The sequence below is a fragment of the Nicotiana tomentosiformis genome, chromosome 7 (genome assembly GCF_000390325.3).
Source record: "Nicotiana tomentosiformis chromosome 7, ASM39032v3, whole genome shotgun sequence".
Taxonomy (NCBI): Eukaryota; Viridiplantae; Streptophyta; class Magnoliopsida; order Solanales; family Solanaceae; genus Nicotiana; species Nicotiana tomentosiformis.
In genome coordinates, this window is record NC_090818.1 from 101932884 (window position 1) to 102004972 (window position 72089).

General features: G+C 36.9%; 2 protein-coding genes and 1 long non-coding RNA gene across 11 annotated transcripts; 1 reads left to right on the forward strand and 2 right to left on the reverse strand.

Annotated features, from left to right (window-relative positions):
* The first annotated feature begins 22949 nt into the window (after positions 1-22949).
* Positions 22950-25901, forward strand: LOC104117290 (clathrin light chain 2-like). The gene is made up of 3 exons (XM_009628325.4): positions 22950-23266; positions 24540-24693; positions 25324-25901. The coding sequence occupies exons 1-3, from the start codon at positions 23031-23033 to the stop codon at positions 25663-25665; spliced, it is 732 nt and encodes a 243-aa protein (XP_009626620.1). The 5' UTR covers positions 22950-23030; the 3' UTR covers positions 25666-25901.
* Positions 25902-26051: 150 nt separating this feature from the next.
* LOC104117289 (putative serine/threonine-protein kinase) lies at positions 26052-29804 on the reverse strand. The gene is made up of 7 exons (XM_009628324.4): positions 29663-29804; positions 29445-29555; positions 28614-28726; positions 28174-28384; positions 27486-27723; positions 27261-27411; positions 26052-26519 (listed from the first exon to the last, which is right to left on the reverse strand). The coding sequence occupies exons 2-7, from the start codon at positions 29506-29508 to the stop codon at positions 26160-26162; spliced, it is 1137 nt and encodes a 378-aa protein (XP_009626619.1). The 5' UTR covers positions 29509-29555; positions 29663-29804; the 3' UTR covers positions 26052-26159.
* A 3361-nt stretch (positions 29805-33165) lies between these two features.
* On the reverse strand, positions 33166-50649 carry LOC138896546 (uncharacterized). Of its 9 annotated transcripts, none has more exons than XR_011409895.1 (7): positions 49540-50649; positions 46318-46405; positions 44839-44926; positions 38770-38857; positions 35001-35156; positions 33742-33829; positions 33166-33345 (listed from the first exon to the last, which is right to left on the reverse strand). It is a non-coding gene; the product is annotated as an uncharacterized lncRNA (long non-coding RNA). The 9 variants fall into 9 exon arrangements; XR_011409892.1 differs by having other exon boundaries at positions 35001-35172; positions 49540-50648; XR_011409894.1 differs by lacking the exon at positions 46318-46405 and having other exon boundaries at positions 35001-35172; positions 49540-50647.
* Between the last annotated feature and the right edge of the window lie 21440 nt (positions 50650-72089).

Below are 72089 nucleotides of genomic sequence, written 5' to 3' on the forward strand. Positions count from 1 at the left end.
AAAGTTTTCTAGTAGCAGAAACAGTTTAAACATTGTGCCAAAATAAAAGCCATACTTAAAAATCCATAGTTAACCTACAAATTAAGTTCTACAACTAACAGACTTAAGCTATCACAAAAATAAATATTCAGCAGATCATTATGGTTGAGATTGATTAATGTTTTGCTGAGATTGGCTCAAGTTGGGACATATAGACTGGCGTGGTTGAGATGAGGAATGGACTTGAGGTTGGCTAAGGCTTGATTGAGTTTGTCTTCTCCTCAACTGTTGTTGAAGTTGCCTTTGTGTTATAGCATTTCTTCCTTGCCACCTTAGTCCAGATGCACTATATCCATGATCAATATTAGCCTGTCCAACATCCACTATTTTTGTAGGAGCAGAAAGTACCATAACTCTTGATCCACACTGCATAGAAAGTCAAATTAGCACCCAAACTACTAATATCTGAATAAAACTCCAAATCCAAATCACTTACCCTTTCTATCATTGTTCCTAAATCACTAACCAAAATACCAAATCCAGCAGTTCTTGGTCTTCCTCGAAGTCCAGTAGCTCCTGGCCTTCCTCTAACACTAGATAGATTATCTTCATAAGTTCTTAATCTCATACTTTCAGTATCCTGATAAAAGATAAAGTACTATCTAATAATATAAAAATGATGGTCCTAATACAACTTAACTAAAGTAAAAAATGAATACTTATAGATGCACTTGCAACAGCTGATAGTTGAGTATTTGTGGTAGCAGCAGTTTTAGATCCACTTGCAGCCTGAGATGTTTGAGTATTTCTTGTACCAGCAGTTCCAGAACCACTTGCGGTAGCTGATGGTTGAGTTGTTCTTTGAGCAACCTGAGATGGTTGATTTTTTCTGGTACTAGCAGTTCCAGAACCACTTGCAGCAGTTGTTCCTTGAGTAGCATTAGCATTTCTGGTACTTGCAGTTTCAGATCCTTGTCCTTTCTGAAATTTTCAAAAATGAGTTATAGAAACAAACAAAATACAAGTCACAAGTAGAAACAAAATGAATGCATTATCTCATCATTTACCAGGATAGGACACCCCTTCTTGTTATGGCCTACTGACTTATAATGAGAGCATGTCATTGGTGTCCCTTTCCTTGATCTCTTACCAAACTTCTTTTTAGGTTCATCTTGAGCTTTTCTTCTATTTTTCTTAGGTCTTACAGGCATCTTAGTAATTACAGGAGGCTCAATAGTGGGATTCTGAGTTGATGGCCACATCTCCATGTTGGTTACTGACTGTATGTAATAATTGAAAGCCTTTATGTATGTTTCTTTCCTATACCAGTGAACAACATAGTTAACATGCTCAAATCTCCTAAAAAACATTGCACATATTGCATGGGAGCAAGTATTCCTTTGAGCCGCCATGATCTGCATGTGCATGTATTGTTGAAAAAGTCAACAATATATTTGTAAACCCCATGTTGTATCTCATATCCAATGTTCCCATTCCATTTAAATTCATGCCTAATTGCATATTGAGATTGTTCCTCTATGTACCATATTGCCATAGGAGATACATCAGAAATTCACCGTGTTGCAAGTTCTCTCATGGTAGTCATCCTCTCCATTACCTTCACTCTAATCTCTTCTAACATGGTTATGATAGACTTGTGCCTAACAGATAGGATCCAACCATTAAAAGTCTCACACATATTATTCTCCACAGAATCACATTTACTCCAATCTTTAAAGAAAGCTCTATACCAACATTGTTTGGGGTATCTCAGTAAATCCTCAATGACCTTACTGTCACTCAATTCTGCCAACTCATCTATCTTAGCCTTGATATATGCTTCAAATGAAGCTCTTGCACATACCCAGAACTTCTTCCTTCTTTCCTCACCTTTCCACTTTTGTTTCCACTTGCTTCATATGTGTCTTGCACACATTCTGTGCTCATAATTTGGCATCAACTCATCCACAGATTGAACAAGTCCCTTAAGCAACAAGAAAAATTAGTTAGAATATCAGAAACATATACTCCCTCCGTTTCAATTTATGTGAACCCATTTAACTGGGCATGGAGTTTAAGAAAAGAGAGAAGACTTTTGAACTTGTGGTATAAAATGAATCACATATATTTTGTGTGGCTATAAATCATTGCATAAAGGTAAATTATTTCCAAATAAGGAAAGAGGTCATTCTTTTTGGTACGAACTAAAAAGGAAATAGGTTCACATAAATTAAAACAGAGGAAGTATAAAGTAATTACAGGAAGAATAAAAAGAAATATATACATTTTGCATATCAGAAATGATGGTCAGCCCTTCACCTTGGGATTCTGTGAGCTGTGAATCATGCATCAGGCACCTAAAAAACCATGACCATATATTCTTTGTCTCCTTTTCAACCACTGCCCAGGCAACATGGTATATTTGGTTGTTACCAACTTTACCAATACATGATAGTAGCTCACCTTTATATATACCCTTCAGAAATGCTCCATCAAAGCCAATAATATTTTTACATCCTTCCAACCAACCTACTTTGCAAGCATGTAGACAGATGTACATCCCCACAAACACCTCTTTACTAGGTATTGTCTCCTTTGAAGTCCTCACAACAACAGTGTTGCTAGGGTTTGTAGACCTCAGCATGTCAACATAATCATATATTTTAGCAAACTCATGCTTGTAATCACCCAGATACTTACCCATGACCTGATGTTTAGCCCTGGCACAGATGAATTTTCCCACATACACACCATACTTTATCCTAATCTAATCCTGCAACTTCCTAAGCTTTATGTCAGGTTGGTTGATAATCGTGTCCTTGAAATATTTAGCTATCCATGTTGTATTAGCCATCTTGTTTCTGGTTGCTCTAAAACACTTATGAACATGATAGTAGCTGCTGACAATGAAATTCACTGGGTGTCCCTCCAAGCTTCCCAAAGTATACCATCTGCATCTTGTTGAGTTCATATATTTTTCCCTAACCCTATGTTGCTCATTAGGCCTCAACATAATTTGAACTCTTCTTTGTACATCATAATCTTGCAAAGCAGTTTTGAACTGTTTACACTTTCAAAAACTATTTCCAACTGGAAACAAATTTTCTTTCAAGCAGGATCAAAGTATACCCTGCTGCTGTATCTTCTTGATTGAGGGTTATGTACCCCATCTTCTTCAACTACTTCATCATCTGTATCCTCACTACCTAGATCTCATCAATATTAACTTCACTATATCTTAATTTACTACTCTTTTCGTTCACTTTAGCTGTCTAGCAACAACAACTTTAGGTTCTAGATCACTTGTCTCTCCGAGAATATCCTCATCAGCACCATATAATGACTCATTTGTATCATCATCATCATTATCAGAAATAGCCTCATAATCACCATTCTCACTCTCAGAACTTCCCTCATCACCCTCATAATCAGTTGCTAAATGAAAGTTGTAGAACTCACTTTCTTCTTCACTAGACTCTTCTGTATCCTCTTCTATATCATCTTCTATATCAGCAACCCTCTCTTTACCCTTCCCATGAGTGTTATCACCCCTATTTATATCATTGTTAGGTGAATGTGTTGCTCTAGCATTAACATCACTTGTTTGCCCATGTGGCATTTCATTAAATCCACATGGTTGAATATCAGTAGGGTCCACATTTATACCTCCAATACTCAATATTTCATCTAGGTCCAAATCAATACATGGTGTATTAATTGTGTGATATAGATACACATCAATAAAATCTCCATCCTTAAGGTCTTTACACAAAGCTAAAACATCAGCATCATATTTCAGAAATCGAAATTCTCCTTTTTTGTTAATTTTATATGCATATTTATCTATTGTTAAGTAACCCATATCCTTAGCCCACTCATTAAAATGAATTATATGTAATTCATTAATATTAGCCTGAAGAATAACTGGCCAAATTTGTCCTTTTACATACCTCATAACTGGGTCAGCCACTAACCACCCTATAAAAAAAAGGCCAAGTTAGATACACTTTAACCCTAAAAAGCCATAAACTTTATAATAATGGGAGACATGAGTATTTTTATATGCAAAAAGCCCTAATTTTTTAACCCTAAATGCCATATCAGTCATGAAAAAGATAAAAGGATCTAAAGTAAAGTGAAGATTCGACTGTTTTCCCCAAAACTCCTAATTTAAAATCCGACATTTTGTACATGCAGACAAAAAATAGCTTTGACTATCATACATTATTTCATAAGAAATTAGATGACAAAAGAGAAAATGACATCAAAAGAGACAAAATCCCTAAAGTAAAGTGAAGATTCGACTGTTTTCCCCCAAAATCCTAATTTAAAATCCCAAATAATAAATAATTTGTGCATGCAGACAAAATATAGCTGACTATCACACAATATTACATAAGAAAACATATGACAAGATAAAATGGCATCAAAAGAGACAAACTAACCTTCAGATCCTATAACGTGACTGGAATCGAAAGCACATACCAAACGAAGCTCGATCAGAACGAGATTAATAAATAATAAACGAAAATAATATAATGGTAAGTGATTATGATCGATTTTGGAAGGGGGTGGCTGATTTTTCAAGCCATTACTAACCTAGGTTTAACAGGGGAGGGTTTGGTTACAGAGGGGTAAAAGACGAAATGAGTATTTTTTGGTTGGTCTATTGAATAAAAGAGGGGGGGACCCCGATCAGTTGGATTTTGTTTTCGCGCCCTTGACGTGTAACAAATCCATTGGTCATTTGCTGACTGGATGGACACGTTTGTGTATGTATAATACACGTGTGTAGGTTTAAGGGTCAGATGTGTTTATTAGTTAAGGGAATTATGAGTTTGAGTGTTCAAATAGGAAAGATTAAAGTTCATGTATCGGCTTTTAAAAGCCCTACAACTTTAAGTGGCCAGGAAACCATTACGCCTTTAGTATTTTAAATTATTAACTATTATGACTTGTGAAACTTTTTATGTAGTTTTTAAATATGTAAATTTTATTTCAAAAAAATTAAAGAATTTATGTCCAAATTCACATCGAGATTTTGTCAATTTGACACTTATACCCTGAAAAGGTTCAAGTAAATTGAAACAGAGAAATTATTTCTTTATTCAGCTAATTACTTATCGCTATTTTACATTTTTCTTCCTTTATCATTGATATACCTTTTTCATGTAAAAAAATGATAAATTTTGACATATTAGAGTCAAAACGTTTGATTTTTCTAGCTCAATCAGAAAATAAAATTTTAAAATATCTAAATGAAACTATACAAAAGTACTATTTCTCCCTCACATTTATGAGACACTTTTTCTCTTTTAGTCTACTACATGACACATTCTATATTTAGTTATAATTTTATATTATTTTTTTTGTTTACCCTTAATACGATAATTTATAGCCATAAAATATCTATAAGCATTTTAGACTACAAGTTTAAAAAGAAAAATCTCCTTTAAACTTAGTTTTCAGTGAACACTCACACATAAATTGGAATGGAGGAAGTACTTCCTAAAAAAAATCTCCTTTAAACTTAGTTTTCAGTGTACTTCCTGTTGATCAAAATATGGGAAGATTTGGTATTCACCTACCCTCTAAATGGTCCTATTGCACTATTCATCACCAAGAAGATGAGGAACATTTGTTTCTTAACAGTATGGTTAGCTAGAGGGTATGGAAATATTTTAACCAGGCCTTTGGGATTCGTCAACAATATCATTGTCTGAGGCAGCTCTTATTACTTGGTGGATGACCAAAGGAAAAAATGATTATCAGAAGATGGCTCTACAAATCCTCCCTGGTATTATTATTTGGAATATTTGGAAGGGTAGTTGCAAGAGAAGGTTTGACAATGTAAGTATGCAATCTCACCTAATTATTCTCCAAATTTGTGATCAACTTATCATTATATCTCGTAAACAATTTCCAAAGATTTCACCTCTTTTAAATTGGAAGACTTTTCAAGAGATCATAGAAATGGCTAGAGATCACGTTACTTTTGTGGCTGTCAAATGGAACTTTCCTCAAACTGGATTCATGAAACTCAACTTTGATGGGTGCTCCAAAAGTAATCCAGGTCTTAGTGCACGAGGTAATATTATCAGAAATGATAGAGGGCATCTAATGAAAGCTTATGCTATTGCTTTTGGCAACATGACCAATAATAAAGCTGAAGCTACGACCCTCAAATTTAGAATTCAATGGCGTAATGTGGCTGGCATAAAAAATCTAGATATTGAGTGTGACTCTAAGCTACTTACTGATTGGATTTCCAAGAACAGCGATCCTCCTTAGAATATTTTGGATACTATCTAAGACATACAATGGTTTCTTTCACATATGGTGTAACGACTCGGATGGTCGTTTTGAGAATTATAACTCTGTTCACTTATTTACTGCTCAATTTATGCTTTACAGTTATTTTATGACTCACCGAGTTAGTTGGTTCGGGTCCGGAAGGATTTCGGAGTGAAATGAGACACTTAGTCTCTTAGTTGAAAACTTAAGTTGGGTAAGTTGATCAAATATTGACTTATACGTAAATGATCTCGGAATTTAATTCTGATAATTTCAGTAGCTCCGTATGGTGATTTTGTACTTAGAAGCGTGTCGGAAAAATTATTTGGAGGTTCGTAGTGGAATTAAGCTTGAAATGGCGAAAGTCAAATTTTTAAAAAAATTGACCGGGGGTTGACTTTTTGATATTGGGGTCAGAATTCGATTCTAAAAATTTTAATAGGTCCATTATGTCATTTATGACTTATGTGCAAAATTTTAGGTCAATCGGACTTGATTTGGTAGGTTCCGGTGCCGTTTGTAAAAATTAGAAGTTCAAAGTTCATTAGGCTTGAATTGGGGTATGATTCGTGTTTTTAGCATTGTTTGATGTGATTTAAAAGCTCGACTAAGTTCGTATGATGTTTTAGGACTTGTTGGTATATTTGGATGAGGTCCCGGGGGCCTCGGGTGAGTTTCGGATGCTTAACGGATCGAAATGTGGACTTGGTAAACTACTGAAGAATGCTGGTTTTTTGTCACTGGTTTCCTTCTATGCGATCGCGTGAGAAGGTCCGCGATTGCATAGGATTGTTTGAGCAGATGTGAGATTTGTTCAGTGCGATCGCGTGAAGGCAGTGTTGATTTTGTTCTTCGCGGTCGTGTATGGTCAACCGCGATCGCGTATGTTGGGCTAGTCTGTGCTATGCGAACGCGTGGGATAGGCCGTGTTCGCATAGGAGAACTTGAGAGGAAGCTGGGCCATGTGTTTTCTCTATGCGATCGCGTGAAGAGGGATGCGATCACGTAGAGCTGGGATCTTGTGCATCGCGATCGCGTGAAGACAACCGCGATCACGTAAGGTCTTTTCTGGGCAATGAAAAATTGTGCTTCACGATCGTATGTGTTTGTCCGCAATCGCGTAAAGCAAATGACTGGGCAGAGAGTTTAAGTTCTGAAAATGGGACTCCATTTTTACCGATTCGGAGCTCGAATTGAGGGTCGAGTTGAGGTCGGATTTTGGTAAAATTGATATGGTTAAACTCGTGGTTGAATGGGCTTTCGGGTTTTATAACTTTTGTCAGGTTCCGAGACGTGGGCCCTACAGGCGATTTTTGAGCTAAAATTTCGAATTTTGTTGGAAAATTAATATTTTCTTTGGAATTAATTCCAATAATTTTATTGACTGAATAGAATTATTTTTGCCTAGATTCGAGGCGTTTGGAGGCCAATTCAGGAGGAAAAGACATTGCAGGATAAACAATTACACGGCTTGAGATAAGTAACAGTTCTAAATTTGGTCCTGAGGGTATAAAACCCCGGAATATGTATTATGTGATTGGTTTTGAGGTGACGCACAGGCTAGGTGATAGGCGTGTGGGCGTGCATCATAGGAATTATGACTTGGTCAATTCCATGGAACTGTGTAGTTGAAAAATCTGTTGATATCCGTATATTTTTTCCCGTATTATAGAAATTGATCTATGAATCATGTTTAAATTATATGTTTACACTGTTGGGACCCACAGAGGTCGTGTGTTGTGAAATTATTTACTAAATTGTTGTTTTGCACTCAGTCATAGCTTTATTTACACATTTTTACCTCTGTCTCTCTTATTCATTATTGATGCATCATATCATTGTTGTTGGGCTGCTTATCATGATTTCTGAGAGCCCGAGAGACTGGAGAGGTTGATGACTGAGTGAAACCGAGGGCCTAATTATTATGGATCGGGCTGCACGCCGCAGCATATTTCATTGATTTATGTCATGATTGTCTTGATATAGCGCTTGGGCTGAAGGATCCCCTCCGGAGTCTGTACACACCCTTAGTGAGCGAAGGTACCTACTGAGTGCGAGTGTCGAGTGCCGAGTGATGAGCGACTATGAGGAATGAGCGACTGTGAGGAAAGAGTGATTGTGAGGAAAGAGTGAATTGAGTAACTGTTACTCTGAGAGGATGCATTGATATTATTATTTGCTGCATTTCAGCTGTCATATATCACTATTTTTGGAAATTTCAGAAAAACATTATTTTCTGGTTCGGTCAAACTTGATATGAAATTTCAGTGAAATCTTAAATGTTGAACTTGAGACCATGCCTGTATTTGGACTTAGCTGAGAAGCTCGTCACTACTTTCAGTTCTTTATTTATTATTGTTACTTACTGAGTTGGTTGTACTCATACTACACCTTGCACTTCGTGTGTAGATCCAGGTGATCCCGGATACAGTGGGTGTTGATTCTTTTACACAGTCATTTTTCTAGAGATTCAGAGGTAGCTGCCATATTTTGCAGACCTTGTCTCTCCTTCCCTATCCTTTTGTTTATTGTATTTGGTCTCATATTATTATAGACCACGTTTTCCAGACTTTTAATGTCTAGATGCCCATGTACTCAGTGACACCAGGTTTTGGGAGTGTTTGTATTGATATTTGCGAGACTTGTGGATTGGTTTTAAATATTATATTTTCAAACTTAAAAGAAATTATGGTTTATTGAGGTTGTCGGCTTGCCTAGTATCGAGATAGGTGTCATCACGATAGATTAGGATTTTAGGTCGTGACAAGTTGGTATCAGAGCGAGCCAGTATGATGATCCCCATTTGCTTGTCCTTAAGGACATGGTTCAGCACGGTGATGCTTCGGAAGTCACTATTGTGAATGACGGTGTATTACGGATGCAGGGCAAGCTATGTGTGCCTAATGTAGATGAATTGCGTAAGTTGATTCTCCAGAAAGCTCACAGTTCGCGGTACTCCATTCATCCAGGTGCCGCAAAGATGTATCAGGACTTGAGACAACATTATTAGTGGAGGAAAATGAAGAAATATATAGTTAGGTTTGTAGCTCGGTGTTTAAATTTTCAACAGGTGAAGTACGAACATCAGAGACCTGGCGGATTACTTCAGAGACTTGAAATTCTAGAGTGGAAGTGGGAGTGTATTACCATGGACTTCGTAGTTGGGCTCCCATGGACTCTGAGGAAGTTTGATGTTGTTTGGGTGATTGTGAATCGATTGACCAAGTCCGCGCATTTTATTCAAGTTGGTACTACTTATTCTTCGGAACGGTTGGCTGAAATTTATATCCGCAAGATTATTCACCTACACGGTGTGCCAGTGTCTATCATTTAAGATCGAGGCACGCAGTTTACCTCACAGTTTTGGAGAGCAGTACAACGAGAATTGGGCACACAGGTTCAGTTGATTACAATATTTCACCCTTAGACGGACGGTAATCCAAGCGCACTATTCAGATATTAGAAGATATGCTACGCACTTATGTCATTGACTTTGGAGGTTCTTGGGATCAATTTCCGCCACTGGCAGAGTTTTCTTACAATAACAGCTACCAATCGAGAATTCAGATGGCTCTGTATGAGGCTTTATATGGGAGACGGTGTCGGTCTCCAGTGGGTTGGTTTGAGCCTTGTGAGACTAGACTATTGGGTACTGATTTGGTTCAGGATGCTTTGGAGAAGGTTAAATTGATTCAGGAGCGACTTCGCATGGCGCAGTCTAGACATAAGAGTTATGCCGACGGGAAGGTCCGTGATGTTGCTTACATGATTGGGGAGAAGGTTCTGCTCAAGATTTCACACATGAAGGGTGTGTTGAGGTTCGGGAAGAAGGGCAAGTTGAGCCCTCGGTATATTGGGCCTTTTGAGATACTTAAGAAAATTGGAGAGGTGGCTTATGAACTTGCCTTGCCACCTAGTCTATCAAGTGTTCATCCAGTGTTCCATGTGTCCATGCTTCGAAAGTATGTCGGGGATCCGTCTCATATTCTGAATTTTAGAACAGTGCAGTTGGACGGTAATTTGACTTATGATATGGAGTCGGTGGCTATTTTAGACCGGAAGGTTCGAAAGTTGAGGTCAAAGAACATAGCATCAGTGAAGGTACAGTGGAGAGGCCAGCCAGTCAGAGAAGCTACTTGGGATATAGAGCAGGAGATGTGAAGCAAATATCCACACCTATTTGAGACTCCAGGTATGATTCTAAACCCGTTCGAGGACGAACGTTTGTTTAAGGGGGGGAGAATGTAACGACTCGGCCGGTCGTTTTGAGAATTATAACCTTGTTCCCCCATTTACTACTCAATTTATGCTTTACAGTTATTTTATGACTTACTGAGTTAGTTGGTTCGGGTTCGGAAGGATTTCGGAGTGAAATGAGACACTTAGTCTCTTAGTTGAAAACTTAAGTTGGAAAAGTTGACCGGATATTGACTTATTTCTAAATGACCTCAAAATTTAATTCTGATAATTCCAGTAGCTCTGTATGGTAATTTTGAACTTAGGAGCGTGTCCGAAAAATTATTTGGAGATCCGTAGTGGAATTAGACTTGAAATGGCGAAAGTTAAATTTTTGGAAAATTTGACCCGGGGGTTGACTTTTTGATATCGGGGTAGAAATTCAATTCTGAAAATTTAATAGGTCCATTATGTCATTTATGACCTGTGTGCAAAATTTTAGATCAATCGGACTTGATTTGATAGGTTCCGGCGTCGTTTGTAGTAAATGGAAGTTTCAAAGTTCATTAGGCTTGAATTGGGGGATGATTTGTATTTTTAGCATTGTTTGATGTAATTTAAAGGCTCGATTAAGTTTGTATGATATTTTAGGACTTGTTGGTATATTAAGTTGAGGTCCCGGGGGCCTCGGGTGAGTTTCGGATGCTTAACGAATCGAATTTTAGACTTGGTAAACTGCTGAAGAATGCTTGTTTTCTGTCACTAATTTCCTTCTATGTGATCGTATGAGAAGGTCCGCGATCGCATAGGCTTGTTTGAGCAGAGGTGAGATTTGTTCAGTGCGATTACGTGAAGGCACTCGCGATCACGTAGGCTTGTTGAGGCAGTGTTGATTTTGTTCTTTGCGATCGTGTGAGGATCGCTTAGGTTGGGCTAGTCTGTGCTACGCGAATGCGTGGGAGAGGCCGCGTTCGCATAGGGGAACTTGAGAGGAAGCTGGGCCACGCATTTGCTCTATGCGATCGCGTAGAGCTGGGATCTTGTGCATTGCGATCGCATGAAGACAACCGCGATCGCATAGGGTCTTTTCTAGGCAGTGGAAAATTGTGCTTCGCGATCGCGTGTGTTTGTCCGCGATCGCGTAGAGAAAATGACTGGGCAGAGAATCCCATTTTCCATTTTTACCGATTTGGAGCTTGAATTGAGGCGATTTTTGGGAGATTTTCAGAGAAAACAATGGGATAAGTATTCTTAACTCAATATTGGTTAAATTACCTAAATTCATGGTTGTTTTTATCATTAAATGGGTAAATTAAGTTGGAAAATTTATAAAACCTTTTTGGTTTAAATTAAAGATTTGAGGGTCGAGTTGAGGTCGGATTTTGGTAAAATTGGTATGGTTAGACTCGTGGTTGAATGGGCTTTCAGGTTTTGTAACTTTTGTCGAGTTCCGAGATTTTTGAGCTAAAATTTCAGATTTTGTTGGAAAATTAGTATTTTCTTATGAAATTAATTTCAATAAATTTTATTGACTGAATCAAATTATTTGTGGCTAGATTCGAGGCATTTGGAGGCCAATTCACGAGGAAAAGACATTGCAGGATAAAGAATTATATGGCTTGAGGTAAGTAACAATTCTAAATTTGGTCCTGAGGGTATGAAACCTCGAAATATGTATTATGTGATTGATTTTGAGGTGAAACACATGCTAGGTGATGGGCGTGTGGGCGTGCACCATAGGAATTATAACTTGGTCATTCCATGGAACTGTGTAGTTGAAAAATCTGTTGATATCCGTATATTTTTCCCCGTATTAGAGAAATTGATCTATGAATCATGTTTAAATCATATGTTTACACTGTTGGGACCCACAGAGGTCGTGTACTTATGAAATTATTTGCTAAATTGCTGTTTTGCACTCGGTCACAACTCTATTTGAACATTTTTAGCTCGATCTCTCTTATTCATTATTGATGTATCATATCATTGTTGTTGGGCTGCTTATCATGATTTCTGAGAGCCCGAGAGACTGGAGAGGTTGATGACTGAGTGAGGCCGAGGGCCTAATTATGAGGATATTTATGGATCGGGCTGCACGCCGCAACATGTGTCTTTGATTTATGCCATGATTGGCTTGATATAGTGCTTGGGATAAAGGAGCCCCTCCGGAGTCTGTACACACCCCTAGTGAGCGTAGGTACCTACTGAGTGCGAGTGTCGAGTGCGAGTGCCGAGTGCGGAGTGATGAACGACTGTAAGGAATGAGCGACTGTGAGGAAAGAGTGACTGTGAGGTTGGAGTGAATGGGAGGACTGGGTGACTGTTACTGTGAGAGCATGCATTGATATCACTACTTGTTGCATTTCAGCTATCATATATCACTATTTTTTGAAATTTCGGAAAAACATTATTTTTTGTTTTGGTCAAACTTGATATGAAATTTTAGTGAAATCTTAAATGTTGAACTTGAGAGCATGCCTACTCTTTTATATCGGAAAGTACTGTATTTGGACTTAGCTGAGAAGCTTGTCACTACTTTTAGTTCTTTATTTATTATTGTTACATACTGAGTTGGTTGTACTCATACTACACCCTGCACTTCGTGTGCATATCCAAATGATCCCGGATACAGTGAGTGTTGATTCTTTCACACAGTCAATTTTCTGGAGATTCAGAGGTAGCTGCCATGTTTCGCAGACCTTGTCTCTCCTTTCCTATCCTTTTGTTTATTGTATTTAGTCTCAGATTATTATAGACCACATTTTTCAGACTTGTAATGTATAGATGCTCATGTACTCAGTGACACCAGGTTTTGGGAGTGTTTGTATCGATATTTGCGAGACTTGTGGATTGTATTTAAATATTATATTTTCAAAATTAAAAGAAATTGTGGTTTATTGAGGTTGTCGGCTTGCCTAGTATCGAGATAGGCACCATCACGACAGGTTAGGATTTTGGGTCATGACATATAGAGAGTTGGTCTATCACACACTACTATAGAGAAGGAAACAAAGTGGCAAATACTTTGGCTAACTATGGTCTTGAATGCTCTGAAACTACTTTCTTTTCTGAGTCTCTATATATGTCTAGGGAGGCTAGAGGAGAGTTACATATTGATAGAATTCAATACCCTTCATTTAGGTGGAAGACTCATAAAAGCTCCTCTTGGATAGATAAAAACTTGTATAGGATCTATAATTTGATGTCCTTTAATGGGTGTTCATATTGTATAGAAGAGGTTCTGAGTGTTTGATTTTTTTGAGAGCTTACTTGAAATCCTACTTGATGTATAGAATGGAGCTTGTTCCATTCTTAGTAGGTGCAGAGAGCTTATGTGACTCTTCTGTTATGTATTTACTACAATTATTAATAAACTAGTAAATTTGCTCGCGCTTCGCGCGGTTGTTAAAAACTTTATTCGACATACAAAATAATCCTTATACTAATATTCGAATATGTTAAAGATTCATACAGTTTTCCAACCCCAATAGATTAAATTTCAAATTTTAATCCATCTTTTATCCAACAAATTAGTTTTAAAACCTCTTTCTAATTTTCCATCAGTTATGTGTTTCTAGTCTTCTAGACCTCCCCAATATAAAGATAATAACAACACAAAATGAAAGAAATTAAAAGAAAATGGGTAAAATCAAATATATCCACAAAAAAACGAAATCAAATTCTACAAATATTTTCTCTAATTTTTTCCCTCCCTTTTCAATTCCATTTTCCTTTTTCGTCTATTTCTTTTCTCTGTTTCTTTTTCCTTTCTTATATACTTACCCAATTATTTTTCACAAAAAAAAAAAAAAAAAGACAAAACTATTTTTTTCAAATCTAATAGATTGTAACACCCCAAAAAATTTCGAAGAGTTTTAAGACCATTAAGAAGATTGGCGGGGTGCTAATTATATTAATTCGGGTATGAACAAGACTGATAATTTGAATGATATCAATTGATCATGATAATATATGTATGAGGTGCATTAAGAATGGTTTATGGCCTAAGAAGAGCCCTAAGGCTAAGTCAAGTTGAAAATTATATAATGGGATAAAGTTTCAAGTGAGTTCGCACAAGACCTAACTTCAAACGATCATATATATCACGATATGAAGAGTTATATGGTGTATAACCTATCAAATGAAAGTTCTATGTGTCTAGTTTCTACTATTTTAAACCGTTTGTCATTTGGAGTTTTCTACAAGAAGTTATGACCTTTTTACTAAAGGGTAGAAGAACAGCTACGCTAGTCTTGTGTAGCCTACGCACCACTGCGTAGGCAAATCCAGTAGCTTCAAGGGTCATTTTAAGGAGCTGAAAATATGGGTTTAGAGAGAGAATGTGTTAGTTCTTCATCTTGGAATGGATTTCTAGAAAGAAGGAGGAGCTCTTCCATCATGAATACACTTCAAGGTAAGTTATCTTGGTACAAGAATGATTATATAACACCATTTAGTGATAACACTAACATTATTATGGATCAAATCCATAGGAAATGGGTTAAATCTTCAAGAACACCAAAAAGAGGAAAAGTTATATTCTTCCACCAAGAGGTAATCCCTTCACTTGAATGTCATATTGGAGTATGGGTAGCATGTTTATGAGTTTTATTTGAAGTTGTAATGGGATATTGTATGAACCCTAAGGGAGGGTCTTGAAAATGATATTTTGGGCAAAGAAAAAGATGAATAGTGATGAATTGATATAAAAGAAATTGTTTTGAGTTTCTAATAATTCCAATAGACTTGATAACTTAATTGATGAACGAATTGAATAGGGAATCACCATTTGGACAAGATACAACACTAATTCTTGAAATGGGTGTTCTTGAACATATGGTTTTGTTGGAGAAGACAATGAATAATGACTTAATGATGTTGGATAATTAACATAGTATTATTAATGACTCCAAATGAGTGTTAAATGATAAGAATGGAATTGAATAGGCTAATGGGTGAGCCTATTGGATAATTTATGAATCTTTTCGTATTTATTTTGATGTAGTTGGGATATCTAATGGTAGGTATTGAATTGTGGGTGATATTTGAACATTTTAATCAATTGGAGCATTGTAGTATTTTTGGAGTTTAAAGGTTGAGGTAAATAACACTTCTAAACTTGATTTTGAGGTTATAAATCCCTGAATTTCGTATTGTATGAATTATTTGGAGATGACGCACATACTAGGTGATGGGCGTGTGGACGCGCATCATGAAAATTGTGACTTAAATTGATTCCTTGGAGTTGCATAATTAAATAAATGACATTATTCGCATATCCTCCACATATTAGATAAATTGAGCTGAGACTCATATTAAAGATCATGTTTAGGCTACACACCGATATATTTTCGGACTCACGTGGGTCGTATTATTGTTGAATTATTGTTTAAATTTATAAATTTTGTACTCAGTCACATCTATCACTTGCATATCATATCTCAGTCTCTGTTATTATTCATTGATACACCATATCATCATTTTGGGCTAGTTTCATGACATTGTGAGCCCGAGAGACTAGAGAGAGTGGTGACTGAGTGAGGCCGAGAGTCTGATTGTGAGGTTATTATTATGGGATCGGGCTGCACGCCGCAATAAATTTTATTTACTTATGCCTGGATCTGGCTTATTATAGCGCTTGGGCTGAAGGAGCCCATCCGGAGTCTGCACCCCTACGGTGAGCGTAGTTGATATATATATTTGGGATGGATCTTCCCTGGGCATGGATCTTGCCAGAGATATATATATTGAGGGATGGATCTTCCCCAAGTATGGATCTTGCCCGAAGCATTTATATTGAAGGATGGATCTTCCCTGAGCGTGGATCTTGCCATAGATATAGATATTGGGGGATGGATCTTCCCTAGGCATGGATCTTGCGCGAAGCATTTATATTGAGGGATGGATTTTTTCTGGGCATGGATCTTGCCGAAGTATTTACATTGAGGGATGGATTTTTCCTGTACATGGATCCTGTCCGAATTATTGATATTTGGGGATGGATCTTCCCCTGCGCTGGATTGGCCTTATACTGTACTGAGTGACTGACTGTCAGTTGATGGATATACATATATATTTTGGGATGGATCTTCCCTGGGCTGGATTGGCCATATAGAGTACTGAGTGATTGGGTATTTTAGATTGTGAGTACACAGAGTTTTCATTAAGGTGCATCACATACAGTATGTACAGGCATATAGATACAGAGATGTCAAATTCCTCGTATTGTCAGAATTGATCTGTTTTATTTGTACTGAAAGCAACTGTTGAACTTGAAAGCATGCCTACATTTATGTATTGATATTATTTATACTGGACTGTACCTGCGGAGTTCGTCACTACTTTCAGCCCAGAGGTTAGTTTTGTTACTTATTGAGTTGGTTGTACTCATACTACACTCTGCACCTCCTGTGCAGATCCAGGTACTCCTGGATACGGCGGTTGCCAGATTTAAGGATTTAACTGTTGGAGACTATCAAGGTAGTTGCTCAGTATCCGCTGACCTTGTCTCTCTTTTCTTCAGTTATTGTATTGTTCTATACTTTCAGACAGTGTTTTATTAGTCAGACTTTGTATTCATATTAGATGCTCATGTACTCAGTGACACTGAGTTTTGGGAATGTATTTTTATGTAAGAAATTGTGAGATTTTCTATGAAATTCAATATTATGTTTTCAAACTTAATGGAAATTGCAGTTTATTGAGGTTGTCGACTTGCCTAATATTGAGATAGGCGTCATCATGACAGATTAGGATTTTGGGTCGTGACATAGATTAAACTTCAAGTTCTTAATCCATTTTTCATTTGACAAATTAGTTTATGACTTTTTTTTCTGGTTTTCCACCACTAATGAGTTTTTAATCTTCTAGACTTACCTAAGACAAAATAATAACACATAATGAAAGAGATTAAAAGAAAATGGGTAAAATCAAATCTGTTGCACAAATCAATGGAATCAAATTTTACAAATATTTTCTCTAGTTTTTTGCTTCCCTTTTCCATTTCAGTTACTTGTTTCTTCTATTTCCTTTTTCTTTTATTACTCCTTACGCATTTATTTAGAAAAAAAGAAATACAAAACTCCTTTTTCTTCTTCTCTAATTTCTCACAAATAAAGATAGCAAGTAACCAAAGATACTCATGCATAATAACAATAGGTAACCAGTGAGATTCATAGGCATAATAATGGTATGTAACTAAAGAGACATAAAGCATTATTGATGTGATTTTTTAAAATAAAACTACCAAAAAAAAAAAAGAATGGAAGGGTAAAAGAATAAGAAAAATAAGAATCCTTTTTTAGGAAGGTTATTGAAAGACATAGAAAGCATTAGTAGTTATTCTCATTTCGTATAAGAAGGGTACTCTCACCTCTTTAATTCTCTCTTATTCCCTGAACACCAATGAGAGAAAAATCAAACGCATAAAATAGCAAGCACATAAAAAGATTAAAAGGGGAATATGCACAAAAAACCATTGCATGCAATTTTAAAATAAACAAAAAAGTCATCATCCCACTCAACACAAACAAAAAGAAAGAAATTGAGAATGAACTATCACAAGTCCCAATCTCCTTTGAAATCAGAAAGAAATAGAAGTTACATGAATCAAGACAAAAAAACTAAAATAGCCGACGTAACGGAAAAAAAATTAATTAAAATGGACCGAATAAAATAATAAAATAGACTTCAAAGAAGATAAGGAAGCAAAACTAAGATAGCCGATATAAGTTTTCAATTATCAACGACATATATAACAATAAAATTTTAAGTACTACATTTCGTAAACTGACCCGTTATCCTTTCTCAAAAGCTATTTCTACCTTCTACCTTATTTTATCAATATCATAGTACATTTATGCATTTACCATGTCAAAAAAAAATAGAATTTTAGTCATACTTTTAGTGTATTTTTCTTTTCTTTTGCCGTTGTGTAATTTTTCTTTTCCACCTCATAGCCTTTGACATAGAGATGGCCAACCATTGTAAGCATAATATATCAAGTTGCTCCTATAAGTATTCCTGCTCCTCTTGCATATATTTACCCAAGAAGCAGTAGAGTATCTCAATTTTATATATTTGTACAAAAATATCCTAATTTTATACATATACCAATATACGTATTAGAAATTACGTAGAACACTTGCACCATTTCACTCCTCTTTTTTCTTAATGCACTTCCTTTTCCATAAAGATTGCACCCGTTCTTCCCAAAAAGACAAAGAGGAGATAATATAGAAAAGAAAAATTACTCAAAGCCTTTGAAGAAATTGAAAAATAAAGTTAGTAGTTAATCAATTGAAGTAAATGAAAATATATATAGTTTCATGAAACGATAAAATCTCCAGATGTGAAATGAAAAGACAAATTAGGATTTCATAACAAATAATACCTCTAGCACACCTTCATGAATCTGCACTTTCTATTTTCTAAGTTATCACGTTTCTTCTCATAAGCTTATTTCTATTTATTCTCATAAAAATTTACTGTTTAGAATATATAATGTTTAGATGAAAGATTAAGGGTTTCAAAAGAATAACATTCAAACGTTAAAAAATTTTGTAACTTTCAACAGTTACAATGACTTTTTAATTTATTGCTTAGTGAGCTATTAAATATAGTGAGTGAGACTTTATTAAAAAAACAAATATTATAGAATGAATGAGAGGAATAAAGAAAAAATTGCCAAAAAAGGAGAAAAAAAGATAAATGGATGTAACGACCCGGTCGGTTGTTTTGAGAGTATTAGCCCCGAACCCCTATTTATTGCTCCCTCTATTTTATTTTGTGGCTACGTGACTTGCCGGGAGGATTTATTTTTGGTTTTTGAGTGAAATGGGACACATAGTCCTTAAATTGGGAGTTTAAGTTCTATGAATTGACCGTAGTTTGAATTATGTGAAGACGGCTCCGGAATGGACTTCCGATGATTCCAATAGCTCTGAAGGTAATTTTGATCTCAGGAGCGTGTCTGGATATTGATTTGGAGGTCCATAGGTCATTTTAGCGTCAACCGGCGAAAGTTGGATGATTTTGGAAAGTTTGACCGGGAGTGGATTTTTTGATATCGGGGTCAGATTCAGATTTCGAAAGTTGGAGTAGGTCCGTAATGTCAATTAAGACTTGTGTGCAAAATTTGAGGTCAATCGGACTTGATTTGATAGGTTTCGGCATCGGATGTAGAAGTTTAAAGTTTTAAGTTCATTAGTCTTGAATCGATGTGCAATTCATGTTGTTAGCGTTGTTTGATATGATTTAAAGACTCGACTAAGTCCGTGTGATATTTTAGGACTGATTGGTATATTTGGTTGAGGTCCCGGGGGCCTCGGGTAGATTTCGGATGGTTAACGAATCAAATTTAGGCTTGTGAGAATGGCTGAAGGCACCAGTTATGGTACAACCGCACCTGCACAAGATTGACCGCAGGTGCGAGCTCGCAGATGCGAGCAATTGGGCGTAGATGCGAGGCTGGAAGAAGTGGCTTGTGGTCGCAGGTGCAACGTGAATGCCGCAGAAGCTGAGTCACTTGTGTGGAAGAATGAGCGCAGAAGCGGAAAGGCCATGGAGGCCTGTTGATCGCAGATGCGGACGAGGTCCGCATGAGTGCATGCGCAGAAGCGCTCCTTGGCCACAGAAGCGGGTGCGCAGATGCGGTTGTCCCTTCACAGAAGCGCACACGCAGGTGCGATTAGGGTGCCGCAGAAGCGAGATTTTGTGTCCTAAGTAATGGCCGCACCTGCGATGGAATTTCCATAGGTGCGGAGCCGCAGAAGCGAAATCGTTGGGCAGAAAAGGGCCAATTCCGAGGGTTTAATTTCATTCTCCATTTTTTAACTTAGAGAGCTCGGATTGAGGCGAAATTTCGAGGGTTTTTTAGAGAAAATATTTGGGTAAGGATTCTTGACTTGTTTTTGATTAATTCCCACTAAGATATCATTTATTCTTTATTTAATTTAGAATTTGGGTTAAGAAATTTTTGAAAGAGGTGAAAAAATCCTTAGGCCGAATTTTGAGATTTTGATCGAGAATTTAGTATCGGTTTTTAGTGATTTTGGTATGGGTAAACTCGATATCGAGTGAGTGTTCGTATTTTGTGACTTTTACCCGATTCCGAGACGTGGGCCCAGGTCGACTTTTTGAGGCAATTTTTCGATTCTTTGCTAAAGTCATAGATTTATTATTTAAATTAGCTTCTTGTAGTTGTATTTATAATATGAAATTGCTTTTGCCTAGATTTGGGCCGTTCGGAGTCGAAAAATCGAGGGAAAGGCATTCTTACTGACTGATTGAGCTTGGTTTGAGGTAAATGACTTGTCTAACCTTGTGTGGGGAAAATTTTCTTAGGATTTGGTACTGTTGTAACAATTTATGATGTGTGAGTGTCGTATACGCTAGGTGACGAATGCGTACACGGGCTAAATGTGGAAATTCTGGTTCTTGCTGAGTAGTCTTCTTTTAAATTTCTTAACTGAGTTTCCTTAGCATGTGTAGCCGTCACGTTTAGCTTAGTATCGCATGTCTACGTGTCTTAATTTTTGCTTGAAATTTGTGCAACATGCTTAGTTGAATTACTTGCCTCCGTGATCTTGTATTCAACTTTTAACTGTATGATTCCTTGTTGTAAATTCGTTGTTCCATAGGTTATGAGTTGTGTATTTACTTCTGGGACTACGAGGCGGTACCTTGGGAGCTCCCTCTGTCGTGTATTTACTTTTGGTACTACGAGGCGGTACCTCGGGAGATCCTCTGTTGCATATTTACTTTTGGGACTACGAGGCGGTACCTCGGGAGATCCCATATTGCATATTTACTTTTGGGACTACGAGACGGTACCTCGGGAGATCCCCTGTTGCATATTTACTTTTGGGACTACGAGGCGGTACCTCGGGAGCGCCCCTATTGTTTACCTCTATTTGTCGTGTTGTTACTTTTATAAAATTTCTCGTTGTTCATTTCTCAGTCATTTTATTGTATTATTATATCTTTTGCCTTGCTTTTCTTTTAAACTAGTAGGGCCCTGACCTGACCTCGTCACTACTCTACCGAGGTTAGGCTTGACACTTACTGGGTACCGTTGTGGTATACTCATACTACACTTCTGCACATCTTTTTGTGCAGATCCAAGTTCTTCCTACCAGACTAGATACTAGTGAGCTGGACCGTACGTGGAAACTTCAAGGTATATTTGCCAGCGTTCGCAGGCCTCAGAGTCCCCCCTCCATCCTTATTATGTTGCTTATTATTATTTTCTCTTAGAAGCTTGTGACTTATTTTTACCGGACTTTAGGAGTTGTAATTATTTAAATCGCAGATCTTGTTATATTTCATATGTTGAGATTTGAGTTCAGTCTTATATTCAGTTATTCCGCAAATTGTTAGGCTTACCTAGTCTTAGAGACTATGTGTCATCACGATATCCTACGAAGAGAAACTAGGGTTGTGACAATGGCAATCCTAGTCTAAGGCCTCATTTGTTTTTTTTAAGATTAAGACGTTTGAATCTGAATACACATCTGAATATCAAGATGTGTATTAAGATTAAGATATTTGAATACACATCTGAATACTAAGATATGTATTAAGATATGAATACTAAATGATTAAGATTGTTTGATTTTTAATATCTGAATGTATAAAATCTTTATTTGAAAATTAATAAACATAAAATACTAATTAATCTAATATTCTATCAATAATATATATATTTTTAAAAAATACGATAGTTACTGGTGGTGCTGGCTAACGGTGATGCTTGTGAATGCCAACTAAAGGCGGTGGTTGGTGGTAGTTTTGGTTGATGGTGGTGGTTCAGGGTAGTAGCTAGTGGTGATTAATAGTGGTGTCGATTATGATTGAGGATGGTGGTGGTAGTTAATAAGGGCATGGTGGTGGTGGTAGTTTACAATGATGGGCAGTGCCGATTATGGTTATTGATGGTGATGGGGTGGTTAGTTGTGGTAGTTGAGGTGGATGAGTGTTGGTTGTGGTTGAGAATGATGGTGGTGGGAGGGGTGGGGATGATGAAATGAGGTAGCAGATAATGGTTGCGGCTATGATTGAGGATGATGGTGGTAGTGATGGTGGTGGCATGATGGTAATTGATAATGGTAGGCGATGGCGGCAATTAATAATGAATATAAATGATAGCATCTTAATGAATTAAGTCTCTATTATAGATCTTAATCATACGGGTCTATTCAGACCCAATAAGTGATTATGAAATAAAAAAAAATAAACACACTTAATGATTAAGATCTGAATAATTAAAATTTAAATTTTAAAAACAAACGTATTTAATATGTAAGATCTAAATGACTAAGATTCAGACATCAATTAAGGCGACAGTCACTCACTCTCTGTGAGGGAGTTGGAGAGATTGTCAAAAAAAAAATTAAAAAAATCCAATAGTCAAGGTCTTCGTAAAAGTTGACACGTCTTGTAATGGATGAAAGTGCGATGTAGGTGATTAGTACTCCTGAATGCTTACAAACGGTTGATTTCTTCTGACTTGTTAGGAGAAAGCGAACAAGCGCACACAACTGAAACTGCGTGAAGGGACCAAAAAGGAAGAGTCATCAGACATGTCAGCACACGACTACGCCGCTGACGGCGGGGCTGCGGTGACTCCGCCGTTGGACGACGATGGCTACGAGGTGGTCAAGGGTGCAGGTGAAGACTCGGGGAACCATTATTTTGGTTCGCAGCCGATGATGTCTGATGAAGCTGATCAGTCGTCCACCGGAGAAAGTGGACCGATTCTCCCTCCGCCGGAACGTATGGTGGCGGAAGAGGGCTTTGCCCTCAAAGAGTGGCGGCGGTGAGCAAAAACTTTCTGCATGCAACAAAATATATGTATATATGTATATGTAGTATAGTATGATTTAATTGATTTATATTCGTATAACATGATTTTTTACTTCGGCGGTTACTCCAAGAAATCTATCCACTAAATATGTTTTTAGTTTGAGTTGGACTCATCATAACTGCTTGCGGTGTTTCTTGCCAAGTAATTAAATAGAGTACTGTCTTTCTTTTTCCCTTTTCTCTCTGAAACAAAATATTTGTAGTAGTTTATAGAACCCATGAAAAGTTCAATTCTCATTTTGTTTGTTTTTGTTTAGCAAAAGTACTGCTTTAAAATGGTTTTAATTTTTATTAAGTTCACTACTTCTTTAACAAGGAAGCGAATCTTTGTCCAACACTAGTACTTCCCTTAGCTCGAGCAATTAGTTGGGGTCCGTGGGAATAGTGAATTGGAATTGATGTTGTCAACCCCCCTAACATAAATTCGTTGAAGAAGAAAATTCTGCTAATACTTTTTGGAGGCCTTTGATACTGTGATAAATGAAAAGTTGATTACATGGTCTCTGACTCGAGTTAGTGTGTGGCCCGAAGATAAATTAGTTGACAAAGAAAATTCTGATTATACTTTGAGGCAGCCTGTGATATTTATTAATAACTAAGTTGTTGATGAAATAAGCTGGTGGGTGTGCAGTACCAGCTACTTGATTTTGGCAATAGGTTCGAACTTAGTATAGATATGTGTTCTTTTGGACGGACATAGCTTATAAATTATGGGTTCACGAGAACTCAGAAGCTTTTGTCCGAACTATCTATTTAATAAGAAATCTATTAAATATAGATAAATATTTGATTGTGAATCTAATTATTATTTTATATTAACTTGAGGTCGCTGTAGGAACCCGTAAACTTCAAATCCTCTGCCTTTGAGATTAGTCCATGGTGGTAGTTGAATTGAGTTTGCCTTCTAAAGCTTTGAGGAAAATTTGCAATTCTCTCTATCCTTTTGAAATGCTTTGAAGCTGATACATAGTAGAATATTTAGTAATTCACATAGATTCTGTAGTTGAGAATATCTCAGCGTATACTTATGATGCTTTTTTCCCCCTTCATGTTTAGCTTATATCTTATGATGCTTTCAAATCTCACAATTTACTTTTGTGTGATGATTGCAGCTTCATTCACGTCCTTGCTCATTCCTTATGTTGTATATATTTGAGATGAAAATCACATGATTACATTTATGGACCTCCTTGAGTGAGAGGTATAATATTTGTTTCGTTTTCCAGATTGAATGCAATACGGCTTGAGGAGAAGGAGAAAAGGGAGAAAGAAATTGTAAGGGAAATAATTGAAGAAGCAGAGGAATACAAAGCAGAGTACTATAGGAAATGGAAACTTAGATGTGAAAACAACATAGCTGCTAACCGGGAGAAGGAGAAGGTGAGACCTAGAGCTATAAAATTTAAAAGTTTTTCTAATGCATTTTTAGGTTTGTTAACTAGTTTTGGTATAAGTTTGCTGTTCTTGGTGTTTGTTATGCTAAGTAGTGGCTTTAGTTGGAAGAAAAATTAACTGGTCCAGCGCGTTGTGCATCTAGTTACCTTCTCTTCCTAATTGTTGCTTTCAGCTCCTACTGACGGGTATATGAGCATAGAGAAGGGAGGATTAACCTAGTAAAAGTATTATCCAATTTTTAATCACGGTACTTCCTACTTAACAAGGGCAGGCACACTGAAAATTGCAGCTTCTATGTTTATCTGTTTATACTTCACATGATTTAGTGTTAGCGTTAGGTGTAAATTAAATTTTGAAAGTGGATAATTTCCACTTTAACAATTTGGAAAATTTCCCACCTGTGATCAAAATATGCTGAATGTGCTTGTGAACTTTGGTACAAATAATCTAGACTGAGTAGTTGCGGTTTAGGTGAGTTTTATTTGCTAATCTGTACAGAACCAAAATCTTTGGTCATATGATTGTTAAATCTCTAAAAGTAGTTCCCCAGTACAACAAGTTTCTCCATAGTAAATCGACGTATTGCAGTTCATGTGTCATCTTTTCTTTCCCCAGTTATTCCTGGCAAACCAAGAGAAGTTCCATGCTGAAGCTAATAAGACTTATTGGAGAGCAATTGGAGAGCTTATCCCAAAGGAGGTCCCGACGATAGAAAAGAAGGGAAAGAAGGATAAGGAGAAGAAGCCATCCATCAATGTCATCCAAGGACCCAAGCCTGGGAAGCCAACTGAGCTCTCTAGAATGCGTCAAATACTTGTGAAACTCAAACACAACCCACCTGCGCATATGACGCCTTCACCAAAACCATCTTCAGAACCGGGAAAAGATGCAAAGACAGGAGCGAACACTCCTGCTGTCTCTTCCTCTGCAAGACCTCAAGCTACTGCAGCACCTTGAAGAGGACGATGAAACTACTACTATCTTGATCTTGTAAAGTCATCCCTACATAAACTTGAATGTTATGAGTTTGAGAGTAACTCGTATCAGGAAGCGTTTACCTTCATTTCTAGTTGTAGGAGCTAACATGTGTATAAAGGAAAGGTTTCTCTTCTCTCTGACTCTCAGCTGTAAAATTATACTTTGATCTGTAATTTGGAGTTGCATAGTAGCTCATCCTGTTGGATTTTCTTAAATTCCTATCTAGATCTGTATTCTATTGAATGCGCCCAACTCTGGCACCTTGAAACTAACTATTTAAGAGGATATAAGTAGTAAATTTTTGTACTAAAAATATTTCCGTGCTTGCTTATCAGCTACTGCTAACTTCATATTACATGAGAAGGTTTAAAAAAACCAATATATTAGTCCATGCCATAAGCCCAAGGGGGATTGCCCAGGTTAGGAGAACAACAATATACAAGTATAAAGATATCTATAAACATCAGTCAACATTATCTAGGAAGCATTTGTGTGACACTCTGAAAACTCTCAAACTTTGTTGATGTTGCAAATGGATTAACAGATTGCACCCCTTTCTTGTCCCGGGAGGATGATTTCTGCAGACTACTATAACTTGATCGTTTCGAGCTATGTGGTCTGTAGACTCCTGGCTCAGTTAACAACTTCTCATTGAGGTTAACTTCTTTAGACAACATCTCAATCACTTGTTTCATGTTAGGTCTTTGGGTAGGTGCTGCTTGTGTGCAAAAAAGAGCTACTTTGATGAAGCGCAGTAATTCAGCTTCTGAATACTCTATTAGCTCTGGATCAACGATATCTAGAAGCCGCCCTTCTTCTCTAAGCTTCCATACCTGCAGAGTTTAAACCTTCAGAATAAAGTAACACTTATAATCTTTTTGAATATTGCTAATGGTTGGCCCATCCACTTTGTATTGACTTACGGACTTGCAAGAGTGGCCTAGCGGTCAATAAAGTAGTTGAAAACCACGGGGGATCAAGGTCCAACTTCCAACAGGGATAAGAAATTTCTTTTCATTTACCTAAACCTTGGTTGGCACAGTTTTGAAGGGGAGCCTTGGAGTAACTAGTAAAGTTGTTGAGGAGGCCACGGGTTCAAGCCGTCGAAATGGCCTCTTGCAGAAATGCAGGGTAAGGCTGAGTACAATAGACCCTTGTGGTCTGGCCCTTCCCCGGACCCCGCACATAGCGGGTGCTTAGTGCACCGAGCTGCACTTTTTGGTTGGCACAGTTTATCCGGTGCATTCAAGCAGGCTGAGACGCCACCTTTATCAAACAAAAAGAGTACACTGTCCAAAGATCCAGAAGACTTATTCAAAGGTTTCAGCTAATGCATGAACTTCAGAATCCATAACTCTTAGCATTTCTTTTTTCTTTTATTTCATAGAGTGAGTAATCATGATTTAACATTTACCATTTTCATATGATCTGTGATTGATCCAACATATATTAGATTTAAGTTAGGAAAAGTGCCATCAGATGCAGATATCTAAGTATTTTTAGCTGACTTCCATTTAAAACATAATTATTACTAATGAATCTTGAAGAACATAAAGCTGAAAGTATACTCCTACCCATTCCACCAGAATCAAGAGATCCACTCCAAATGCTGCTTTACTACTGCTTCTTCCACTTATGATCTCAAGTAGAAGAACTCCAAAACTGTAGACATCGGCCTTCTTTGTGAGTTGTCCAAACAAGGCATACTCGGGAGCAAGATATCCTCTGCAACACATGAGAAGATCAATAAACAATAAGACAGGAAACACGTTATTGAAATGAAATTAAATGGAACTCACACTGTTCCTGCCACTTGCGTACTAAGATGAGTCACATTTTCAGGGAAAAGCTTTGCCAGACCAAAATCGCCAATTTTAGGTTGAAGGTTTTCATCAATAAGGACATTACTGGCCTTAATATCTCGATGAACAATTGGTGGTGTTGCTTCCTCATGAAGAAATGCTAAACCAGATGCTGTACCTAAAATTATAGCAACTCTCTTGGGCCAATCCAGGGCAACACGTTTACCTTTAGAACCTGCAATGATAATTTACACATTGGTGGTTAGCCATGCACTTGGATTTACATTCCTTGAGAAAATGAAATACGGCCAAGGTTTTATTGGAAACAGCCTCTCTATCTCCACAAGGTAGGGTTGAGAAAATGAAATACAAAATAATAAATCTCAGATAACTTCCAAGAACATTTTCAACGGCTCAAGTCCAACTGTCAAGATATTATTGCCCCCTTGGGTTTTAAACTCAATAAAGGAATTCTTGTTCCCGCCTTATATGGCTAACTTTCCATCCCATTCCAATGTGGGATTTTCCAAAGGCAAGCTTCATATGGAACCCCTGACAAGTTCAATCGCTATTACATTTTCTGCTAATCAACCATATCTTCATGAATTGTAATGGGAACCCATACGTTCAACTAGTATATGTTCCATTTGGTTCAGAATGAGTTTTCTAACTTTGTGAAAATTACCAAGTAAAGCACAGGCAAGGCTGTTATTCTCCAAGTATTCATATATCAACATTCTATTGCCACTCTCAACACAACAACCAATCAACTGAACAAGATTTGGATGTCGAGTATCTGAAATAATATTAATCTCTGTCAACAATTCCTTGGTCCCTTGTTTTGATTCAGCAGAGAGACATTTAATGGCAACACGACTTCCATCTCTCAAAACTCCCTACATTTATAGAACAAAGTTGCATAAGTACAGACTTACTCTAATGAAGCATATAACACAGAGTGTAAATTACTTAAAAAATTTGACTTATAAGTATATGATATCAATGTATTTTTAGTTGTAGCAAGTATTAATCCGCCTTATTTTCTAACTTACTAATCCCATTTTTTATAGACAGTTACTTGGAGTTATCTTTTTAGGGTAATTTTGATATTGCAAAAAAATTTACCTTATAAACAACTCCAAAACCGCCACCTCCTATCTTGTTAGATGGATGGAAGTGTCCTGTTGCTGATCTCAATGAGTTATATGAAAAAAGCCTCACATTGTTGGTGGCAAGCTCTAAACAATTTGAACATAAGAAGAATGTGAAATTCTCAAAACTGGATATAAAAAAGCACAATATAATCAAAAGAATTACTCCTAAGACTCTGTAACCATTCAAACCATACAATTTAGTTGCACAAAAGATATAGAAAAACATTTCTTTAGTGTTTTATGTCCTATAGGAAGCATTCAACATCCGAAAATTTAGGCCAATTTTAGCATAGAAATGAAATGGCCATATATTTACAAATTAAAATTCTCAAGCAGTAATAAGATCTAGACTTAGAATCTAAATCCCAACTCAGGCTCGAGCATCGGAAATGGAGAAACACATAGTAGGCAGGGCTACTCCTTTACTAGCACCACACAACTCGAATCTGAAATAGTCAGATCAGTGAGTTTTGGATATCGGATTGGACAAAGGGAAATTCAGAAATTCGGAGAGGACAAGTTTTGAATAAGTTACTTTGTAAACAAACAAACAAACAAACAAAAAGAAAAATTGGATTTCCTTTCTCTGAAGCTCACACATAATAACATGAGAGAAAAAGATGAAGATAGGGAAAAACAGGACAGGATCTACTACAATTCTAGCAGTTTGATGGCTTTTAGAGTTTTCAATTAATTCTAAATAGCAAAAAATCAGGCTGGGAAATTAAGAGAAAAGTAGTTACCATGATGTCACTAAGAAAAATCTTGAAAGACACAAAATAAGAGTTATGACTGTTGTTACCTTGGACTTGAGTCTCTCTATTGTTCTTACATGATTGAAAAGCACCAAAGCAACTCCAATCCATTGCTGAATAATTCAAACTTTCTAGTCCTTCTATATTATCACCTATCTCTGCAAAATTCACCAAATATAGAAAAAGAAAGAGAATAACATAAAAATCAACAATAGGAGATTCACTCAAATGGGACAATATCAAAATTTAGAGACTAATACTGTACCTGATTTCTTGGTGTGTTCGAAAATCCCAAGCCATTAGTGCGAAGAGAGTATAAACAAAAGCATGCTGAAGGCCATATGTAACTTTATAGTAGTTGCTATTATATAGATAAATTTATATACTTTGTACCTGGTATTAAATGCTAGTATTAATTAAATGTATTTATAGTAACTTGTAAGAGAGGGAGTTAATACAAAATGAGAGGGGTTGGCTAACAAGAAGGTGAATAAAAGAGAGAAGCTGCTATTGATGTTGACTTTGTATTTTCTTTTTACATCTTTTTTTTCTTTAGTATATTTCAAGAAGAGAAATGGATTTTACTTTCTTTTTGTTGACAAGGAGCTTAAATAGTCTACTATATATAACAGTATGTTGAAATCTTTATCAGGATAGAAAAGCAATAGAATTGGTCCACCTAAAAAGAAGGTCATTTTCAACTACCATCTTACTTTCTGTACCTCTTGTGGTGTTAGGTAGAAGGAACACTATTCAACATATTTGGCATTTATTTTTATTTCAAGATTTAAATTTCATTAGTGTAATAGGAGTACTTATTTTATACAAATAATATAAAGTAATAAATTAGTCAAATTAATATCTTAGACTCTTGTATCCAATCAAATAGTATATGATTATATAAAATAAAATGGATGAAATATTTAAATTTAAATAAATAAAAACAAAAGAAGCATTCAAAGCGGAGAACGCGCAGAGGAAGTATTACGTAATTGCTCTATTTTCAGCCATAAGCTTCTTAATCTTTATTTTAAAAAAAAAAAAAGAATCATTCTTTTAGTGGGTTGAGCGACCACATATCTACATATAATATGCATGCCGTGCAAATCAAGATGTAATGTTGGAATAAACCTTTCTTTTTTTCATATACTATACTCTTTTATCAAAATCTCTCACGAAATTAAATCTTGACTTGTGATAGTAATTAAGCCAAAAAAGTCAATACACGCTATAACCTTTTTTTCCCGTAGTGTTAAAATCTTTAGGTTATAAACACAAGTTGTTAAATTAAGTAAAAGAGTTAGGTTCTAACATAAATGTGGTATTGTTTTTATGATTAAAGGACACTTTTTGATCCGAGTTCAATCTTTCAATAACTCCATGAGCAAATGAACAATAATATATAGTAGAAAGGGAACTTCAAGTGACATGAAATTTTATTTTCTTAAGTACATTTTTCTTTTCATGAGGAAAACTTTTTATATATGAGCACAGTAATCAAGAATCTGTACTCGAGCATACCATTAGTCTTTTTCAGAATGAAGAAAGATGTCAAATTCTAAGAGCATGTCTGGATTTTGGAAAGCCACAAGGAAAATGGATTTAAGTGTAATTGTGTGTAATTACACATATTGGTATGTTTATTGGGCCAAATAAATGCTTGGCTAGTGGGAAATTTGATGTAATTAGAAGGGAGTAATTACACTGCAAAATTCTCAAAGAGAAATAAAAAATTGGGTATAATTATAATTACATCATGTAATTACAAGGCAACGTTTCAAATATCCATTTTAATCAGGGAAAACAAATCAAGCAAATCATTTCTACTGCAAACTTCTTCGCAACGTGTTGATCGATTATGTACACTATCTGATAGTTAAATATATTTACAAAAATACTTGGGCCTAGTTTTGTGCTGATTATGTACAGACAAAAATTTGGGAGATTTTCATTACTAGCAGGCTTTTGAAGAGATATCACAGATGATTAGCATGAGCTAATGATTAACAAGTAGTAGCAGTAAGATATACATATAGCAATTTCCTTTCGATTCAAATATGGTATAATATCTATACCAAGCTTGCTTGTAGGCGGATTCAGGATTTAAATCTTATGGGTTCAACTTTTAAAGTTTTTAGCATTGAATCCATTATATTTTTAAACTTATGGGTTCATATCTACTATTTTTTTATAATTTTAATGAATTTTTACACATAAATTTTTACTCTGTGTCAAAAGTTATGGGTTCAATTGAACTCAGTGATACTACACTACATCCGCCATTGCTTGTAAAGAGAAACGGTGTTAACATATTTAATATATTTCCTAATTTTTCGATGTAAACCATTCTTCCATAACATACTTAAATGGTAATATTTTCCCTATTTTGTCGTCGAAAACCAATCCATTTCATAACAGATATTTTTCTTTCCATACATGGACTCTTTTATAAAACGTAATCCGAGCAAAATTATACTTATTATGTATAAAATATTCTGTTATTATATCTTTATGTAGGATATATTATAGCATTTATATATTTATTTGTTTACCATATATATTGTGTATGTTCAAAGAATAAAAGACATATATTTCGTGAAAAATATAATGTATATGTGGTATATATATACATATATGTATAGTATAATATTCGTACATAATAACGTGACATATTTTGTTTCTATATACATATTATACCAAATTATTAAAAAAAAATAGAAAAAAGTACCAACTATATATTATACCAAGTATAAACCATTAATTATTACACCCATAATTATGTTTCATTTTTTTGGCCCACTCGGTAGTTGAAGCCTATCGTATATTTATACATAAGGAATAAAGATGGTATATATATAAGTATATAAATATTATTTTTTATTACTGTTTTGTACATATAATGTATATTGAGTAATAAATAATATACTCCTCACATATATAAAATATATATATATATATATATATATATATATATATATATATATATATATATATATATATGTGTCAAATATACATAAAATATATTCAGATTTCATTAAATATACATAAATACATAACACATACACCGAATATGTAGAGAATTTTACGTTTTTAAATAATTATACGTCAAATATATGCTATATACATAAAAAGATATGCATATATTATGCATTTGTCTTTGACAGAAAATGGAAAATGTGATTTTAAGAGCAACTATCAATTCAAAAGGAAATTTTCATAAAAACGGTAAGTGCATAAAGTTTAGATTAATGACGAGAGAGAATTGTGGATAGATTAATATGAATCAAAACTAATTCCTTAAATTGTGGGTTAGTGTTTAACTGTTTATGTTTACGAAATTGAAGGCCATTAAATAAGGTAAATAATCTTTAAAAATGCTATAATTGTAAATGAATATGTTGTTTTTGGAATAAAGCAAAAATACTATTACTTGTATAAATATTTTTTAATAAGAGTCCTACCGTGTAAAAATCTCCAAAAAGAAATTACTCCTCAAGATCAACCTGTTTCTATTGAAATGATAAACCAGCTCCTAGCAAATTCATCTTTCGGCATTACTAAGTCTCAAACATATTTAATTGTATATTAGAGTACAATTCAACCATTTGTCTTTCCTTCATCTTATGATACAATACTACGTGGCCCGGGCCCGGGCTATTCCAAACATCTATGTAAAAAAGTGGCCCGCTCAAAAAGTATGTCATATTTGTTCATAATTGTTTAGTAGGATAACCAAAAAAGGAAGCAATACCATCAGTTGACAAAATATTAACATAACATGCTTCATATTACGTACATTCATTTGTAGAATAAAGTTGTACAATTACATTCTTAAATATGCTTCCTTGAGAATGAGAAATACAAAAAAAAAAAATTATTCATGTTCATGTTGGTGGTCTAACTTAAACATGCTGCAGTTGATTGCACATACTTTCATCTCAGTATCCGCTGAAAGAAAAGAAAATCGAGCTTTAGAATCAGAACATAGAATGTCAAGCTAAATGTCAGATGCTCAATACAAAGCAGAAGAGAGAATGCAACAATTGACAAATTTTGGAAGATTCTTAAGTTGCTTCTTCATAACTGAACAATTATATCTAAAGAGTAGGCTTAATAACCATAAATTAAACATAAATCATTTGGGGCTAAGGAGCTAATTGATACAGAGGATGACATTGAGCTTCATCTATCACTCTTTAATTATAATGTTCTATCTAAACAAAGTTCAAATGTGATAGATTTAAGAGAAAGCTTCGGACAACAGAAAGGAGGTTAAACCGCGTGCTAATTATATCATGCGCTTGAGTCAAATGGCAAAAAAAAAAAAAAAAAATGCTAATTTACCTTCAAAATGTGTCTTTATAAGTTATGCTAGCATATGTTAGGTGCACCTTTGTCTTCTCCTTGGATTTTCAAGAAAAGCTCTATCAACCTGGAAAAAAAAACAGGAAGAAGTAATGATCTAATGTTGAGTGATATTTACTTCTACTCCCACAAATAACATGAAACTTAATTGATAGACGTGCAGTCAAAACCACAAGAGGAAAGGTAAAAAAATTTAGCGGGGCTTTTCTCCTTCTCCAACCCAGCAAAGTTAAAATGTTAGTTAAGAATAATTAGTTGGATTTTCTGCTATACCCGAGTAAAGAAGTCAAATTTATATTTATGTTGTAGTTTGGTCAACAGATTAATGCATTTATTGAAGCCGTGTTCCAAAGGTTTTTATCATACCTTTTCATCATACTTTTTTTCTTGATAAGATTTCTAGTGCAATATAGGCCGGATTTCCTATTGCAGATTTGGGATGGAAATGCAAAGCTGCATAATAAACAAGGAAATACACTGGCCAGAAACTGAACTGAGAAAGAAACCAATCCCAACATAGATCATAGTTCTGGTTCATTGCCTTTTGCTGTTTTATACAGTAAGTAATTTTATTGACAATGGGAAAAGCTCCCATATACAAGAGGTACACTAAAGAGTACAGAACCTACATCAAACATGATTCTTTACGAAAGACATCCGGTCAGCAATACAAGTAGAAATCTCAAGGGTGTGCACCAAAAAGCTAGTTCATTGCTTTAGATTTTCCATTTATATATTTTCAGACATGGTGTAAAGCTCCCATCTAACAGAGTATTTTAGAGCTTAAATCAACACGAAACATTTGATGGAATTCAAGAAAATAATCACACCACAAGCTCGTAATCTAAGAGTAAACTAATGTTTCTACAAATAAACCAATTCAAAACAAATAGAGATCTCTGTAGTCCTTATACCATTGAGTGACAATAATTGATTCCTGATATAAGTTATTGGAAGAAAAACCTTGCATGAAGAGAAATAATCACGATAGGACAAATACATCAGTAACAATACATTCCAGGATAAGGAAGTGAAAGAAATAGCTAGTAAAATTTTGAGATGCCAGCTACTATGCAATAGAATGCAACTGAAAGCAGCTAATTATTGCTAGGTTTTTCTCAAGAAGAGGAAATAATTTGGTGGCTATGTGTTACATGGCAATCTTTGCAGCACTTCCAATTACACACACACAAAAAAAAAAAAAAAAAAAAGAGCAGAATTCTAGAATTTTATGTTACCTCATCTTTAGTGTCTAAGTTCCAACCTATTCACTGCAACCCCTTCTACTACATGCTTTTCATGCTGCCTTAGCTGACGAGCATTGGTGATCATGGAAAGAGTTATAGTTGGTAATAAGTTTCTTTTCTGCTTGTCTGTAGCTCCAACTCCACTTTCTACGTATTAAATAACCTAATCAAGCACAAAACAGTCTAAATATAAAAAGCATCTCCTAATAGAAGAATTATGAGTACCAGTATACTAAGGAGGTACTGGATCAGTTGAAAACCTATTTATTTTGAATGTGCACTTGTCGCAGCCACTTTTAATATCAGCAAGACCATTCTTGAGATTTTTTTTCTTATACCGCAGATAAATTTTATGTGACTAAACAGTAAACACTAAGTTACCTACATGTATATATCAATTTATCCTAATGGGGTATGTCAGTTAACAGATTAAGTTATATACAGAGTTTAACTTTTGAGTATCAAATGCACCCAGCTGTCTTACAATCATGTCATAGACAAACAACAAGTAAAACGATATATAAATCCATCAATAACTCTTTAGCTTTGAAGTAAGTAGTGAATGCATCATTTGAAAGATATTAACTGAAATTTTCTCATTTTCATTCATAGACATGTACAGATCTTCAGAATTGTCAGTTATTCTCAATTAGGTGCTCCAGGAAAAAAATGAGAAATACAATTTTATACAGAACTTTCAGATTAGCAGATATGGTACATAAACATTGGGGACTATTTGCTCCGCATATACTTGCACTCTTGTAGAGAATGAATACAGAAAAAGATCAAATTTCATGTCTCAAATGACATGGACTGTAAGAGCAATGCAAGTTTATAGTTTAACATGCTTGGAATCCCGGGATTTTGTCAAGGAAATGTAATATCAGTACAATAAACCTTGTGTTAGTTTCACCTCTGCTATTATTTTTTTACATTGAAAACAAGGAATCTGCATCAGGTTCTATTTAACATTTTGTGGATACTACAAACAAAGAACAAGTAATGTGGATCAACTTCTTCCCATAACTTAAAACAAAAGGGGTTAAATGGCAGTAAAAACCCCATTTCTAATCATTAAAAGTGTACTACGTTCTTGATTAATACAGTAGTCTCCTCATATACCAAACAAAGAGCTATTTAAATTATGATTGCAATCAGCCATAGAATGAAAAATATCATCAACACTAAGAAGTCACAACATAACTAAAAATACATATACAACATCACTCCGCATAGAAATTTTGTTATTCAAGTGATAGTACAATACTGTATGGGACTCTAAATAAGTACAACTATAGATCTGTTGTATAACATAAATATTTCATGAGCATTCACCCAACAAATCAAGAAGGCAAGTAACTTTATCCTTTTCCTAATCAAGTATTACAATAGCCAACCTCCCTTATGTACCTCATCCTTTCCCTTCGGAAGCTACCATAGCTTATAAGCAGTAACGAAATAAGGTAGTAGATTTTCCTCTACCATTGTTGTCTTAGGCAAAAAGAGTAAGAGAGATGACGCATAGAAGGCTTGAAAATAAAATTTTAGTATTTCACACAGATGCCCCACACTCTGGATTTCTTTCGACATTCTAATGATGCCAAGTGAATGTAGAAATTTGGAAGTTCTAAAAGATGGATCTCTTTTCTTTGTTCCAAGTTGGCTGATTCCTTGGTGTTCTAGATATGGTTTATTTAAGACCTGTAGTGTAATTTGGAAAATATTTGAAGCTGGTAAAGTGAGAGTCCGTAGTTGTCAACACTCAAAATCCAACTAGTCATGATCGCACCTAACCCAACCCGTTAGGTAAGCCAATTACCAACTATCCAATTTCAATAATAATTATTAAAGCAATTTAAGTGAATAAAGGTCTTAATTTTGTACAATCCTCAAGAACTGGTAGTACAAATCATGGGCTTCTAAGTCCAATTGTACATATGAAGGAAACACTTCTCGTTATGTTCAAATCGTCTTAACACATCCCGCGGTCACATCATACCCATCATACCGCCATTTCACCGCTCATCGAGCCACAAATTTCACTGTAGGGTCATCACCGGGCATATAAGTCCAATTGTACGAGTTACAACTGAAGCTACCGAGCCTAAGCTGCGGTCTAAACCTAGCCTCAAGTCCTCCAGACTGGCTCATCACCAAAACATAGAATACTCATCTCGAACTTCGTTTATGGAATCACAAGCCGGCGATACACAGCTGATACCGAGCGCTCATGTGCGCATACGAATACGTGAAAGGAATTCAAAGAGTTTATGTCTCAAGCTGAATCAATCTCGCACGATAAGGAAAGAAAAATGGGAAGTATATATCCTAAATGCCCTGTAGCCTCTCGAAGATAAGTATGGACGTCATCATACCGATCCGCAAGACTCTACTAGACATTTGCTCATGACTTGTAGAACCTATGAACCTAGAGCTCAGTACAACCGACCCCATGTACTGAGTAAGTAACAAACCTAACCTTAGGTTGAAATTAGTGACGAGCTTGTACCAAGGTCAGAGTCCAACTTCCATAACCAACAATAGTTCATAACAATATTAAACAAATAATACCAGAAGTAACTCAAAGAATAAATGCTCAACTAAATCATGACTTCTGAAAATAGTTCTGCCTTTCAAGTACATCAATGAAAACCCAAATCGTTTACCGAAATTACCAAAAATATGAATAAGTTTGAAAACAATAATTTTTTTCAAAATCCTTTCAATAATAAATAAAATATCTTATTTTCTTTCCAGATAACCAGTGTAAAACAAATGCATCACTATGCCCATCTGTCAACATGTGTGAGAAATCATGAATAATGTGATACCGTACAGCATGAGGAAAGCACATCTCTATGCATATATGTCATGTGTGCATGTCAATGCAATGTATCTCAGAGATTGTACTCATGTACTCACACTCTCAAAGTACTCAAACTCACTGTCTCGTATTCTCTCTCACTATGCCCAGCACACTCAATCACTCAGCTCTATACAATACTTGCTGCGGCGTGCAGCCCGATCCCTGTTTATAGTCGATTGCGCTCACTAGGGATGTGTACAGACTCATGAGGGGCTCCTATAGCCCAAGCGCTATAAGCACGGACAACTCACGTGCTGCACGGACAACTCACGTGCCATAATATAAATATCTGGATCCGCACGGCCAACTCACGTGCTGCACGGCCAACTCACGTGCAATAATAATATAAGGATCTGCACGGCCAACTCACGTGCTGCACGGCCAACTCACGTGCAATAATAAGCCAATAAGGCATGCTGCAGGTGGGCAGCCCCGATCAATATAATAGTAATAATATATATAAAGCCAACATGGCCTACTGCGGCGTGCAGCCCGATCCCAAAAATATCCTCACAATCAGGCCCTCGGCTTCCCTCAGTCATCAATCTCTCCAGTCTCTCTCTCATGGGCTCACAATGTCATGAGAATAGCCCAAAATGATAATATGATGTATCAATAAATAACAACAGAGACTGAGATATGATATGTAATGAAATGAATATGACTGAGTATGAATTTTCAATTTAAAATAAATATTTCACAACAATATGACCTCTGTGGGTCTCAATAATACTAGCACATAGCCTCAACATGATTTTTAATATGCTTATGTCACAATTTCTATAGTGCACGCCCACGCCTGTCACCTAGCATGTGCGTCACCTCCCAACAATTCACATAATACATATATTCAGGGTTCATACCCTCAGCTCCAAGATTAGAAGAGTTACTTACCTCGAACAAGCCAAATCCAATGTCGAGCAAGCTAAGCAATGCTCCAGAAATTCCATTCTGCGCGTATCAACTTCCAAACGGCTCGAATCTAGTCACAATTAATTTGATTCAGTTCACAAAAATTATAGGAATTAATTCCATATCAAAATATTAATATTTTCCAAAAATCCGAAATTACACCCCAAAAATCACCTGTGGGCCCCACGTCTCGGAATCCGATAAAACTCACAAAATCCGAACCCCCATTCAACCACGAGTCCAACCATACCAAAATTACTCAAATCCGACCACAACTCGGCCTTCAAATCCTCAATTTAAACTAAGAAGATTTTCAAACTTTTCCAACTTAATTCACCAATTAAATGATAAAAACAACCATGAATTCGGGTAATTTAACCAATATTAAGTTAAGAACACTTACCCCGTTGTTTCCCTTAAAGAACTCCCGAAAATCACCTCTTCCCGAGCTCAAATCCGTTAAAAACTGAAAACAGAACTTAAACTCTCTGTCCAGACCTCTTCTTCGCGAACGCGACAGGTCCCTCGCGTTCGCGAAGCACAACTCGACAGCCCACAAATTTAACCTTTCGCGAACGCGACCACGGCTTCGCGAACGCGAAGCTTTACCAGCTCAGGCCTTCGTGAACGCGAACGCCACCTCGCGAACGCGTAGAACAAGGACCCGGGGGTCCCCAATAGCCTCACTCCTCTTCGCGAACGCGACACCTCTCACGCGTTCGCGATGCACGCACAAACCATACCTTCACGTTCGCGTCCTCCCCTTCTCGGACGCGAAGAACAAAACCTCACACTCAGAAAACACTCTTCACGAACGCGAGGGCCCACTTGCGAACGCGAAAGAGAAAATCTGAAAAAATGCAGCAACAGATATCAGCAATCTCACCAAGGCCAAAAATGATCTGTTAACCATCCAAAACTCACCCGAGCCCCTCGGGACCTCAACCAAATATACCAACAAGTCCTAAAACATCATACGGACTTAGTCGAACCCTCAAATCACCTCAAACAACGCTAAAACCATGAATTACAACCCAATTCAAGCCTAATGAACTTTGAAATTTCTAATTTCTACAAACGACTCCGGAACCTATCAATTCACGTCCGATTGGCCTCAAATTTTGCACACAAGTCATAATTGACATAACGGAGGTATTCAAATTTTCAGAATCGGATTCCGACCCCGACATCAAAAAGTCAATCCCCCGGTCAAACTTCTCAAAAATTCAACTTTCGGCATTTCAAGCCTAATTCCACTACGGACCTCCAAATAATTTTTCGGACACGCTCCTAAGTCCAAAATCACCATACGGAGCTATTTGAATCATAAGAATTAAATTCCGAGTTCGTTTACACATCAGTCGACATCCGGTCACTATTTTAACTTAAGTTTTAAACCTTGGAACTAAGTGTTCAAATTCATTCCAAAACCTCACCGGACCCGAACCAATTGCCCCGGCAAGTCACACAACAACTGTAAAGTACAATTTGAACAGTAAATGGGAAAACGGGATTGTAATACTCAAAACGACCGGTCGGGTCGTTACATTCTCCCCCACTTAAACATACGTTCGTCCTCAAACGTGCCAAGAGTTGTTTCCAAGACATCAAATCACTGTTCCATCTTACCACACACGTACCCGGGGGTGAACCCACGTCACCCTATCCCACATAAGGCTTGACTACACAATGCAACTGAAAATCATTAATTTAACCTTAGCCCATAAACCTTGGAGTTTAATTTCCAACCTTTAAAAATTTCTTTTAAGATACAAATCTTACATTTACACACCGTATAAGTCCGAACAAGTTGCATCGAGCTATAACTATAACCCCGGATATAATCAACCAACATATTACACAACTCGCATGCTCGTAGCACCATTCCTAATCGCAGTGACTACTCCAAAACCAACCACATACTAGTATTAAACCCATATCGAACCAAACCTCATCCCAAAACCTTCGTACACTGTTGATAATAAAAGAAACACGCAGAATCTTGTAACCCCTTATCAGACCAACAGGTCATGGAGATCTCTCGCCCCAACCAGAACCATAATCACTTTCTGAGCCGACTTTCAATATTATACTCTCGAATATACCGAAATTAAACCTGATAGTACCCATTCCAGGTCCAATGACCTTATATTACTAAACATAACTGTTCCACAGACATACCGCACCAATATAACTCGGAGCCACAACCCGTGCCATCCGTGCAACAATACGCAACATTCAAATGTACCCAGTCATAGAAAATGACTCAAATGAGAGAACTGCCCCACCAGATTAACAAGTACCTCCACAACGAAACGCTGAAAATTCATCATACACCGTAGAACCATCACCCGATTCTAACACGAGGTTCATGTTATATACTCCGAGCCACCCTACTCCGAATTAATAACGACAGAAAGGCAAATGACAAAAATACCACACAACCTGAAAGGACATAACCATTACGCTATCGATCATGCAATACCCAAATACTCATCACACTCAAATTCCGCTATAAAGCTCAAATAGAACTGCACCATCTGTGCACATAACAGATGAATCACAACTCTTCGTAGCATAAAGAAGTAACTCACAGATCATTTGAGAACACGAATAAGTTCAACATCAACCGAATGACACATCCCTCAATAATAGCAGTATGGGGACAACCATTCCGGCACGGTGTAGAATACACATCTTAATTGGGCCTGCCTATAGACCCCCAAATCAACTCGGGTTACCCACAAATAGATAAAAATCCCTTCGAAAATCCATAATGACTGAATCATAACACATTTCATCATCCGGCTAGCTCCGGCCACAACTTCACAGTCCACAACCATGAAACAATCCGCTACTGGGAACTCCCAATCTCCAAATCCATAGAACACGCGAATCACCATATTTGATTTCATCTCCACCGCCCGAATGCCTAACACTTCTTCTCATACACGATCATCCCACGAGAAATACTTTGAAAGTTCTTCCGTACCACTTGACAAAATTTGAATATCAGCAGTCTATCAACCATGTGAGTACCACAATACTAATTTATACATCCGTAAGTCAAAATACAATGCGCCTTCTGAAGTCTGCCCCTTTCTCATACAACACCAAGTAGTAAAAGTATTCATCTAGTTATTTGAAACCGTCCATGTTGTCCAACATTCGTTACCTTCTCTTCAAGACTATACTGCCACCTTGTACATGAAAATCTAGCTTTCGTACAACACATAACATCTATCTTGCCATCATGTGAAAAGCACAAGAATCTTATTATCAACTTTGAGTCACCAATAATTTACATACAATTTTAGTTAGAAACCTTTCTCTTGTTTCTTTCCAGGAGGAAATCACAATACACAACACGTTCTCCACACAGGTAGAAAACATCAAGAATACTTTGAAATCCATTTGCGCATAATCAAGCCCTTAAAACTAAATTCCTCTAACTCGACCAAGCCACGCAGGTCGCCAAGTCCAAGTGTATTGCCACAAAGCGCCTGTAGAAAACCCCCACATCATAAGCACCCAAAGAACCGATCATATCCATTACCATACTGATCCAACCTACTACTCAGTTGTCCTATTTTCTCTGAGTCCCTTCCGAATTTGTCTTCAGATTGATACTTCTTCTTGCTAAAATACCATGATCTTTAACCACAACTCACCCTACAAACCTTAGCATAGAACCACAACGCCCTACGGCCCATAAGCAACTGTATTTTTCTTAAGCACCTTCAAAAATACCACAACTATAACACTCACTCTGAGAATACATTATGTGAATTTGAAATTGTTCTTCTTACCTTCCTTATATAAAAGTGTAGAATCCATAGTCATACAGAATTCCCGCAAGTCCAGGCACCATCAAACGAAAATCTCAGATTTTAACCATACGCAGGTCCGGAAACTTTCTCAATTGTTATATATAATTTTCATACCCACTAGAATTTTTCTCGGGAGTCACCCACTTTGCTCAAATTTAATTGCACCGCCCAAATGGGCCAAAAGACACGTGCCCTATTAGCACAACAACACTCAAAGAAGTAACTTTACTTTAACACCACATATCAAATTCATACTCCGTGCGCACTACATTATTCACCAATAACAACTCACTCAACCCACGATTTTTGTTTTTTCATATACTCATCCGTAACCAGGAATTTTCCTTATTCGAGTCATTTTCGAACTCCACCTCTGCAAGTCATCACTGATTCCCAAGTATACTTTAGACCCAAACAAAATTTGACACATACCCATGAATTAATTTGTCTATAGCAGGCTCCCCCACTTGGCTCAAAGCCATAGATTAAAACACTCCATAATTCACAATACCCATACCCTATTACTGTCATAATACCATAGTCAGTGCCATAAAATTCTTCTCAAGCTCATGCAAAGCCAACCTAAGTTGCTCCGACACGGCAGTTTAGGTGTCATACCCGTGTCGACACGACACTGGTATGGGTGTGGGTATGGGATCCGTACCGAATTTGGTCAAACAATTTTGGGTACTTTGACCGCGACGGACGAAAAAATTCGAGACGGGATACAATTTGATTCCCGAAATCAGAATCAAAACTAGGGCGAATTTGAAAAAAATAGTATACCCTATCTAAGAAATCAATTCTTTACTTATCTACAACTTGAGAATAAAAAAGAAATCCACACTTTACAAGCTATACATAAGTATTTCACCATATTCCTCATAATTTAGATATATTTTATTTTTTTTGAATTAGTTTTAGCCGGATCCCCGCACCCATATCCGTACTAGGATACGTATCCCCGAATCTTAGAATTTACATCTCAAAGGATCCGACCTCTAGATCCGCACCCGTGTCGGACACCCGCACCCGTGTCCGAGCAACTTAGATGCCAACCATAAAAATACCCCAAATCATCCGCTAAGATCGCGATCATTCTCTTAATACTCAGGTCGACTTTCTCAGCCAAATTCGAATTCAAATCTCCACACATACGCCTCACTGGCAGAAAAGAAACCCTCCACTCATATTACAAGGAACATACCTATGTAGATTACTCTCCAGGAGATAACCCACCTCCCTAGCCTCAAATTGGTATCTTGTTATATCTTTTCGCAGCAACAATTTCTACGCAATCACTAAATCTTTCTGAGTCCAAACTCGTTAACCAGGCCTGAGAGTTTAATTTGTCCCATAATTTAAACACGTGAAAGATCTTTCAAAACATTCACACTCGAGACTATACGTCACATCAAATCAAAAATCAAGCATCCAATGGCCTTCCCTTTACATATGAAGGAAACACTTCTCGTTATATTCAAATCGTCTTAACACATCCCGCGGTCACATCATACCCATCATACCGCCATTTCACCGCTCATCGAGCCACAAATTTCACTGTAGGGTCATCACCGGACATATAAGTCCAATTGTACGAGTTACAACTGAAGCTATTGAGCTTAAGCTGCGGTCTAAACCTGGCCTCAAGTCCTCCAGACTGGCCCATCACCAAAACATAGAATACTCATCTCGAACTTCGTTTATGGAATCACAAACCGGCGATGCACAGCTGATACCGAGTGCTCATGTGCGCATACGAATACGTGGAAGGAATTCAAAGAGTTTATGTCTCAAGTTGAATCAATCTTGCACGATAAGGAAAGAAAATGGAAAGTATATATCCTAAATGCCCTGTAGCCTCTCGAAGATAAGTATGGACGTCATCATACCGATCCGCAAGACTCTACGAGACACTTGCTCATGACTTGTAGAACCTATGAACCTAGAGCTCTGATACCACCTTGTCACGACCCAAAATCCAACTAGTCGTGATGGCACCTAACTCAACCCGTTAGGTAAGCCAATTACCAACTATCCAATTTCAATAATAATTATTAAAGCAATTTAAGTGAATAAAGGTCTTAATCTTGTACAATCCCCAAGAACTGGTAGTACAAATCATGAACTTCTAAGAATAGAGTATACAAAGCGGAAATGAAATAAATACATAGTCTGTTTGAATAATACATAAACAGAGCTTTTATAAATCTAAGGCTACCCTGAACAAGAGGCAGCTACAACAGGAGCGCAGGTACATATCTTCAAATCCGGCAACCATCGAACACAGCAACAATGGCAGCCAATATCTGCACGCAATGTGCAGAAGTGTAGTATCAGTACAACCGACCCCATGTACTGAGTAAGTAACAAACCTAGCCTTAGGTTGAAAGTAGTGATGAGCTTGTACCAAGGTCAGAGTCCAACTTCCATAACCAACAATAGTTCATAACAATATTAAACAAGTAATACCAGAAGTAACTCAAAGAATAAATGCTCAGCTAAATCATTACTTCTAAAAATAGTTCTGCCTTTCAAGTACATCAATGAAAACCCAAATCGTTTACCGAAGTTACCAAACATATGAATAAGTTTGAAAACAATAATTTTTTTCAAAATCCTTTCAATAATAAACAAAATATCTCATTTTCTTTCCAGATAACCAGTGTAAAACAAATGCATCACTATGCCCATCTGTCAACATGTATGAGAAATCATGAATAATGTGATACCGTACAGCATGAGGAAAATATATCTCTATGCATATATGTCATGTGTGCATGTCAATGCAATGTATCTCAGAGATTGTACTCATGTACTCACACTCTCAGAGTACTCAAACTCACTGTCTCGCATTCTCTCTCACTATGCTCAGCACACTCAATCACTCAGCTCTATACAATACCTGCTGCGGCGTGCAGCCCGATCCCTGTTTATAGTCGACTGTGCTCACTGGGGGTGCGTACAGACTCATGAGGGGCTTCTACAGCCCAAGCGCTATAAGCACGGCCAACTCACGTGCAATAATAATATAAGGATCCGCACGGCCAACTCACGTGCAATAATAATATAAGGATCCGCACGGTCAACTCACGTGCTGCACGGCCAACTCACGTGCAATAATAAGCCAATAAGGCCTGCTGCAGGTGGGCAGCCCCGATCAATATAATAGTATTAATATATATAAAGCCAACATGGCCTGCTGCTGCGTGCAGCCCGATCCCAAAAATATCCTCTCAATCGGGCCCTCGGCCTCCCTCAGTCATCAATCTCTCCAGTTTCTCTCTCATGGGCTCACAATGTCATGAGAATAGCCCAAAATGATGATATGATGTATCAATAAATAACAACAGAGACTGAGATATGATATGTAATGAAATGAATATGACTGAGTATGAATTTTAAATTTAAAATAAATATTTCACAACAATATGACCTCTGCGGGTCCCAATAATACTAGCACATAGCCTCAACATGATTTTTAATATGCTTTTCAGCTCAATTTCGTTAACTCATAAAACCGCATGGAAAATGCTAAGATCATTTAACTACAAAATTCCAAAGAAACAATTATGTCAAAATTTCTATAGTGAACGCCCACACGCCCGTCACCTAGCATATGCGTCACCTCCCAACAATTCACATAATACATATATTCAGGGTTCATACCCTCAGCTCCAAGATTAGAAGAGTTACTTACCTCGAACAAGCCAAATCCAATGTCGAGCAAGCTAAGCAATGCTCCAGAAATTCCATTCTGCGCGTATCAACTTCCAAACGGCTCGAATCTAGTCACAATTAATTTGATTCAGCTCATAAAAATTATAGGAATTAATTCCATATTAAAATATTAATATTTTCCAAAAATCCGAAATTACGCCCCAAAAATCACTTGTGGGGCCCACGTCTCGAAATCCGATAAAACTCACAAAATCCGAACCCTCATTCAACCACGAGTCCAACCATACCAAAATTACTCAAATCCGACCACAACTCGGCCTTCAAATCCTCAATTTAAACTAAGAGGGTTTTCAAACTTTTCCAACTTAATTCACCAATTAAATGATAAAAACAAACATGGATTCGGGTAATTTAACCAATATTGAGTTAAGAACACTAACCCCGTTGTTTCCCTTAAAAAACTCCCGAAAATCGCCTCTTCCCGAGCTCAAATCCGACAAAAACTGAAAATGGGACGAAGTCCCATTTTGAGAACTTACTCTCTGTCCAGACCTCTCTTCTTCGCGAACGCGAGTGTCGCGTTCGCGAAGCACAACTCGACTGCCCACAAATTTAACCTTTCACGAAAGCGACCGTGGCTTCGCGAACGCGAAGCTTTGCAAACCTTACACTTAGCGAACGCAACCACGGCTTCGCGAACGCGAAGCTTTACCAGCACAGGCCTTCGCGAACACGACCGCCACCTCACGAACGCGTAGAACAAGGACCCGGGGGTCCCAATAGCCTCACTCCTCTTCGCGAACGTGACACCTCTCACGCGTTCGCGATGCACGCACAAACCATACCTTCACGTTCGCGTCCTCCCCTTCTCGAACGCGAAGAACAAAACCTCACACTCAGAAAACACTCTTCGCGAACGAGAGGGCCCACTCGCGAACGCGAAAGAGAAAATCAGAAAAAATGCAGCAACAGATATCAGCAATCTCACCAAGGCCAAAAATGATCTGTTAACCATCCAAAACTCACCCGAGCCCCTCGGGACCTCAACCAAATATATCATCAAGTCCTAAAACATCATACGAACTTAGTCGAACCCTCAAATCACCTCAAACAACGCTAAAACAATGAATTACACCCCAATTCAAGCCTATGAACTTTGAAATTTCTAGTTTCTACAAACGACTCCGGAACTTATCAATTCACGTCCGATTGACCTCACATTTTGCACACAAGTCATAATTGACATAACGGAGGTATTCAAATTTTCAGAATCGGATTCCAACCCCGACATCAAAAAGTCAATCCCCCGGTCAAACTTTCCAAAAATTCAACTTTCGGCATTTCAAGCATAATTCCACTACGGACCTCCAAATAATTTTTCGGACACGCTCCTAAGTCCAAAATCACCATACGGAGCTATTGAAATCATCAGGATTAAATTCTGAGGTCGTTTACACGTAAGTCGACATCCGGTCACTATTTTAACTTAAGCTTTAAACCTTGGAACTAAGTGTTCCAATTCATTCCAAAACTTCACCGTACCCGAACCAATTGCCCCGGCAAGTCACACAACAATTGTAAAGTACAATTTGAACACGGGAAACGGGGTTGTAATACTCAAAACGATCGGTCGGGTCGTTACAGTAGTATTGTATGTTATTGCATAAGCAAATGTACTCTAGCTAGTTTGTTGTACATATCAGCACAATCTCTGTTGTTTTTTAATAAAAAGTTTACCTCTGTAATCAAAGGAGACATAAGGAGAAAATATGGATAAAGAATATAAAATCAGGGTTGATTAACACACTTATCCTGAAACAAAAAGAACTCAACTTACTAAAAAGATTGATTTAATCTGCTCAAGCTCAGCTAAAACTATACTTCCCCCTAAAGTAGGATTAGGATTGCTCTGAAAATCCACATCACGAGATTTATAAAAGAACATCTTAATTTTCCAAATAATTCATTGTTCGTTTTCCCAAAGAAAGGTTTTAACATTCAAAATCTCTATAAGAAGACAAAATGGAAGGAAAGCTGAAGTATTTTTCTTTGCTAAACATTTAAAAATTAAATAAAAACACATTTGAGACTTTAGTTTGCTATTTCAGTACCGCAGAAGTAGCCTTGTATAACATGAATTCTGATAGCCTAATATACAACCATTTTATGTTAGCACAACAATCCTATAAAGCATGCATCAATAAACCATCAAAAGTCAGATAAATACTACTTCTCCTCAAGCTAGTTCTCAATTTCTCATAGACTAAAGCATGTAAGAATTTATAAGAATACGGAATAATAGTCCAAACTTGCAAGGCAAGGCAAATTTTTATATGCACTAATTACTACATAACACCTGCCAAACTACTGATTATGCAAGTTCATTTCATTAATCATGTCATCTTGTCATCTTTGAAGATCATTACTGTATGTCTCTGTCTTTTTTCTTTTCTGATGGAAAGGTAAACTTCATTCTATGTACCAAGTTGGTGCCAAATATACAACAACAACAACCCAGTATAATCCCACTAGTGGGGTATGGGGAGGGTAGTGTGTACGCAGACCTTACCCCTACCCTAGGGTAGAGAGGTTGTTTCCGATAGACCCTCGGCTCCCTCCCTCCAAAAACTCCCCACCTTGCTCTTGGGGTGACTCGAACTCACAACCTCTTGGTTGGAAGTGGAGGGTGCTCACCACTAGAGCAACCCACTCTTGTCTTGGTGCCAAATATGTGCAACAAAAAAAGATCTCTATCCTCTCATGTCTTTAGAGAGCTAGGAAAATCTACAAAAAAATGTTTACATCCTGGGAGCATCTTACAATTACACCAAGAATATAAAAAACTGCAATGATTTGAATTGAACACATGGTAAGGCCTGTTAAGTATTTTCAAAACGACTATAATATCTTTCCACGTTGTCCAATAAATGCACGAAGGAACTTATTATTGGATGCCTTTGTGAATGTGAGAGGACATCAAACATCTAAAACAGGTTAAATATGTTGGTACAAACAGTCAAATCAATATTTAACACTGAAAGCCAATTGGAACACACCTATTCTGGGTAATAACTCTTATAACAGTACTAACCAGCAAACCTTATTTATGACAGGAATTGTATTGACTGTAATTCTTCTTTCAGTTTTTTCTTCACTTCTCAACCTTAGTCATCAAGCTTATTTCGCAACTAAAAGAAATAAACAAATGGTAAGAGCACAAGTAGCAAGGATGAATGAGTACCAGCTATCTTTGACAGAGGTAAGAAGGAAGGGCATTTGTCTCCTCCTTTTGATTTCCTAACATTAAGTCAGCGCAAAATAAATTTGTTAGCTCAAACACACAAGAAGCCTTTTTACATAAAAGGTATTAACGCATAAAAAGCTTGTAGATTATGAGATCTTTAGGAAGTTGCTGATCTATCTAGAGATTTTCGCTAGGAAGGTTCCATTTTTGACAATGAAAAAAATATGTCCATTTCTCTAATGAAATTAGCACAATAGTCATAATAAGCACTTGCATGGCAAAAGATCAGTTAACAAAAGATGCAGAAAGGGTCAAAAGATCGAAATTAAGTATCAAAATACTACAAAGTTCCAAAGAGAAATTCAAACATAACTAAGACGAAGACATGCTACAGTAGAAAAAGAACACCAGGTAAGGCATATAGTCAGGATAGTATCAGTTTGGACAATTACGCTAAGCTTCCCCTTGTCTCTTCTTTAGCTGATGATAGAGCAGATCCCTAAAGTCAAAGTAGTTTGAGAAGGTAAGAAAACATATCTGGCATGAGTATGTTCTATGTCATCATTGTTTCAAGTGTATCGACACAACAGCTACTGCTAGAGCTATCTCCTGAAGCAGTAGGCATTATTTTCCTGACATTTTAGCAAACACTTTATGGGCATCAGTAACATCCCCTGATGTTATCTATAATCAACACCACTTCGGATACCATTCTCTAAGGGGCTATGAAAAATCCAGATATCAAACGAAAGAGAAACCTATCGACATGCAAAAAAAATATGTATAGAATCATGTCCTTAAGAGAAAATCTTAACCAAATTCTTAAAACCCCAATTTCAAACCTTAAATTGAAAATCTCAAAATCCTTGTAAAACTATAAAATCAAAATAAATTACCCTCATGCAAAAAGTAAAACCAACAAATCAAGAATAAAGAAAACCAGCGAGGAAGAGAATAATGAAGAAGAAGAAGAAGAAGAAGAAGAAGAAGAAGAAGAAAGTCGAACAAAGAATAAATCCGCAATCAGTTCAAAATCGATATAGCAACAATCTCTGAAGTCCCCACTACTACCAAAACATGAAATAAATCAAACATATGCTAAGCATCGCTAAGTTAAACATGTTATAATCCTATATTTCTATAATAAACAATTAAACTTTCTTAAAAAATAAAACAGAAAGTTAGTAATACTTATTTAACGAAATAAATTCTTGAAAAAAAGTATAGGAATAAATCGAGCTCACTTAATACACAGTGTGTCCTTAAGAAAATTATTCTCCTCAAGTACCCGAGGTGCTGGAATATATCCTCCCAGGATAGAATGATTTAACTCACCGGAGTATTGGTACAAAAACGTCGGTGAACAGCGAGTCACTCGAAGGCTGTAAAACACACTGGAATTTTTTTTGTGCAGAAGAAGAAGCTCAGAAAATTTCGTAAGGAAAGATTCTGGGATTCAAACTCTATTTATAGAGTTACTGACATTGTTTCTGAAAAGTTTTGTAACCTTTCAGAAACAGCCATGGCTGTTGATACGGGAAAATGTATTTAAAATAATCCGGGAAAGAAAACGTGCCTGACCGAACCGGGTCGCGGGTCATGGGTTATTCCGGATTGAATTTTTCGTTAATTATTTAATTAATTAATTAAATAATTGAAAGAAATTTTGTCCAAAAAGATTAATCAATCAATCTTTGACCGAAGCCGAAGCCGAGCCGAGCGAGCGAACGACGACGACGGCGCGAGGCTTGCCTTCTTCTTAACTCTTTAAGAGCTAGAAGAAGAGCAATTATATATATACCCATCAAAAGCCTTTTCTTCCTCCGATATGGGACAATGTCCCTTTGCCAAGGGAAACTCAAATATTTTATTTTCCCTCCATTTCTCATTCACCCTCTTTAAGCTACACAAGCTTAAAATCCCAACAATCCCCACATGAATGGGGAATGGCTATAAAATAAAGGAATGCACGGACGCGTGTGTGTTTTACATGCAAGAATTAATTGCATCTGGATAAGTAGGTTTCCCTTTGAACTTTCCGTAGTGAACTTATATCGGATATACTCGGTCAATCGGTAGATTTGATATCTTTGAACCGTCGAGCTTTGTTGTATACCTAGACAACATAAGTCACACAATCAATCCTTAACCATCTATGGTTCTCACGGTTGTGTTCGTTTCAGCCATGAACACCGCCTGGTTTCATGAGTGCTTAGAGAATGGGCCTTTACTTTCATTCCCCTTGAAGCGGCTTACACTTCACACTCACATAGGTGATTTCTAAACGTGTAATCCTCTAGACACATTATCTGGTCATATCCTGCCAGACTTAGCAAATCATTAAAAACCTTTAATCTTTGTTGACTCATCAAAAAGCCTTAATGTTTTACCTCAATTTCTGAATATTGTCTTCATCATGAGAATGGGTTGAGTTATTTGACAATATTGAACCGTCATTCATAACTTTGTTTGATCTCCAGTCTGCTAGGTAGAGTTACCGTCATGATAACTTGTCCTAGACCTTAACCCTATTCCCTTTGATGATCTTTCAACTGCCTTTCTAGATAGGCCTTTTGTAAGTGGATCCGATACATTATCTCTTGACTTTATGTAGTCAATTGTGATAACACCACTAGAGAGTAGTTGTCTAACAGTATTGTGTCTCCATCGTATATGACGAGATTTTTCGTTATACATATCGCTCCCTGCCCTACCTATTGCCGCTTGACTATCACAATGTATATAAATAGGTGCCAAAGGTTTTGACCAAAATGGAATATATTCCAAGAAATTCCGGAGCCATTCAGCTTCTTCACCAGCCTTATCTAAAGCTATGAATTCAGATTCCATTGTAGAACGGGCGATGCACGTTTGTTTGGATGATTTCCAAGACACTGCTCCACCCCCAATTGTGAAAACATATCTACACGTGGATTTAACTTCAGATGATCCAGTGATCCAATTTGTATCACTATATCCTTCGTTCACGGAGGGATATTTGTTATAATGCAAAGCGTAATTTTAGGTATGTTTGAGATACCCCAAAACTCGTTTCATTGCCATCCAATGTATGTGATTGGGATTACTTATAAACCGACTCAGTTTACTAATAGCACATGCTATATCTGGTCGTGTACAATTCATGATATACATCAAACTTTCCAATACTCTTGCATAATCCAGTTGTGAGTCACTTTCACCTTCATTCTTTTGAAGTGCATAACTCACATCAATTGGAGTCTTGGCAATTTTGAAATCCAAATACTTGAACTTGTCAATTACCTTTTCAATGTAGTGAGACTATGATAACTGATAATGCTAGACCTTGTGGAGTCTTGTGAATTCTGATTCCTAAGATCACATCAGCAACTCCTAAGTCTTTCATATCGAATTTGCTAGCCAACATGCGCTTAGTAGCATTTATATCTGTCATGTTTTTTCTCATTATCAAAATGTCATCAACATATAAACAAACAATGACTTCATGACCTGCAGTATTTTTAATGTAAACATATTTGTCGCACTCATTGATTTTAAACCCACTTGCCAACATTGTTTGGTCAAATTTGGCATGGCATTGTTTGGGTGCTTGTTTAAGTCCATAAAGCGACTTAACAAGTTTGCACACTTTCTTTTCTTTATCAGTTACCACAAAATCCTCAGGTTGTTCCATGTAAATCTCTTCCTCTAATTCTCAATTTAAGAAAGCTGTTTTAACATCTATTTGATGAATTTCAAGACCATACACGGCCGCTAGTGCCACTAACACCCTAATAGATGTTATCCTCGTTACTGGCGAGTAAGTGTCAAAGTAATCAAGGCCTTTCTTTTGTCTATAACCTTTGACAACAAGTCTTGCCTTATATTTGTCAATAGTGCCATCAGCTTTCACTTTCCGTTTAAAGATCCATTTCGAACCTAAAGACTTATTTCCCGGAGGAATATCTACCAATTCTCATGTATGGTTATCCAAAATTGATTGAATCTCACTATTGACTGCCTCTTTCCAAAATGCTGAATCAGAAGATGACATAGCTGCTTTAAAAGTTTGAAACTCATTTTCAAGCAAGAATGTCACAAAATCTGGTCCAAAGGAAGTAGATGTTCTTTGACGTTTGCTAAGCCTTGGATCTTCTATACTTGGAGTATTTTCCTTTGGTTCTTCCCGAGGTCGTTTAGGTCTTTCACTTAACGACTCACATTCAGTTTTATACGGATAGATGCTTTCAAAGAATTCAGCATTATCTGATTCCATTACCGTATTAACGTGAATTTCGGGATTATCGGATTTATAAACCAAAAACCGACATGCTTTACTGTTTGTAGCATATCCAATAAAAATATAATTAACAGTTTTTGGTCCGATTTTAACCCTTTTAGGTAAAGGAACTTGTACCTTTGCTATACACCCCCACGCTTTGAAATATTTCAAGTTGGGTTTTCTTCCTTTCCATTTTTCATATGGAATAGATTGCGTTTTGCTGTGGGGTACTCTGTTGAGTATTCGGTTAGCTGTAAGGATAGCTTCGCCCCACAAACTCTACAGTAATCCGAAACTTATTAATAAAGAATTCATCATTTCCTTTAATATCCGATTTTTTCTTTTCGCAATTCCATTGGATTGAGGTGTGTAAGATGTAGTAGTTTGATGGATAATTCCATATTCCGAATATATTTCTGCAAATGGAAATTCATATTCTCCACCCCTATCACTTCTAATCATTTTGATCTTTTTATTCAATTGATTCTCCACTTCATTCTTGTATTGCTTAAATGCTTCAGTTGCTTCATCCTTACTATTAAGCAAATAAACATAACAATATCGAGTGCAGTCGTCAATAAAAGTAATAAAATACTTTTTTCCCACCTCGAGATGGTGTCGACTTCATATTACAAATGTCAGTATGAATTAAGTCTAAAGGATTTGAATTCCTTTCAATAGACTTATAAGGATGTTTTACAAACTTAGACTCAACACATATTTGACATTTTAATTTATTACACTCGAATTTAGGTAACACTTCTAAATTAATTAACTTCCACAAGATTTTGTAATTGACATGTCCTAAACGAATATGCCATAAATCATTTGACTCCAATAAATAAGAAGAAGCTGCAATTTTATTCATACTGTCAACATCCATTACATTTAGTTTGAAGAGGCCCTCTGTGAGGTAGCCCTTTCCAACATACATTTCATTCTTGCCTACAACAACTTTATCAGAAACAAATATACATTTGAATCCATTCTTAACAAGCAAAGAAGTAGAAACTAAATTCTTCCTAATAGTAGGAACATGAAGAACGTTGTTGAGCATTAACACCTTGCCGGAAGTCATCTTCAGGAATATCTTCCCATAACCTTCAATCTTGACTGTTGCAGTATTTTCCATGGAAAGCTCTTCTTCGGGACCAGCAGTAGAGTAAGTCGCAAATGCTTCCTTGACAGCACAAACATGTCGAGTGGCTCCAGAGTCAATCTACCACTCCTTCGGATTTCCAACTAGGTTGCATTCCGAAAATATTGCACACAGATCATCAATGTCATCATTCTTCTCCACTATGTTGGCCTGTCCCTTCTTCTTATACTTTTTCGGGAGACGACAATCAGGGACTTTGTGACCAATTTTTTTACAATTATAGCAGCTACCCTTGAATTTCTTTTTGTTCTGCTCCTTAGTCTGTCCAGAAGACCTCTCTCTCTTCTTACTTTTTGGAGCAGTCTCCTCAACGATATTAGCTCCCATGATCGTTGAATTTCCACGAGACTTCTTCATTGTTTTGTTGTCTTCCTCAATCTTAAGATGAATCACAAGATCTTCCAACTTCATTTCTTTGCGCTTGTGCTTAAGATAGTTCTTGAAATCTCTCCACGAAGGAGGCAATTTTTTAATCATTGCAGGCACTTGAAATGCTTCATTCACGACCATACCTTCAGCAATAAGGTCATGAAAAATAAGTTGAAGCTCCTGAACTTGGGTTCCAACAGTTTTACTGTCTATCATTTTATAGTCTAGAAACTTGGCAACCACGAACTTCTTCAAGCATGCATCTTCAGCCTTGTACTTCTTCTCAAGTGCGTCCCATAATTCTTTCGAAGTATTCATCGCATTGTACAAGTCATCCTCTAAAGCGCTTAAGATATAGCCTTTGCAAAGAAAATCTGCCTGCTTTCACGCCTCAACAATCATGAATTTCTCGTTGTCCGGCATGTCCGCAGCAGGCACTGGAGGTTCTTCACTAGTGAATTTCTGCATACCAAGTGTGGTAAGCCAGAAGAACACCCTTTGCTGCCATCCTTTGAAGTTGGCTCCGAAAAATTTCCCCGATTTCTTTGCCGGTGGAACAGCAGTCCGGCTTGACGAGGCTATCATTATTGCCGCAATAGTCGCAGAAGAATTTCCGTTATCAATTGACATTTCTCACTGTAAACAACAGAAGAGTTCAATTAATGGAAAAATCAGAACAGTAAACAATACTGTTATTAACAAAAACAGTATGTATAATAAATAAAACCGAAGTTTTTATATACTGTTTCACAGAAAAACGATGAAGTTTTTATGTTCTTCAAATCATTTTATGAATTTCAATACTCTAATGAAGTTTTTTATATCTTCAAATCAGAATAGTACAATTCAGAAGGAGTAGAAAACCACACAGGTTTTAATCTCCACAAATAAAATACAGAATATAATAAAATAATTTCCTTAAGAATGTTATAATTCTGTATTTCTGTAATAAACAATTAAACTTTCTGAAAAAATAAAACAGAAAGTTAGTAATACTTGTTTAACGAAATAAATTCTGGAAAAATAGTATAGGAATAAATCGAGCCCACTGAATACACAGTGTGTCCTTAAGGAAATTATTTCCCTCAAGTACCCAAGGTGCTGGAATATATCCTCCCAGGATAGAACGATTTAACTCACCGGAGTGTTGGTACAAAAACGTCGGTGAACAGCGAGCCACTCGAAGGCTGTAAAACACACTGAAATTTTTTTGTGAAGAAGAAGAAGCTCAGAAAATTTCGTAAGGAAAGATTCTCGGATTCAAACTCTATTTATAGAGTTGCTGGCATTGTTTCTGAAAAGGTTTGCAACCTTTCAGAAACGGGCCATGGCTGTTGGAATAGGGTGGTTTGAAATATTGCGGGAAAATATATTTAAAATAATTCGGGAAAGAAAACGGGCCTGACCGAACCGAGTCGCGGGTCATGGGTTATTCCGGATTGAATTTTTCGTTAATTATTTAATTAATCCGAAGCCGAGCCGAGCGACGACGACGACGACGGCGCGAGGCTTGCCATCTTCTTAACTCTTTAAGAGTTAGAAGAAGAGCAATTATATATATACCCATCAAAAGCCTTTTCTTCCTCCGATATGGGACAATGTCCCTTTGCCAAGAGAAACTCAAATATTTAATTTTTTCTCCATTTTTCATTCACCCTATTTAAGTTACACAAGCTTAAAATCCCAACAAAACCCACTTAAGAATAACCATCAATGTTTTCGCATAAGATCTAACAGTAATTCTTCCAAAAGCACTGGTTAAAATAAGTTGCCTACTTTTTTGAGAGAGAGAGAGAGAGGGACTGAGAACTGACAGGATACTATTGTATTCTATTTTATTGTATCATATGTATCGTTTGATGAATACAATATTTGGATAGATTTTATCGTTTGTTGATATTTTATGATATCACACACCACCAATATGGAGAATAAACTTGCAATATTATAAAGAAAAATTATAATACAAGGTAAATTTATTATATAAAAAGGTAGGGTAAATAATAAAATAAAATTATTTAATAATAATGAAGGGTGAGATGAGAGAAAAAGACAAGATAACGACGCAATCACACCAAATCGGTCATTATATAAAGTGGCATATTTCATCGTAACGATAAATTTAACAATACGATACAATAAAATTTAAGTAATAACTAAAACAAATATCATATTTAAAATAACCGTACGATACAATAGGTAACAACCATCCAAACAAGTTGTGAGAGAAGCATAAGAGTAGAAGCCTGAAAAGTAGAGGAAAGAGAGAGTGGCTTTTGATTGCACAAACGGGGATACACGTGTTGAAATTTGATGCCCACGGAAGGCACAAAGGAGAAATCAACTGATCGAAATTTTATCAAAATCCCATAAAAGCCCTTCGTCGTTCCTGCAAGGTTCACTTATTATATAGTTAAATTAAAAACCCAATTTGCATGGGTTTATTTGCATCTAATTTGTTATTGCAATTTTAGTTACAATATTATTTATATGGAAGATATTAATTATTTTTATGATATTTTTACTATTTATAATTATTTAATATATTTTGTTACAAAAATATATATATATTAACATATTATAATAAATATTATTTTGTATTTATTAAGTATATACCTAATATTTGTCACACGGTAAAACTTATTTACATGATAATTTAAAAAAGAACTATTTAACTATGTAATTATGCATGTACAATCAAACATTGCGCTGGTAATTATACTGTAATTACATCATGACAAACAAATAGGTCATTGTACTGTGTAATTATCATACTATATAATTACTGACCTTGTAATTACACAACCATGTAATTATACTGGGCTTTCCAAACTGAAAAATATTTTTTATCTTTTTTACCCTTTAAAAATAAATTTTGCATTAGACAAAATTGTAATTTTTGTTATTTTTCTAATATTTAGTACTTTAAAATCAACTAAAATTTTGGTTATTAAATCTTTCCTTATTTGAATTATGTAGGAAGTCTTAATATTTAGGGCTTTAACATAAATATTGTTTGGGAGAAATAAGAATATTCTATTTTCTTTTGCTTATATTTGCTTACTCCAATTTCTATATGTGAAATATGTTTGGACTTATACATTCTAAGAGGAGGATTCTATTTATTCTTACTACTATAAGAGACACGTATGTACTTAACTAACTATTTTTTAATTATTAAATATAATTTTTAAATATTATGTGAAATATCGACCAAGAGAAAAAAATGTTGCTCGAGTAAGAAAGGAGTTCAAAAATATTTATATTTTCTATAACATTATAAAAGCACAAATTCTGAATGCAAAAAATAAATAAATTATTTTTTTAAATTTTATAAATATTGTTTGATAATATTTACGTAATTTTAAAAAAGACATAGGGTACAAGTAACACCAGTACACCACTATATACCCACAAAAAGAAAAAGGTGCGATACATAAATAATGATAATAAAGAAAACCAACCAAATATCAAGCTCCACTTCCTTGCCATTGATTGATCTAGTGGATAAAGAACACTTGACAATTTGTCTTGTTTATATGGGTGAACTAGTTATATTTTAAAAGTTGACAATGTGATCAATTAATTCGGAGCTTTCCCACGTATAAGTGGTATTAGTTCGATCAACTGCCACTAATCAACATGTTTAATTCAGATAAGTTTGGAGTTTTAATTTGTTTGTTTGCTCTTTTTATATTTTAGGATGATATATGATGACACTATATTTACACTAAATACAGAACTCAATGAACAAAAATATTAAAGATTTTTATTTTCTTATATTCTTATTTAGCATTACCTGAAAAATATTAATTAACCATAATGAAGTGGTAGATTTATATAAAAAGACTTGAGTTCATCTCCAACCCTGCTCCATTTTTGCCTCCAAACTCCATTTTTGAGTCAATAATGGAGGAATTTTTCTCCAACCCAGCTCCAAATTTGCCTCCATTCTGGAGGCTTATTAGTGTCACTCCAAATTTAGAGTGATACTATTCATCTACTCCATCACTATTCTTTATTATTATTATTTTATTATTTAACCCTTTTAATTTATTATATTGTATATACCTAATTATATTTATGTAATATCTTTATAATATTAATTTTACATCTTAATTTTAGCGTATAATTTTGATAAATTAATTTTCGTGCATATATTATTTTTATGTAAATTTGTAAGTTAATTTTATTATAAGTTATAATTGTATACAAAAATATCTAACCATCACAAAAATGAAAGATGCAAATATAAAATACAAAATGTTGCTAAAACTGAAAAGTGAAAATTTAAAATACATTAAATAAAAATATATTAAAATTAGAAATACAATAAAATTTATAATACATTAAATTAAAAATACATCAAAATTGAAACTACATTAAATAAATAATAATTTAGTAGGGACCTAAGCCATTTCCAGATACACCAAATAATTAGAGTATTTAAATTAAATTTTAAACTACATGTAATATGTATTGAATTATCTTGTATCTCAATGATTTTACTTTTATTTGAATTATCCATTAATATGTATAATCTATAATATGGTATAAAATAATTATATTTTAAATGGTTATATAAGAAAGAAATATGAATTATATGGGATGAATATGTAAAAATAAATAAATATAGGATTCGTTTAATGGAAATAAGAAAATAAAATTTAAATAAAAGATAATACTATAATATAGAAGAGAGAGAAAATATAAAAAAGGAATATTCTTTTTTGGAGTAAAAAATGAGTAATGGTTGAAGTTAGTTTACTCCATTTTGCTAAACATTTAAAGTGAAGGTTGGAGATGCCCTCAATAGATATTATGCATATATTAATTTGGTGTATATACCAAGTTTTCCGTAAGTTTTCTTCCCATTAAATACTTAGTTTAAAATGTAGAGTGAGGGGCAGTTCAATTAACAATATAAAAAGGAAATCACCATGAAACCTAGGACAAAATAAACAAGTGAGACAACCGACGCAAAAACATATATTTATTCATATTTTAATTGTGAACTTCGGCTCAAGCAACATATATATTTGCAAGTAATCGAAACGAACAAACAATTTTTTAAAATAATCAAGAACAAGTCAAGCAATTAACGCTCTATTTATTTTCCATTCTACAAAAGAATTATACGCACTTCAACTTTTTGAAAATTTGAGAGTTGAGACTCTTTTATTTTTCCTAAAGAAGAAACAAGATTTGGACTAAAGTCCGTTTTTGCAGAATTTGAAGTCCAAATCAAATGGCTGCCTTTTATTTTTTCCCTCGAAATTCAAATTTCCAACACGTCTACAAAGAATTGTGTTTTCTTAAATTTATTGATAACTCCAGATTAAGAGAAAGTATGATATCAAAAAGAAAAAAGGATTTAAGAAGGCAAAATGTAAAGTTATAATTCCTCGTCTTGTACCTAATCACTCTTTTTAACAATTTCACGTTTGTAAAAGAAGATCGATGCCAAAATAAAACATAACAACGAATTAAAGTGTTACAAGTTTGAATTGTTTTCCAATTGTGCTTTTTCCTCGTTAACGGCATAAAAGAAAAGATTTTTAAAAACTTTTTCTTAATGACTGTACAAAATTATTATTGTAGAAGTTCGTAAATCACCTCTTTCTGATTTTGTCATTTGCTCATTTCTCTCGTATTTAGTTGGCATTTCATGTATATCTATGTTCTGGATTCTTTATTACAATGTATTTCTGCCTGATTTAGAATCATTGTAATATTGAAGTTTGTATCTTTTGGTTGTTTCGTTGCCCACCTTGTCATATTCAATTAAGTACCCATAAAATATACATAGAAACGTTACTTTTTGACTATTTGCTTTAATGGTACTATACTTTTGGACAAGGGTGTACAAATGAAACCCGCAAATCGCACCAACCCGATAATTAGAATCAAATCAGAAAAAAAAAATCCGACTGTGGTTTGGTTTGATTTGATTTGGTGTTGGAAAAAGAAACCCGACCATATTTGGTTTGGTTTGATTTTAACTAAAAAAAGTTAAATCGAAATCAAACCAATCTGACATTATATGTATAGAAGTTTTAATTTAATACATAAAAATATTTAAGTGTAGTTTATAAATATTTCTTAAGTTTTTTTATAGTTTATTTTTTAACGTATTATTTCAAGCATAAACTTATAATTTTTTGATGCTCCAATAAGTTTTATTGTCCATAAATATTAGTAACTCAAATAAATCCTAAACCAAAATCAAATCAATACTAATACTAATAAAAAACATTCAATTCAATTGTACTATGAATGAAAATAGTATTGGATATCTATTTTTTTTAGCTTATCCATGGTTTAGATATAATGCATAACTTAGTGTTTAGTCATGTAAATAATAGTACTTATTAGTCGTACTTATTTTAGCAACTTATTAGTAATTTTAAATTATATTTATTTTTATTATGGCTTATTAATAATATTTATTTTATGCTGATTTTATTATCTTTATTGTTGAATATTTTAGTACAATGCCATAACTCATCTCATATTTATGTTATTTTATTAAAAAAATACCTTATATAGTTCTGTCTTATTAGGATTAAAGAAATATTTGGAGCACAACACATTCAATGATTTCTCAAACCCGACAAAACTTATTAAATCCTACAACACATTCAATTACGAGTCCAACCATATCAGTTTCACTCAAATCCGACTCTGAATCGACACTGATATCTCAAAAATTCGTTTCTATGAGATTTCTAAATTTTTTCCAAATATCTATCTCAAAACACTAATTAAATGGTGAAAACAATGATATATTCATGTATATTGACCAAATCCGAGTTAGAATCACTTACCCCAATGTTTTTCCTTGAAAATCTATCAAAAATCGCCTCTCCTCAAGCTCCAATTTGTCAAAAATGGCGAATGAGACGAAGTCCCCTGCATTATAATTCTGTCCAGGCAGCCCTCGGTCCTGCCTCGTTCCTGGCCCTCGATCATGGCCTCGATCATGGTCCTCGATCCTGACCCTCGATCATGGCCCTCGATCCTGGGCCTCGATCTTGACCCTCGATCCTGGCCTTCGATCCTGGCTCTCGATCTTGGCCTTCGATCCTAGCCTTCGATCATGACCCTCGATCCTGGCCCTAGATTTCTGGGCTCCCCGAATTTCTAGTAGAAACAAATTGCAGCAGTTGGTTTAGTCCAACTTTTGATCCGTTAACCATCCGAAACTCACCAGAGGCCCTTGAGACCTCAACCAAATACATCAACAAGTCCTAAAATATCATATAAACTTATTTGAAACCTCAAATCACATAAAACGATGCTAAAATCACGAATCACACCCCAATTCAAGCTTAATGAAATTTTAGAATTTCCAACTTCTATATTCGATGCTGAAACCTATCAAATCAAGTCCGATTGACCTCAAATTTTGCACACAAGTCATAAATAACATAACGGAGCTATGAAAATTTTCAGAACTTGATTCTGACTCCGATATCAAAAAGTTAACTCCCCAGTTAAACTTCCAAACTTAAATTCCTATTTTAGCCATTTCAAGCCTAATTTAACTACGGACTTTCAAATAATTTTTCGGACATTCTCCTAAGTCCAAAATACCATACGGAGCAATTGGAATCATCAAAATTTAAATCTGTGATCGTTTACATATAAGTCCACATCCAGTCAACTTTTCTAACTTAAATTTTTAATTATAAGACTAAGTATCTCATTTCACTCTGAAATCCTTCCGGGCCCGAACCAACTAACACAAAAGGCCCAATATACCGAGGGCTCAACTTGCTCTTCCTCCCGAACCTCAACACACTCTTCATGGGTAAAATCTTGAGCAGAACCTTCTCCCCAACCATGTAAACAACATCACGAACCTTCCTGTCGGCATAACTCTTCTGTCTAGACTGCGCCGTGCGAAGCCATTCCTGAATTACTTTGACCTTCTCTAAATCATCCTGAACCAAGTCAGTACCCAATAGCCTAGCCTCACCCGGCTCAAACTAACCCACCGGGGACCGACATCGTCTCCCATACAAAGCCTCATACGAAGCCATCAGAATGCTTGACTGGTAGCTATTATTATAAGCAAACTCCGCGAGTGGTAGAAATTGATCCCAAGAACCCCCGAAATCAATGACACAAGCGCGTAGCATATCCTCTAATATTTGAATAGTGCGCTCGGACTGCCCGTCCATCTGAGAATGAAATGTTGTACTCAACTGAACCTGTGTACCCAATTCTCGCTGCACTGCTCTCCAAAACTGTGATGTAAACTGTGTGCCCCGATCTGAAATGATGGACACTGGCACACTGTGTAAGCAAACAATCTCGCGGATATAAATCTCAGCCAACCGCTCCGAAGAATAATTGGTACCAACTGGAATAAAATGTACGGACTTAGTCAACCGATCTACAATCACCCAAACCGTATCAAACTTCCTCAAAGTCCGTGGAAGCCCAACTACGAAGTCCATGGTAATATGCTCCCATTTCCACTTCGGAATTTCAAGTCTCTAAAGTAATCCTCCCGGTCTCTGATGATCGTACTTTACCTGTTGACAATTTAAACATCGAGCTACAAACCCAACTATATCTTTCTTCATTCGCCTCCACCAATAGTGTTGCCTCAAATCCTGATACATTTTCGCGGCACCTGGATGAATGGAGTACCGCGAACTGTGAGCTTCCTGGAGAATAAACTCACGCAAACCATCTACATTAGGCACACATAGCCTGCCATGCATCCGTAATATACCGTCATCTCCAATAGTGACTTCATTGGTATCACCGTGTCCTTAAGGACAAGCAGATGTGGATCATCAAACTGGCGCTCTCTGATGCGATCATATAAAGAATACCGAGAAACCACACAAGCCAAAACTCGATTCGGCTCTGAAACATCCAATCTAACAAACTGGTTGGCCAAGGCCTGAACATCCAAGGCTAAAGGCCTCTCTGCTATCGGTAAGTATACTAAGCTACCCAAACTCTCCGCCTTATGACTCAAGGTATCGGCCACCACATTGGCCTTTCCGGGATGATAGAGAATGATGATATCATAATCCTTAAGAAACTCCAACCACCTTCGCTGCCGCAAATTAAGATCCTTCTATTTGAACAGATGTTGTAGACTCCGGTGTTAGGTATAAACCTCACAATGGACACCGTACAAATAGTGCCGCCAAATCTTCAAGGCATGAATACTAGCTGCTAACTCAAGGTCGTGGACTGGATAATTCTTCTCATGTACCTTTAACTGTCTGGACGCATAGGCAATCACCCTACCGTCTTATATCAGTACTGCGCCGAGACCAATACGCAACGCGTCACAATACACAGTATAAGAGTTTGAACCTGTAGGCAACACCAATACTTGAGTTGTAGTCAAAGATGTTTTGAGCTTCTGAAAGCTCTCTTCACATTCAATCGACCACCTGAACGGAGCACCTTTCTGGGTCAATTTAGTCATAGGTGATGCAATAGACGAGAAACCCTCCACAAAGCAACGATAATAACTGACCAAGCCGAGAAAACTCCGAATCTCAGTAACTGAAGACGGCCTGGGCCAACTCTGAACTGCCTCTATTTTCTTCGGATCCAGCTTAATCCCTTCACTGGACTCTATGTGTCCCAAGAATGCCACTGAACTAAGCCAGAACTCACACTTAGAGAATTTGGCATAAAGTCTCTCCTCTCTCAATCTTTGTAATACAATACCCAAGTGTTGTGCATGCTCCTCCTGGCTACGTGAGTACACCAGGATATCATCAATAAATACTACGACGAATGAATCAAGATATGGATGGAATACACTATTCATCAAGTGCATAAATGCTGCTGGGGAGTTGGTTAGCCCAAAGGACATCACAAGAAATTCATAGTGGCCATAACGAGTTCTGAATGTCGTCTTTAGAATATCCGAATCCCGAATTTTCAACTGGTGATACCCAAATCTCAAATCAATTTTGGAGAACACCCTCGCTCCCTGAAGTTGGTCAAATAAATCATCGATACGCGATAAATGATATTTATTCTTGATTGTAACTTTGTTCAGTTATCTGTAATCAATGCATATCTGCATAGTACCATCTTTCTTTTTCACAAACAGAACCGGTGCACCCCGGGGTAACACACTAGACCTAATAAACCCCTTTTAAGGAGTTCCTGAAGTTGCTCTTTCAATTCTTTTAACTCAGCTGGTGCCATACGATATAGATGAATAGAAATGGGTTGAGTGCCCTACACCAAGTCAATACCGAAATCAATATCCCTGTCGGGTGGCATACCCGGCAGGTCTACAGGAAATACATCCGAAAAGTCTCGCGCGACCAGTACTGAATCAATAATAGTAGTATCTGCATCAACATCTCTCACAAATGTCAAATATGACAAACATCCCTTTCCAACCATACGTTGGGCCTTCAAATAAGAAATTACCCTGCTAGGAACAAAATCTAGAGAACCTCTCCATTCAACCTTTGACAACCCTGGCATCGTCAACGTCACGGTTTTCGTGTGACAGTCCAGAATAGCATGACATGGATACAACCAATCCATACCCAGGATTACATCGAAATCAACCATACCGAGTAATAAGAGATCAACTCTAGTCTCCAGTTCCCCAATAGTTACCACACACGATCGATACACACCACCCACAGTAATAATATCGCCCACCGGTGTAGACACACAAACAGGTGAAACTAAGGACTCACAAGGCATGTCCAGATAATGAGCAAAATACGATGATATATATGAATAAGTGGATCCAGGGACAAATAATATAGAAGCCTCACTGTGGCACACTGAAACAATACCTGTGATCACTGCATCTGAAGTAACAACATGTGGCCTGGCAGGAAAAGCATAGAATTGGGACTGACCACCACCTGACCGGCCTCCCCCTCTTGGGCGATCCCTAGCTGCCTGACCCCCACCGCGAGCTGGATGGACCGGTGGTGAAACTACTGGTGCTGGTGCCATTGGTCGAGAACTCTACTGTAGAGCCCCACTCAATAGCATAGGACAATCTCTTTTTAAATGACACAATTCTCCGCACTCAAAATAACCCATCCTCTGATGGAACTGCTCCTCCTGATAACCCGAGGAATTACCTGTAGAAGCCTGAGCGGACGAGGCATGATGAGAACTCTGCGTTGGTAGTGCACTGAATAAAGACTGGCCTGAGTGAGGACTGTAAGAATCGTGGCTAGCTGATGCACCACGATGAGCTGGACGAGTCGCCTGAGCGTGTCTGAAAGAACGACCCTTACCGCTGTAAAACTGACCCCCTGAAGGAACACCGCTGAAATCACTTGAACTACGAGGCCTCTTAGCCTCCCTCTCAACCTGTTCCTGACTGCGAACCATCTCAATTTGACGAGCAATGTCGACCACCTCGTCGAAAGTGGCACCAGACACTCTATCTCTCTAGTCATGAGTAATCGTATCTGAAAAGTGAGGTCATCTATGAACCTCCTAATCCTTTCTCTGTCTGTGAGAATCAACCAGATAGCATGACAGGCCAGCTCTGAAAATCTCATCTCATACTACATCACGGACATATCACCCAAACGAAGCTGCTCGAACTGTTTGTGCAGCTCCTCTCTGCGGGACTAAGGCACGAACTTCTCCAGGAATAGACTGGAGAACTGCTGCCAGGCAAGGGGTGTTACCCCGATCGGCCTACGCCTCTCGTAAGCCTCCCACCATTTGAAGGCAGCCCCAGAAAACTGAAAAGTAGTGAACAAGACCCCACTGGTCTCCAGAATACCCGTTGTCCGAAGCATCCGTTGATACCTATCTAGAAAATCCTGAGCATCCTCTCACTAAGTACTGCTGAATGGTGGAGGTCGAAGCCTCTCAAATCTCTCAAGTCTCCTCTACTTATCGTCTGCCATAACAGGAACTACCAGGGCCTGAGCAACTACAGCCAGCTGGGCTGGTAGTGCCCCCAGTATCTGAAGTACCTGTGCTACCTGGTCTGGAGTACGGGCAACAGGGGTATGAGTACCTCCCCTGGCCTAAGAAGTGGCAGGTGCGGCCTGAGCCGAAACCACATGAGCAAGACCAGTACAAACTGTCAATATATGGGCCAGAGCCTCCTAAAGGCCTGGAATCACAATAGGTGTAGTTGGTGCCAGAGCTGGTCCCGCCAGCTCAACTGTATCCAGAATTTGTTCATGAGCTGGAGCAACTGGTGGTACTACAGGTGCTGCTCCAACTGCTGCACGAGCTATACCTCGACCTCTACCTCGGCCCCGGCCTCTCGCGGCCCTAACTTGTGGCACTGGTGGCTAACCATCTGATCCGGTAGTACGTGTCCTCACAATCTTGTGAGAGAATAGAATAACATAAATTTAGTTTCCGTAATGAGCAAATTCGCACGACAGAATACAAGAAAGTGAAATGTTTTCTAAGGGTTCTACAGCCTCTCGCAGATAAGTACAGACGTCTCTGTACCGATCCATAAGACTCTATGAAATATGCTCATGACTCGTGAGACCTATGTAATCTAGGCTCTAATACCAACTTGTCATGACCCAAAAATCTCACATGTCGTGATGGCGCCTATCTCAATACTAGGCAAGCCGAAAATCTCAATAAACTCCCATATCTTTTTTGAGAACAAAATGATTAAATTTAGCGGAAGAAATCTCACAAGTACAAATATAAATACTCCCAAAACCTGGTGTCACTAAGTACATGAGCATCTAGTATGAATACATGTCGGAAAAATACAGTCTATAATAGTCTAAGACCAAATACAGTAAACAAGGAGATAGGGAATAAGAGACAAGGTCTGCAAAATACGGCAGCTACGTCAAAATCTTTGGAAAATCAACTGCGCGAAAGAATCAACACCCGCTATGTCCGGGAATACCTGGATCTGCACACAAAGTGCAGTGTGTAGTATGAGTAAAACCAACTCAACAAGTAACAATAATAAATAAGGAACTGAAGATAGTGACGAGCTACACAGTTATAGTTCATTTCCAGTAATTCTAGCAAAGAATAGACATGCTTTCAAATCCAACATTTTAAGTCAAATCAGTTTTATACAGTTCAAGTTCATATAATCCGGATATAAAATCTTTTAGAGAATTTCACAACAACGACAGATAGCAACTAAGTGCAACAACAAATAAAAAGCAAGTACAACCTCTCAGGACAACAATAACTCACTGGGCTCCCAGCCTTCAGCACTCACACTCAATGGGTACCCGTGCTCACTGGGGGTGTACAGACTCTGGAGGGGCTCCTAAAGCTCAAGCGCTATAATCCGCATGGACAACTCACGTGCTGCACAGACAACTCACGTTCTATAATATCCATACCTCACCGACAGGCCCTCGGCCTCACTCAATTATCAACCTCTCTAGTCTCTCGGGCTCTCGAAAATCACAAAGATCAGCCCAAACAAAGATAACATAGTGTATCAACAAAAATCAAGAAAGACTGAGATATGATACGCATGTAAAATCATGACTGAGTACAAGACATCAATTAGTAAATAATTCAACAAGTACGTGACCTCTGTGGGTCCCAACAGTACTATCACATAGCCTAAGCATGATTTACAGTCAAATTTCTTTAACACATAGAGAGCATATAGTAAACAACAAGTTATTCAACTTTACAGTTTCGCGGGACGGACCAAGTCACAATCTCCTCGGTGTATGCCAACACGCCCGTCACCTCCAAAATAATCACATGACATAAAAATCTGGAGTTTCATACCCTCAGGACCAAATTTAAAACTGTTACTTACTTTAAACCATGAAATTCTTATTCTGCTAAGCCTTTGCCTCGTGAATTGGCCTCTATACGCCTCGAATCTAGCCACAAATAATTCGATTCAGCCAATAAAATTTATTGGAATTAATTCCATAATAAAATGCTAATTTTTCATAAAAGTCCGAAATTCTGCTCAAAAATTGACGTGGGACCCACATCTCGGAACCCGACAAAAGTTATAAAATCCGATAGCCCATTCAATTATGAGTCCAACCATACCAGTTTCACTCAAATCTGACTCTAAATAGACACTGAAATCTTTAAAATTCGATTTTATGAGATTTCTAAAATTGAGCAGTAAATGTGAGGAACAAGGTTATAATACTCAAAACGACAGGCCGGGTCATTACACTTTCAGGGGAGTGCATGTTAAATAATGCCATGCACAATGCGGCAGTGATATCATACTTGTTCTCTTACTGCTTGTTCATTACTAATATGTTATAGCAAGGTTTCTGACTTTGATATATGTTTTGTAGGCCAACTACCTTGCTTCCGAGGGCCTTCGGAGATTGATCCTTGATAAAGAGGGACTTATGTCCGAACGGGATCGGCTGTTGGCCGAAAGGAATCAACTTGGTGTGCGCCTCCCCGTGCTGGAGGCAAAGGCTTCTGAAGTAGCCGAGCTTGAGGTCCGATTGCAGCAGAGTGAGCAGGAAGTGATGGCCCACAACCAAAAAGCCACTCAGCTATATGCACAACTTCAAGATGCTAAGGGTGGGATGAGCTTCATGAAGTTGTTCTTGTTGTTGCCGAGCACGAGTTTCCCCTCGTTGAACATGTGAGTAATTTGGAGGCAACCTTGAACTCCAAAACCGAGAAGGCTAATGCCTCCGAGGAGAAGCAGGCCTAGATGGAGGAGAGATTCAAGAAAATCATATATCAAAATCGGCTTCACTTTTCCACAATCCGTGATCTTGACTCTAGCCTCGTTGCCACGAGATCCGAGAGGGATGACTTTTTGGCCAAGGTTGACAGACTTAAGGCAAAGCTACAACACCAATGGGATTCCCTCGTCTTTGAAACGACGTACGCTATGTATCATATGAGGATAAAATCCTTGGAAGAGGCCAAAGCGGTCATCGTTGATATTGATGATGAAATCACTAAGGCCCGAGCACTAGCGTTAACTGCTCAAGAACGTCTCCCGGCTCGGCTTAACACAACTGAATCTTCAAGTATGAGTTTCGAGTATTCGGTAATCGAGGAGGGACTTGAAGAGAAAGATGATGAAGGCCCAGGTCCCGTACCGGTGGCTGATCCGCCCACTTCTCCTGGGGGTGTAGATGTCTCTCTCCCCCGAGTTCCCGTGGCGATAATGTTTAGATTTTTCCTCTTTTCGATTGTTATTTTCCTTTGTACTTTTGTACTTATTCCATTTGGAATTTTTATAAATAAAAAAGACTTTTGCTTAAGTATTGCGCAAAGTTCTATTCTTTTTGCGTCGAATTAGATAAGGCTTTCGTCTGATAGCTTTATGTTCCGGGCATAAACTCTTCTATAACCTACCCTTTACTATGAGAATTTCATAAAAGAGGACCCTCTTATATTTACTATGCTCTTGAAGAGGATGTCTCATGCTCATTCCGGTACAAACATTTGAAGTTTTCTTTTAACTTTCAAATGATAAAATTAACTCATCGTTTAGACAAGAAACAAGATAAAACAAAAGGACTTTATTTTATTCCTTCCACCTTTAAAAGTACATAAGCATTTGATTGCTAAAGAAAAGAAATTGCCAATATACGTGGCTAACTCATACAACTTATTTCTATGGGACTGGCCATGCAGTCCCCGGTCCCTATGAGACATTGTTGTTCCCGGGTCTCGTAGTCCTGGTTTTCATGGAATCCTTCCTGCATTATCCAATAATATTCCCCCTCCATCCAGTGTTCGAATTCAAAGTATGCGAATTGGAACACTGAAGGTCTTGCTACGTTGGATAAATACTAATAAACAGTTGGATAGTCTTTGGTTCGATGGCAAGGTTTGTTTCCCATTAGGAACTTGCCATCAAGCCAAAGACTATCAAACCATACCATAGTGGTTTATGATCTCAATGCCTTGTTATTTAAAGGTCTTATCGTTGTCGATGACACTCCTTTCGTAGTACGCTTTCCATTGCTGCCTCGTTAAAAACCATGCCAGAAAAACATGATTGGGACAAAAACTGGTTGAAGGGAAAAAGTGTGCAGCTCATACTTTTAGTATAGGTAGGATCCATCAGCAGTAATACCTTTTGAGTTGAGTCACATCCCAATTACTGGGCAATTTGACTCCATTTTGATTCTCGAGCTCGTATGATCCTTTCCGGTGACAACTGAAATCCGGTAGAGTCCTTCCCACGCCGGGCCCAACTTCCCAGCGTTGATTTCCCGAGTGTTCTGAGTCACTTTCCTCAAAATCAAGTCTTCTAATTTAAAGTAGCGGATATTGTCCCTACGATTATAGTATATTTCCATCATTTGCTTCTGAGCCACCATCCTCACGTGTTCCAAGTCCCTGCATTCATAGAGCAATTCCATCTTCACCAGCAATGCCTTATTATTTTCTTCTTCATCCGTTCGGCAGAACCGTAAGTTTGGTTCTCCTACTTCCACCGGGATCATAGCTTCCGCTCCGAAGACGAGAGAGAAAGGTGTCTCTCCTTGCTTGATTTTGCCATCATCCGGTATGCCAATAGCACGCCCGATAACTCTTCGGGCCATTTGCCTTTAGACATTTCTAATCTCTTTTTGAGGTTTTGAATAATCACCTTAATGGTTGACTCCGTCTTTCCATTAGCGCTCGGATGGTATGGTGAGGATGTAATCCTTTTGGTTTTCAAGTCTTCAAGAAATTTTGTGACTTTGGAGCCTACTAACTCTGGTCCGTTATCGAAGGAAATATCCTTCAGTATTTTGAAATGGCAAATTATATATTCCCATAGGAAGTCAATCACTTCGCGCTCACCAGTCTTTTGGTAAGGCC

Coding starts and splice junctions, on each gene's coding strand:
- LOC104117290 (XM_009628325.4), top strand. CDS start 23,031: ATGTCAGCACACGACTACGCCGCTGACGGCGGGGCTGCGGTGACTCCG. Junction 23,267..24,539: donor GCCCTCAAAGAGTGGCGGCG/GTGAGCAAAAAC, acceptor TTCGTTTTCCAG/ATTGAATGCAATACGGCTTG. Junction 24,694..25,323: donor CTAACCGGGAGAAGGAGAAG/GTGAGACCTAGA, acceptor TTCTTTCCCCAG/TTATTCCTGGCAAACCAAGA.
- LOC104117289 (XM_009628324.4), bottom strand. CDS start 29,508: ATGGATTGGAGTTGCTTTGGTGCTTTTCAATCATGTAAGAACAATAGA. Junction 28,727..29,444: donor TAGAGAGACTCAAGTCCAAG/GTAACAACAGTC, acceptor CAAATTGTTTAG/AGCTTGCCACCAACAATGTG. Junction 26,520..27,260: donor TCTTGATTCTGGTGGAATGG/GTAGGAGTATAC, acceptor TAAACTCTGCAG/GTATGGAAGCTTAGAGAAGA.